General features: G+C 41.5%; 1 long non-coding RNA gene across 1 annotated transcript; it reads left to right on the forward strand.

Annotated features, from left to right (window-relative positions):
• Positions 1 to 35,900: 35,900 nt before the first annotated feature.
• LOC308475933 lies at positions 35,901 to 43,922 on the forward strand. The gene is made up of 3 exons (XR_013985555.1): positions 35,901 to 36,040; positions 39,290 to 39,330; positions 43,322 to 43,922. It is a non-coding gene; the product is annotated as an uncharacterized lncRNA (long non-coding RNA).
• The last annotated feature ends 28,167 nt before the right edge of the window (positions 43,923 to 72,089 follow it).

The raw sequence follows: 72,089 nt of genomic DNA on the forward strand, positions 1-72,089 counted from the left end.
GGGGATCAGTTCTATTTCTCAGTAGTCTGTATGTGAGAGAGTGGGAGAGCAAAGGAGGACATAGGGTAATGGGCAGAAAATTGTTGAAAATAGCCTCCTTTGACATTCTACTGGTGGAAGCCGTTTCTGGATTGGAGAGATACAACCTATTGACTGATGTGCTCTCTTCTCCATGCTCTCTTCCCACATCTACATACATACCTTCCCATTAATGACATCTGTAAATACAGGAATCCCAGCTTCCATACACTGCCTGTCTTTGCAAATATCATTGAGTCATTTTGCACAAGCTATAAAGGCAGTCCTGTAATCAGAGCGATGGAGAGAAGGGGAAGGATTAGCAGAACTTATCTTTCCTCTGCTAGAGGGATGAGAATTTTCTGCTGAAACCAGGAGGAATGAGGGATGCTGCAAAAATGAATGCAGGGTTTCTGAAAGGATTTTTAAAAATATTCCTCCATTCAGGTCTCACCATGTTGTATTCTGAAGAATGATTTTTTTTTGCATTTTGAAGAATACTTTTGAAGGATGCCTATTATAGCCCAGGAATGGAGAACCTCAGGCATGGAGGATAAATGGACTTTTCTAGCATCCCTTTGTATCTGGACCTTGGTAGAAGGTGGGACATTTTAGACTAAAATATAATTTTGTAATGTTTCTTGTGTTGCTAATCTCTTGATGATTCACTGTTGTTTGTTAGCTGGATAAAAACTGCTGCTTGAACATATTTTAAGGAGTGTGAGTGTTGAATGAAAACTGCTACTCCAAGCTTTCCAGGGTGGGGGACTGAGGCAGAACTCAGTAGGAGAAAATTCGTAGACACTGAACCCAACCCTGGTTGCTGACCCAAGGGTTACACATTAAAGTGTACAGTTTCAATGAGCCAAACATTTGTTTTGAATTGGATGTATCATAGAGTTGCATTGACTGAGGGTTGTGGTTCTCTCATAAGCACATCCACCCACCCATGTATAAAAAAGTTTGAAGGACACATTATTAGATCACCCAAAGCAAAAAGCAGACCAGAGGTTCCCTCCATCCTAATATGCATGGTCCTATCAACATGTACCGTACCACACTTTAATTTATGGCACATATTGGATTCCTCAATAATTTATTTCAGCGGGCGTAGTTCTTTGAGTAGGAAATGGATTTTATCCAAATTGTTAAATGGACTATTTTGTTTGAAACAAAAACAAAACAAACCCACTTGTCAGTTAAAGGGTGCCTGAGACTAAGCGTTTTGTTTCCCACCTTGAGTCATAGCAACAGCTTTTTCCATTGTTCTGTTTTAATCTGTTTATTTATGGGATTAAGCATATAATAGTTACCTTAATCTTGTTTCAACAGGGTGCAGTGAGTGGCGGGGTCTATTCTTAATAAAGAGGCTGCTAGGTGGGCTGGAAGAGGTTTATAAAGGCCAGGCAAGGAACTGCGCTTGTGTAATAGCTCACAACACAAAGGAATCATATCAACAAAATTGTTTCGCTGAGGTCAAAAGAGTCAAACCACAGTTCATGAAAACGGCAGAAGGTGGAGAATTATTCTACTGTATGTCAAAACAGACTTTGGTCCAAAGAATCTCCCCATACAGAATTTCACTTTGCAGCATATTTGACCTATTATAAATGATCTAAGGTGGATTGCTGGTCTATTGTGGACACACAAAAGGTTGATATCATACCTACTAAAACTTCTAATGCTCCTTCCGTACCTACAACATTTGTCATGCTTGTCTTTGCTAAAAACCCATATTCTCCTGATCTTCCTGATCCTTCCACTCTTCCTGATCTCTACCACCAGTGCTGGATTTATGTATAGGCTAAGTAGGCTGAAGCCTAGGGCCTCTAAATCTAGTGGGCCTCGCCAGCCCTCCAGCTCCCCATTGCAAACCCAATACTTAATGCAAGGGCAGGGCAACTCAGGCCCAGCAACTATTAGACTCAGGGCTAGCCAGTGGGGCCCAATTCGAAGCAGTGGGGCGCAACTTGATATATATATATATTTTTGGTAGGGCCCCAGTTCACAGCCAAAATCTGCAATTTTTTTACATATAAATAAAATCCATCTAGATTGCCCTGGTGCAGCCCCCCCCCCCATGAGCGGCCCATGGGGCCCAATTTGGCCCAATTGCTCCAATTGCCTTAAGGTCAGCCCTGATGAGACTGTGCAGGGGTTGGACTGACAAGCCCTGCACCTTCTAGGTCCCTGGTACAGAGTACAGACTCATGGACTTGTTATGGAAATAAAGGGGGGCACTTATAGGAAATCAGTTTTGTCACCTCTTCTCCCTCCCGCAAACCCCGAAACAATGAGCCCAGTCACCTTTTATTCACAGTTGCATAAGCACTGCACTACAGCATGGCCATAAACTTGTACGTTCAACTGCTGAAATATACACCCAATATGTAGCAATGGAGATTTATGTTCCTGCTTTATGAATGAACACTGTGTTTTATGACTGGAGACTGTATTTTGTGAATTACCTAAGAGCCACCAATAGGGAGCTCTAGAATCAGACAGCTAACCAATTGGGTACTACCAAACAGCGACCCCTATTGCTGAAAGCAGGTAACCAGCAGGGAATGCTTCAGCTCAGCCTTTGCACTGTTGACGAAACACCCCCTGCTCTGCAGATAATGGAGAAAGATCGTAAATTGTATCCCTTCTGGCATCCTGGCCAACTCTATTACGCTGGTGTAAACCCTGGTGCACCAGAAGCACAGAATAGCAGCAAATAAAATCCGCTCATACGTCAGCAACTGATAAGACTTATCAACCAGTTCTTCCAAAGTCTTCCTAGATTATAAAGCTCCAAAATACAGGCTAAAAGAGAGTAGGTCTGGAAAGAGTGAGCCATACAATGGGTACCACCAGTGAAAAGGCCCTGCTCCGTGTAGCTCCTGCCTTGTCATTTGAGAGGTGCCCACTTGCCCTCCTTCTTGACATGAAATGTTCTCTATTGGAGTCTCCAGGTCCAATATAAAGACCATAAGAAGGGAGAGCAGGGAGCATGAAGTTCCCAACAGCTGTTAAGCAAGCAAGCAAGCAAACAGGTCACCTTTGTCACAGTCAGGACGCCTATGTTCCTTCATTTTCAAGGAATCGTGGCACTAATAAAGAAAAGTTCCAGGGTGGCAAGAGAAAGCAAACTAAAAATGCTTTTGCAGTTCATCAAAACTATCCAGCAATATCAAGTTATAGGAAAACTGGTGCTATTAACAGTAATCCTTCCAGCTGGTTAATTGGTTCGGCAACTTCCATGCACTTGACATGTGGTGCTAATTATTTTCCCCAAGAGTTAAATGATAACCAATCAGAGGCAGCTACAGGAGAGCTATGAGATCCAGGTGAGGGTCAGATGCCTTGTCAATCCCAGCAAGTATATAAGAGCATGACCCGGCCTGCCCAGGATATTTAACAATAATATCTTATGTTGTTTGGAATCAAACACAAGGCTCAGGATCCAAAGTTCAGGCGAACACAGACCACTGCATACATTACAGACGGATTTCTTTTTAATTTCTATCCTCTGCTCTGGTTGATTGTGATGTCATAGATTTTTTTAATGCCCGAGGATTTTTAAAATTATGTTATGGATTACAACACCCATCATCTCTGATCATGGCCTGCGCTAGATGGGTCTGAAAGGAGTTGTAGTCCAAAACATGTTGAGGGCACCAGGTTGGTGAAGGCTGCATTAAGGTTTTAAAGCTCCTCTATTTGGATCTTAGATTGCTTGACCTATTCATTTCCATTCTGGGTCATTGATTTTTACAAAGCATGTGTGTCTTTTATCTCAGTTGGATGAGTTATCGCCAGGCAGCAGTGGCAGGAGACTGATGAAGCCAGAAAAGCTGGGCACAGGGGCAGAGGAGGGGGGTTAGTGTGGGCAGTCTGCCCAGGGTGTCACCACTGAGCGGCGTGACAAAATGGTTGGCAGCAGGGCCTGCAGCGTGCCTGAGCCATATGTCTCTCCTGGGAGTGACACGGTGGCTTGGGCATCTGTAGGCTCCTCACTGCCCCAAACGGTCCACCCGCAGCCTCCCCCTCAGCTGTAGGGCGGCTGAGTGTGAGGAGGCAGGCAGACTCCTCGGAGGCCCCACAGAGCATCCTGCCCTGGTTCGTCCCGTTCCATGGGCAGCTGGCCTCACCTCTGGGCTCAAGGTGTGTGCGCCACCCCAGGCACCCAATCGGCTTGCTCCGCTGCTGACTGGGCATAGGGACACCTCCACACAATCCACACACATACACACACTCTGACATGCAAAGATTCTCTATCAAATTCACCACCCAGGATTTCTCAACCTGATGTTAGGAAAGAGTGATCAGGGGCTTAGTGTGGGCGACAGGGGGGCCAGAGCTCTGGGTGCACGATTTTTAGGGGTGTGAGCCAGACTCCTACACACAGGGATCCCTGCCCTGCCCTGACTATTGTTGGGGGTCTCTAAGCTCTGGAGCCCAGCCTGGTCTCGCTGCAGCATCCCAAGCCCCCTCACTAAATGGCTGCCTAGCCAATGTTGCGGGGGTGGGGGGATTTGCCTGCCAACGGCCGCATCAGCTAGCCTCCCTGCATGGGTGGGCAGGAGCACAGTATAGCCTTGCTTGGCTCCAGTGGGCAGAGCTGACTGGCATGCAGCCTTCGTGAATCGTCTGTGCCCATGTCCAGCGGCATTGGTGGTGAAGGGTGGCCTGGCACTGTGGGTTCCATTGGCCCTGCATGACCTGCCCCCACCCAGTGCTTGTTCAGAACGACACCGAGAGTGACATACTATATATGTGGTACCATTTCAGAAATATCTATATGCACACACCAACCTCTCGCCGGCAAAATAGCTGAGCAACCCTTATGACTGACATAAGCTTTTCCAAGGAGCATTTCTGAGGGCCAAGGGAAGAAATTGTGTTATTAATTGGGCCGTGCCTGGATGCAGTGGGTGATGGATGGTTTCAAAATATATTGATGGATTTTCAGGTGGAGTGCTATGAGAAGTACTTCAACTTTAATTTGAAAAAAAAAAAGAACCCACTAATTTTTTATTTTTTTTTGCCATCTAGCCTTAACTATCTCTCCAATTTTGATACTCCATTTAACCTAACTTTGTGTCAAGAACACTTGGAATCTCTTATCTTCACTGAAGTAATTAAAGTAGAGTAGAAAATTGGCAAAAACTTGGTGGAATCATTGCAAACATTCTTGCAGGAACAGAATAGGTAAAGGCAATTAATAAACTGTCATGTGTCATTCACACACTTTTGTTCTTTTGGGTTGATTTTCCAGCTCTGAAGCCCAAGCAAAACACAGCACATATTTGCAAAGAATTTTCAAAAGTGATTGCCTTTTGGCAGAAGTGTTCCCCAAACTGATTATGTGTCAATAAGGCCTGGATTTACCTTATCCTGATTTAAAATGTTACAGCCTTTTTCAAAATCAATTGGAGGTGAGTGGACAAGCATGCGGAAGGAAGCATGAAGTGCTCCAAAATCTCCTGGTAGATGGGTGCATTGACCCTGGACTTAATGAAGCACAGTGGACCAACACCAGCTGATGACATGGCTCCCCAAATCAACACAGACTGTGGAAACTTCACATTGGACTTCAAGCATCTGGCACTGTGTGCCTCCCCATTCTTCCTCCAGACTCTGGGTCCTTGGTTTCCAAATGAGATGCAAAAGCTGCTCTCATCAGAAAAGAGATTTGGGGAGCCATGTCATCAGCTGGTGTTGGTCCACTGTGCTTCATTAATTCCAGGTTCAAAGTAGCTGTCTACCAGGAGATTTTGGAGCACTTCATGCTTCCTTCCACAGACGAGCTTTATGGGGATGCTGATTTCATTTTCCAGCAGGTCTTTGGCACCTGCCCACACTGCCAAAAGTACCAAAACCTGGTTCAATGGACATGGGATTACTGTGCTTGATTGGCCAGCAAACCTGCCTGACCTGAACCCCATAGAGAATGTATGGGGCATTGCCAAGAGAAAGATGAGAGACATGAGACCAAGCAATGCAGAAGAGCTGAAGGCTGCTATTGAAGCTTCCTGGTCTTCCATAACACCTCAGCAGTGCCACAGGCTGATAGCATCCATGCCACGCCACATTGAGGCAGTAATTGATGCAAAAGGGGCCCAAACCAAGTACTGAGTACATGTGCATGCTTCTGCTTCTCAGAGGTCCAATATTGCTCTATTTGCAGTCCTCGTTTTGCTTATTTCATTTAATATTCCAATTTTCTGAGATTGTTAATTTGGGGTTTTCATCAGATGTACGCCATAAACATCACAATTATAACAAATAAAGGCTTGACATATCTCGCTTTGCATGTCATGAGTCTATCTCATATATTAGTTTCACCTTTTAAGTTGAATTACTGAAATAAATGAACTTTTCCACAATATTCTAATTTTTTGAGTTTCACCTCTATGTGTGAGTGTGTGTGTGTGTGTGTGTGTGTGTGTGTTTGGCAGGTGGCAAATACCAGATTATTAATGTAAATACTCAACTATAGCTTTTTCATGTGCGTGTTTTTTAAGCCCAATAATGCTAGCAACACATTCCTTTCTAATTTTCAATGTATACAGCTTTTGCTTAATTTGTGGGTGCCATTGTAACAGTTAATATAATGCCACAGTTGGCTAAATTACTGGCAAATTAACTTTAGATTCAATGATAAATGCTTAATTAGGTACCAATTCAAGGGTTTGACAACGTAAGCATTTCACAAATATTGCTCACATGCAGAAAATGATCAGTTTGCCCAACATTAACGTAGGGTCTTACCTAAGTAATCAGCATCTGGAGAAACAGACTCCATACAGCGCATGTTTATTTAGTTACGTTTATTGAAAAATTGCAAACTTAGCCATTGGCCAATGCATACTGTGCACTACAGGGGGGGAAACATATTAATGTTTATGGATACGCAAGGGGTGTTTACTGAAGGAGATATGGATAATGGGGTTTGAAGTGGATCAGATTTGTCTAGAGAATACGGAGAGTGTAAATATAATATTAATGCATGCAGCACAGAATAAAACCGAGTTTTGCCGTAAGTGAAATTTCAGGCATCCTCTATAGGTGAACCTCTATGGAATTTCAAGAAAAGGAAAAAAAAGTCGGCGGGGGGGGGGGGGTTAGTAAGGCTAGCCCAATTTTGGGAGGAGGGAGAGCATAAGACATACCATACAAATGCTGCACAGGTTCTTAATCTGAGAGGTTCTTTTAAATACATTGGTATCTCAGTTTAAGAACAGTCTGGTTTAAGAACGATTTGGTTTACAAACTCCGCAAAACCGGAAATAGTGTCTTGGTTTGAGAAGTTTACCTTGGTCTAAGAACGGAATCTGAATGGTGGAAGGGCACCGGCGGAGGGAGGCCTCATTAGGGAAAGCTCGCCTTGGTTTAAGAACGGTTTCAGTTTAAAAACAGACTTCCGGAACGGATTAAGTTTGTAAATCGAGGTACATACATATTTCTGAACTTAGTGCAGAACACACTGTCTTGGAACATTCATCTGGCTACATTACAACTGCACAAGAGATATATTTGTATACTGCAGATGCACATTCACAGTGGTCCCTGATTCCTGACCTTCTCCTATTAGCACAGATATCAGCAGGGTTGTATTTGAATGGGGCTCATGAGCAAGCAGGGCTTTGTGATGTGTTCGCTTCTTGTTTGATCATAGGGTCTCTTACTGTTCCCTCTGGTATTTTCATTCAAATGGCAATATCTCACTGTTTAAATGTATCACATTAAGAATCGAAAGGTGTGCTATACAATATGCATGACTCAGTATGCATTCCTGAAGGCGATAGCTCTGATTCATTTGTGTGTGGCCTCTGTGCACATGGTAATGTAAAACAATTGGCAGTTGAACTGATCAGCTGCTTCTTAAAGTGAAGGGGAATGGGGGGCGTCACTGGTTTGTTTTTGCTTTATTATGCATTTTGAATTCTCATTCTGTATTTTTCTGTTGTGAACCAACCTGGGATCTTCAGATACAAATGTATTATTATTATTATTATTATTATTATTATTATTATTATTACTCAAGGCCTATTCTTTTTCCAACAACTTGCTGGGGGCTACAGACAAAAGTGGGTGGAGCAAGGAAAGGAAATTTCACCTTTCTATAACAATAACAATTTCATTAACAAATTAATCTCACTGGGTTGCCCTAGTCACCCTGGGCAGCTAGTTTCTGCACATACTCAAAATCAGAGTTGACTCCAGGGGACATATTCTTCTTCTTTGGTGATCACTTGTAGCCGAGTAAGATTGTCTTCCATAAACACAATTTTATGGGGTTTTGGAAGATGTGTGTGTGTGAATTTGTTTTATGTGTTTATATCAGTGCACACTGATCAACGCACAGTCTTCACAGTAAGGCTCTGTTCTGATGGCATGAGTAGACACAACGACCGGTAGATTCTTATCTGCTGCAGCCTTCATCCGCCTTCACAGTCATTGTAACATACCGCTTGTTATCACCTGCCTGTTCTGCCGTTGAGGACTTCTTGGATCATTCTTTGTCTAGCTCCTTCCCTTTGACCTTACCGCCTTGGGTGACCCTGCTGGAAGTATGAGAGACCCGACAGCTTTGCTCACAAGGGTCATAGGAACATGCAAGCCCACTCACCATGACAAGGTGATGATCCAGCGAGTGAACCAGGGGACATATAGAGAAACCTGAATGGTCCATAGCTGGCCCCTGGGCCTGAAGTTCCCCATCCCTACAGATTTTTCAACATTTTTCTCTGCACTACCACTTCCCATGGCTCAATGCATTTTCAGTTCACGCTGAGGTGCAAATGTTGTTCCCTCTAACCTCACCCCAGCAACCCTCAATTTTCTTTTAAATGCACAATATTCACGTAATGGTAAATCTAGATGGAAACTTGTTGCCTTTTGTGGTTTTCTATGCTTGTTTCAATTAAATTTGCTGTCTGTGCTGAATATCAGCTGCTCTCAGGAATTTCAGGCAGAGGTCTTTCCTAGCCCTACCTGAGATGCTGACGATTGAACGTGTGCATACAAAGCAAATACTCTACCACTGAGAACACACCACTGCCTGAACATCAGATCTGGTCAATTTCTTCCCCCAAATGCATTGTTCTCCCTGAGCACATTTCAGTCAATCCTGGATGGGAAGGCAGGGGGAGTTTGCCCAACATGGTATCAAGTTAAAAGTAAAGAGTTATTCACAGCAGTTCCCTTTCACATTCCTGTGCTTTGAACTGTGTTTATAGCAAATACGTGATCTGCATTATATATGTCTATTTGAAGACTTTTTCTAAACAGGAGACTCTAAACAATACACCTTTATATGCCAAGAAGTGCTTTTCAAGAGAGGAAAACAGTGCACCCCACCTACCCACTGGAGACTTTGATGTTAAATCTCTCTGATTCTCTTCTGAGGAGCTGAACATCTCCTTAAACCTTCTAATGAACATAACACAAGAGAATATCAAAGTGTGAAAATGACAAAGATACAAATGTCTGGAAAGTATGTTAAAATACATCATTTCTGCTAGCTTGACAGAGCTTGACACGAATATGCCAGATAATAAGATCAGCATGGTAGCTATTAATATTTACACAGAGAGTTGGATGGTGCACTCCAAAAACCTGATGTCCTTCAAACCAATTAACCTGTTTTCTTCATTTTTTCTCTTCTACCGCTCTCAGTCTTCATCGTCACTTTTCCTTATTACATCTTCATTTGCCATTGTGTTAGCTATCTGGACCCTCATTATATTTAAGAGAGTGAAGTAACAATAGCAAATTCCATTTAAGAGGCTTGGATAGAGCAACTCTTGACTGTTTTGGGGAAAACAACAATATCTTAGCAATAAAGTCTCATTCTGCATGAATAAACTTCCCCACACTTGAATAGCACAGTACTAACAAGGACTGATGGAAAGATGTGGAGGACCCCAGGTTGAAGAAGGCTGATTTTGAACCATACTTGTTAAACTTTTGATGAAGTCATAATCACATCTGAGAAAGTGATTCCCTTGCAGGCAGGCAGCACACGGGGAGAGATGGGAACTCCTAGTTATGACATCTCCTTGCTTACAGGTTCTGCTCTGCTTTGGTGAGATAGGTTGATTTTTCAGCAGTTCAGCTTATGGTAAGTTAGCACCTAAACCCCTCAAAAGCAAGGCTTTTTTTAAAGCCAGAACTCAGTTCTGGCACCTCTCAGGTGGGCGCCATTGCCGTTATTAAGAGAACAAGGGAGTTTGGGCACCTCTTTTTTCAAGAAAAATAGCACTGCCCAAAAGCATTCCCCCACAAAAAAATAAGTGAGTATGGAGTAGCCCTATCTCACAGAGCTGAATGGATAGTAGAAATGTCATCAATAGCTTATGTGTATCTGTTCCCAAGGAAAGCAAAACCAACAAATCCAATCCTTTTTTTAAAAAAAGTTTTGAATATTATGCTGTGGACAAAACATTCATGAATCTTTTTGGCTTTGGATCACTTTACCTTGTTTGGGGAAGATCACAATGTGGATAGCTATTGCCAAAAATGTCATCAGAAATGAGTAAATGTAGCTTTCCGCATCCTATCTAGGATGTACCAGAGTGTAGCCTGACTTAGGAACATAGGAAATCGCCTTTTGACCATTGGCCCATCCAGCCCAGTGCTATCTTCAATGATGGCAGCAGCTCTCCCAGGTTTCGGACATGAGACTTTAGCAGCCCTAACTGGATGCACCATGGATTAGATTTGGTACCCTTTGCATGCAAAACAGGTGCCACTCAGCTATGGCCTCCCCTCCATTCCTTTTAAAGCAGAATGTGTTCCATTTACTTGTATCAGAAACAATTCTTCACATCTGCACAGGGACAGTGATGATTGCCTCTTGGATATATGTGCAAACACACACACAAACACAAACAAAACACACATCTCTACTGCATATATTTGTATCACATAAACATACACAAAGCTTTTTTTTTAACAATACCCACAACCACCAGCACCTCTTTTTTTTGCTGCCCATAGCAGCCATTTTGTGCTGGTGCCCACAGCGCTTTTATCAATATATGACTACCAGCACATGATTTTATTCATTTATTTTACCAAAAATCTCTCTCTATGCATATTTGTATCATCCTCCTGAAAGGGAAATATATAATTGATGGTAAAGAGATAGGCTTTGCATATCCCTATTGGATGATAGTTAGTACATGGTAAGGTAAAGGGACCCCTGACCATTAGGTCCAGTCGTGACCGACTCTTGGGTTGCGGCGCTCATCTCGCTTTATCGGCCGAGGGAGCCAGCGTACAGCTTCCGGGTCATGTGGCCAGCATGACTAAGCCGCTTCTGGAGAACTAGAGCAGCGCATGGAAACACCGTTTACCTTCCCACCGGAGTGGTACCTATTTATCTACTTGCACTTTGACATGCTTTCGAACTGTTAGGTGGGCAGGAGCAGGGACCGAGCAATGGGAGCTCACCCCGTCGTGGAGATTCGAACCGCCGACCTTCTGATCGGCAAGTCCTAGGCTCTATGGTTTAACCCACAGCACCACCTACATCCCTTAGTACATGGTACACAAGACTTTTTCTTTCCTTTAAGGCTTTTGTTTCTTTGGTTTCTTCAGAAACCATTTTTATTATAATCCCCACCAACACCATTTCTCATTTTTCTTTTGGTTCCCTCCTTGATCTTCCCAGACACCAAAATGAAAAAGATATTTACTTAGAAAGTCGGGGGCGGGGGGAACAATACTGAACTACTTTTGTCCCTTAATCTATGATGCCTGCTGATTTGTTTTATACCATTGAGAGCCTTTCTTTGGAATAAATGTAATGAAAACCACCCAAAACAGTGTAAGAAATCATTATTATATATCATCAGGGTACGAGCATGCAAGCATACTTCCTGAAATGGCAGCCTTGGAATAAAACACACCTACGAAAGTGTCGTCCCCCCCTCCCCCCGGTAGTTGATAAAGCCCTGGAGCCATGTAGCAAATGATCAGCAATACACATGATGACTAACCTGTCTTGCATAACAGTCCTACCCGGCTCCTTTTGAAGATGCTCTGTGCAAGCAAAAGAGCCCCTTTGGGATAACAGGTGAACTATGCATTCTGAAGCAATCATGTTCTTGGAGTATATTGAACCCTCTTGGTGGGTCAAAGAGGCTCCGGCTGACAGCCTTGAGTCAATGTCACAATGGCTGGTTTATGACACTTGCTTAGTGCTTACCATTCCCCGAGCCTACATGTGCAGCAGAGATATGCAGGCAGTAAAAAGCCTTTGCAGCTAATGAGACAGCGGCTGCTTTGTGTAGAACACCTCATTCAGGATGTGCCAGGATGTGTTTGCCTTTCAGTGCAGACTGATGTTACTTACTTTGTAACAGGAACACAAACGCAGCACAAGTAGTACAATTGCCCCCCAAATCCCTATTCTCTCTCTAGCACCCCAGCAGTCTTTTCTTGTCATTCAGTTCCACGGAGGGGAGACCGATATTGTCACAGCAACATTGTACTGGCATGATATTGAAGAACTCCAGTCAAGGCCCCCCCCCCCGCTCCCACCCCCCCGCTCTGCAAATGCCTTTGCTTGCTGGTGGGCACGAGGAAATAAATTGAAGTTGGCATGCTGTATTTTTTATCCTGGGCAAGTTATTTGTATGGTGGAAATTAGATGAAAGCAAATTAGCATGTCTGGGGAAAGTGCAGGTAAATTGATGCGATCTGATGTAGAGCATGGAGTCAGGCAATTTGACAAGGTTTTTCGAGAACCTAGATGGTAAAATGATGATTTCATGTTGTCACTTTTCTCCGCTGCCCCCATTGGGGCTAAATACATTTTAAACCTCTGCTTCAGCTTCTTACATTTCTCTGCAATCCTTCCTAATAGACACAAACTGGGTTGGGGTTACTCAATAGCACCCGGATCTCCAAGTTAGGTGCTCAATGGCTAGATATGTGGAACTTATATGGAATTTACTGTTTGTGCCTTCTTTGCATGCAGTGGTTGATATTCAACTAAATAATTGTTATTATTTATGGATCTTACCTTTTCTGCTCCTGCATATGTCCCACAGTGTCCCCAAATCTGCTCAATGGTGTTAGGGCAGGCATGTCCAACAGGTAGATCACCGGACGTCTGCGGTAGATCACTGGTAGATCATTGGCTCCCCCCAAAGAAGCTCAACCACTTTGGCACCCTAAAGAAACACCCTCCACTCCACCCTAAAAAAAGCTCAACTTTGACCTGAACCCCACAAAAGGGGGTAGATCACTGCCAGTTTTCAACTCTGTGAGTAGTTTGCAGTCTCTAGGGAGTTGGCCACCCCTGTGATAGGGGAATCCCTAAAACACATTTAGGGTATGTGTTCAGGGAGGGGGGGGTGAGAATGTTCCATTGCACAAAGAGAAATCCTTGTGCTGACAGAATAGTAACCTTAGCACTATGTTGTTGTTTTTTTTAAATGATATTTATTAAAGTTTCAAAGAATACAAAAAAATACAAGAAAATACAAAATACAGAAAAAAGAATAAAGTTTTTAAGATATAACAAAAAAAAGAAAAATAGAGAAAAACATACAAGATAAAAACAGTTAAAAACACGTTAACTTTCCATAGCATATCTTCCTTACACTTATTTCCCCGGACCTCCTCATTCCTCCCTTTTTTGTATTCCAGTTCAGTTTGTTAGTTCAGCAAATCCTTACCATTAAGCTTTTACCCATTTGTAAACCTTTTTTCGTATCTCTTAAAGCATTACAGTTGGAAACCACTTAGTTTCTATCCAACATCCTTCTAAGATTCATTAATTTTACAATATTTCTGTAAATAGTCTTTAAATTTCTTCCAGTCTTCTTTCACCGACTCTTCTCCCTGGTCTCGGATTCTGCCAGTCATTTCTGCCAATTCCATGTAGTCAATCACCTTCATCTGCCATTCTTCCAGAGTGGGTAGATCTTGTGTCGTAACCTTAGCACTATGTTCAGTTCCACCCTCTGTTTCCATATCCCTTTCTGAAAGTTTGTCTGCATGTCACAACATTAAGACCCTAGCACAGGAATAGCCAGTGTCCTCCTGATAACCATTACAGCACAATCCAAACCTTGTCCTATTGAGTTCAATGGGGTTTACTCCTAGGTGAGTAGGGTTAAAACTGTAGTTGTAGTCTGCCTTTTCCTCAGTATCTGCTTAAGTGTAGGACCAATGTACATGCAAGCAGCTATCCCCACCCCACCACAAGTAATCTTGCATTGACTTTGAGAACAGCAGGGAAAACTAGGTTGGTTGGTTTTTCTTTTCTATTTCTTGCTTTTTTTATATAGGTGAAGTGTTGAAGCAGGAAAATAAATTCAATTATATTTTTGACAGGCAGAGGAGCCATCATTATTTCCTCATTGCATTGTTCATATTACTACTGAATATCCTGGCTTGTGGCAAGCAGAATGAATCCTTGACCGGGAGATTATCAAATTAGATTCTATACTTTGTTTTTACCGGAAACTTAAATGCCATGTTTGACTTTATAACTGGCAAAGCAAGACCCATGAGAGCATGTTTGCTTGAAGAAAGGGAAATGTTTACCCACCTGCGTTCCCTACTTGCATCAAGTTTTCAACTGAAATGATCTAAATCAATGATATAGTACACCTTTTCTGGATTAGGTTAGGTTTATATGGCAGTACTGGAGAGCATTAGCTACATCTGTATTATCAGAAGTAGCAATGCTGCTCTAATGCCTAGGGGCTAGAAGCACGGGTGAGGAATCCATTGTAATATTATGCTGTGAGACTGTAAAATAACTCAGACATTCTAAGGAAGCCAGCAATCATAATACTGGAGGCCTAAGAGAAATGCAACTGGAAAAGTATTGTTTTGAATTTGGGGGCTTAGGAAGTAGGCTGTATGTAAGACCCTTTTAACCGTTGATCCAACAAGTGTCAAAATATAAGCCAAACTAGTTTCCTGTGTTGAGGTGATAGCTTGGGTGATGGGCCATTAAGAGATACAAAGGAAAGTGTCTAACAGTTAAATTCGCAGTTAATTAGAAGGACAAAAGCTAGAGTTGAGAGCTGAGAGTTTTGGGGGCAGTGATATGACCTAGATATAAAGCAGCAATCTGGAGAGAGAGTCAGAGCATAGAATCATAGAATCATAGAATCATAGAGTTGGAAGAGACCACAAGGGCCATCGAGTCCAACCCCCTGCCAAGCAGGAAACACCATCAGAGCACTCCTGACATATGGTTGTCAAGCCTCTGCTTAAAGACCTCCAAAGAAGGAGACTCCACCACACTCCTGTGCAGCAAATTCCACTGTCGAACAGCTCTTACTGTCAGGAATGTTTGATGTCTGCTTGAATCCAAGGTGGCAGCTTGTGGCATGTAATCCATTGGTACAGTCAAATGCAACATTCCTTATTTCCCTAGAGTGGGCACAGGCAGGGGGACATCCAGTCAGTATAACTTCCTGTTTCACTGGTCTGGAGCTTCCTCCCCCCTGCATGTGACCTGGGAGATGGGCATGGCTTTGTCTGACTCCATAAAAGAGCCGAGTCATGCAGCCATTTTCTCAGTCTCTTTGTTATCTTGAGTCTTGCTTTACTTGTTCTCTCTCTTGTTCTATCTTTTGCTGCCATGCTGCTCTCCTGCAGCCATTTTGTTCTATTGTTGTAATTTTGCTGTCTGCTGGCTCTTAGCCAGCAGCACATGAGTTCCGTCTCCATATGAGAAAAGCCTGCCTTTCAGGGATCATATCGTAAACTGAAATGTGAGTAAACTTTTTGTTACTTTACTCAGAAAGACTCTTGTGTCCCTTTTAAGAGGGATTAAAGGGGACACCAGGAAATAAACTTAACTAAGAGATTTAAACGAATCTGCAAACTAGCTTTCAGCTATATTAAGGGGAATCTGCTCTTCGTGAGTGATGGGTAATACTTATTCAATATATCCTTTCCTACTATCCTTAACATTCCCACACAGCTATGGGAGAAACAAGACCCTTTTGGGGAATTAATGTTGTGAACCCCTCAATTGCAGGCTCAGGTAGTATCATGAAGACACCACTATCTCTGCTGTGCCTCATTCCCAAAGGAAACACAAACCCTGGGTAAACACAAGCCTGGAACCCCTGGAATCTTTCACCACTTGGAGATGGAAGTGCCATGCAACAGTATTGGTCTAGTAAGTAGAAATTGTTGTTGTTGTTTAGTCGTTTAGTTGTGTCCGACTCCTCATGACCCCATGGACCAGAGCACACCAGGCACTCCTGTCTTCCACTGCCTCCTGCAGTTTGTCAAACTCATGCTGGTAGCTTTGAGAACACTATCCAACCATCTCGTCCTCTGTCGTCCCCTTCTCCTTGTGCCCTCCATCTTTCCCAACATCAGGGTCTTTTCCAAGGAGTCTTCTCAGGAAGTAGAAATTAGGTAGGTGTAAATCAACAAATTGTCCGTCCCTACTGTGTGCCTGACAAACCCCTCCTGTGGCATTAGACCTTATCCAATCATCATTGCTGTTCTCAGGAAGAACTTTATTCCAGGTCACAGAAATCAGGTGAGCACAGCTTGGCATAAACACCTTAATAATCTGAAGCTTTACATGGCAAACCTCTGGTATGTGTAACACATTGTGATAATCAGGAATCTGTCTTAGGGTGCCTCTCCACTTTTTCCCTCTCTGAGGTAGACATACTAGGTTGCATTGTAGTAGGCTCTGTAATATATTACAATGAGGTGCATCTTACTTGATTCCTGGCTCTTGAGAATGGACTTTCTGAGGCCCAAACCTCATGAATGCTTATGCCCCCTGAATTGACAATAAACACTGTAATATTGACATAGGATATTAGCACAATGCATTCTTTCAAGACTTGAATATCCAGTAGTCTGGTGTTTGAACCGCATCAGAGAATTCAGTCCTAGGTACTCAAAATCAAGTTGCTGGTTTTGTCACCTACTGAGTCAGCTTTAGATGTAGAAGTTATCTGGAAGCTACTTCAAGGACTGGTATGAGAGAGCCCTGATTTGCATTATTTCTTGCTCAGCATTTTAAGTCATTGCTTATTCCATAGATGTTAATAAGACTGCTCAGAGCCTCCGTCTGCATGAGTAAGAGTGACAGATGCAAGCTCTTAGTTCAATCACTTCCCTTGGTTGTTAAATGGAAGTTTTTAAAATATTAATACTTAAAAGATGGGGGAGAAAGTCTTTGAAAAGGAAACTTGAGAAGCACTTCAATGAAGGCAAAACAAGAACGGAGAGGGGGAAATGGTGACATGTAAAGACTCCTTAATTGAATTTTTATCTGAAAATCCATTCAGCCATTTTTGGCAGCATGTATATTCTTGATAATATACCACTTTTACTCTTGGCTGGACTCGTAATATCACACCTGGAGAAAGACAAAGGAAGTGCCCTTGGTTTTTTTAGTTTCTTATTAACAGAAGCAGCCCTCCCATCAGGCAAAGTGAAGTTGGTGCTTCTTCCTCAGCCGTTCCCCTACTTCCCATAAACTAGCCTGCTGCTTCAGCTGCATAGGAAGATGTTATACCATACCAGGCTTCTATGTATGGAATGAGGAAAGAGCACCTATTGCCCTTCAGTTTGGTTGGGCAAATATCTTTGACTGGTCCTGTTTCTTAAGGTTGGCAAACTTGTGTGTGTAGACTTGCAAACTCATCCATGAGCCAAAACATTTGAAAACAATGTTGCTCCTTTCAACACTCAACTTACATTTGAGGAGGGTAGGGTCACAGGGAGGAAGGCTGATATTGGCCTGTTTTCATTTGGCGAGCCCTTGTTTGCAATGTCCACATGCTTTTAAATTTTCATCTGGGTGCAAATATATGTGACTTTCCATTTCCAGTCCCCAAACCAACAGGTCGTATGTTCAGGGATGACAGGAAGAGGACCTCTCTTTTCACAAACAGAGTCCCACCCAGAGGTCATGGGTGGACACAGAGTTGGCTGTTGTGTTGCTGGCATTCTGAAATATGATAACTGAATTTTGGTGCTCTGAGTCACTTGTCTCACATTCTCAGTGCTGACTGCTATGCCTTGCTTAAGGACTTGGTAATAACTGGGATCACAAGCTCTTGCATAATTCAGCCGGTTGTGGACATTAATATGGATGTGATTCAGATATACATTAGATGGTTTAGAGAGTTTTGGTTTTTTAATGTATAACATGATGCACAATTAAGCAAATTGTGGATAATAATATGGATGCAGTGTGGAACTCTTATTTCAATCTGCATGCCAAATATTTCAGTTCTTCTTATGTGATGAGTCATGAGCATGCAATGCCAATGTAATATCTGGAAGGGGGGTTAAAGGAAAAAAATATTATCCATCCTGAGATATATAACTGGATTTTATGCTCTGCTACAAAATAAAATATTGGAGAGGTTTAAGTGCTAAGGGCCTTCTCTTCAATGTCAACTTCGTTGGACTGGTCATATTGTTCGGATGCCTGATTATCATCTTCCAAAGCAACTACTCTATTCCCAACTTTAGAATAGAAAGCATAATGCCGGTGGAAAACAAAAGAGGTTTAAAGATGCCCTCAAGGCAAATCTTATAAATGTAGTACAACCAACAACTGGGAAACACTGGTCTGCGAGCACTCCAATTGGAAAATAGCCTCTACCAAAGGTATCATAGACTTTGAAGAAGCATGAACTCAGGACAAAAGGGAGAAATGAGCTAAGAGAAGGGCATGTTTGATAATCCTCACCCTGACCAAATTCCCTGATTTGGCATTGTCAGTGGTGGAATCCAGATTGCCCACGTTCTCAAACAGATAAAATCAGAGATTTATACTTTTTGTCATTTAATTATGTTAATGGAGTTGTGGCTCAGTATTAAAGTATGTGCTTCCTAATGAATTTATAGCTTAGATCAAAGAATCTCAGGACTGAGAAAGACTTCTGTTCAAGACTTTGGAGAGCTTCTGCAGATCAGGGGATACCATATTTGGTTAGATGGACCAATGCTTTGACTGTGACGCTGTGGTCTAAACCACTGAGCCTCTTGGGCTTGCTGGGGACGCGGGTGGTGCTGTGGGTAAAAGCCTCAGAGCCTAGGACTTGCCGATCGAAAGTTCGGCGGTTCGAATCCCCACGGCGGGGTGCGCTCCTGTCGCTCGGTCCCAGCACCTGCCAACCTAGCAGTTCGAAAGCACCCCCGGGTGCAAGTAGATAAATAGGGACCGCTTACTAGTGGGAAGGTAAACGGCGTTCCGTGTGCTGCGCTGGCTCGGCAGATGCAGCTTGTCACGCTGGCCACGTGACCCGGAAGTGTCTGCGGACAGCGCTGGCTCCCGGCCTCTAGACTGAGATGAGCGCACAACCCTAGAGTCTGTCAAGACTGGCCTGTACGGGCAGGGGTACCTTTACCTTTACTGCTGTGACAGGAAGGTAAATGACATTTCCTTGTGCTCTGGCACCCATCATGGTCACCAGAAGCAGTTTAGTCATGCCAGAAAACTGTCTGTGGATAAATGCTGGCTCCCTCGGCCTGAGAAGTGAGATGAGTGCAACACTCCATAGTCGCCTTTGACTGGACTTAACCAACCAACTAGTTTCTTTTATGTTTAGTACCTGCTTTTGTTTTCGGCTGGGTAACCACACACGTAGCATCTGTTATTCCCCGTTCAGAGATGCATATGTATTCAAGAAGTCTGTCTCGAAACACAATAGGCCTCATGGCTAGTTTGAGGAGCTTATACATTTTAGCTGATAGCAGAAAAGAAATCAAATCAGCTTGCTTAGTTATAATTAATTATTTAACTAGGCTCATCAATGTTCTTGGTGCTCTGTAGATTAAATAAAACAAACACTTGGTAAGAGCTATTGAAGAAGAAAAAAATCAATTCCATTAAAAATGCATGCAATGCAGAAATGCTGTGTGTCTTAGCTTTTCCTCAATGATCGTCAGGTATGGTCTGAAAAAAAGTAGATTTCTCCCTCCCCTCTTATATGTCTTTTTAAAAAGAAACCAAGAAACCTGCTGTTCTGTTTTCAGGATTCTACCTCTCTGTAATGCAATCATCCTCTTTTAAGTAGTTTTGCATCAATTTTATGTAATTGTCTACTGTTTATCCCTCTAATGTTTTTAGGGTTATGTTTTAAGGAGACTTAAATAACAATAAAAAAGAAAAAATCAAATCTCATGAATGAAACTGATGAATTCAAAGACCTGAACAAAGATGCACCATTGTGGGATGGTAGCGAGCAAAATAAGTCTGGATTTGAGAACATCAGTATCTGTTCATAAAATATGTCCACAAAAATTGAAATCATGATGTCTTACTTTTATGTTGCAGCTAAACTAAAAAAAAATAATAAATTGAAAAAATATTATTATTATTTGCATTTGTTATTTCCAATTTGCTTTGCTAAATTTGATTTCAGCAATTTCAAATGAAGCAAATAATTTACATCGCTATTACTTCCAAAAATGAATAGAACATGATGGAGTCCTAGGTAAAATGGTTAAATTCAGCCTGCTTCCTGAAGCTCTGCACATTATTATATATTATTTTATCTTTATATACTATATAATAATAACTGAGATTGTTTCAGGATACTTAGTGGAGATTTTTAAAGTGAAATTTAAAACTTAATGACAACAACTGAGTCTTTTATATATCTCATGTTTTTCTTTTATATATATATTTGCTTGTTTGGATGCCCATCCTTCACCAGTAGTCCTATAGTGGATTACACATACAGTGGTACCTCAAGTTACAAACGCCTCAGGTTACAAACGCTTCAGGTTACAAACTCCGCTAACCTGGAAGAGGTACCTTGAGTTGAGAACTTTGCCCCAGGATGAGAACAGAAATCATGTGCTGGCAGTGCAGCGGCAGCAAGAGGCCCCGTTAGCGAAAGCACGCCTCTGGTTAAGAACAGTTTCAGGTTAAGAACGGACCTCCGGAACAAATTAAGTTTGTAACTAGAGGTACCACTGTATATTATAAATAAAAATGAAATATTACACAATATTGGCATTGCATAAAACCATTTACAATCCTCCATTCATATTTGTCTATCTAGCTCAGTCATGACAACAGTAACTGACAGTGGTTCTTGTTAATCTGTGGGTGAACATATCAGACGACGCAGCGATTCTTCAAACAGCTCTTGTTTATTCACAGGCCAGGACAGAACTGAACTGAAGGGTTCAGTCAGCCTGCTTATATAGAGCTCCAGTACAATATAACTGTAACAATTTTCTAAAACTATCCAATCACTGAACGTCACTTTTGATCCCTTATTTGCATAACTATCTACAGTATCCCCCTGCTGGCTCAGGGTGAGAACTTCAGTATATAACAGTTCTCTACTGAAGATTTTTTCCAGCCTTACCTTAAGGGGCCAGGGATTGAACCCAGGATCTTTTGCTTCAAAAGCAAATCCTCAACCAACGAGCTACAGCCCTTCCCCATCAAATAAGGCCCAGTTAAGAGCATATCAGAATTGTGGCACATTTGGATCTGGGCATGTGTGGGAAGGAAGCTGAGAATAGAAAACAGGAATTGAAATTCACCACACTCATTCTGTCAATGAAAAACAGAAGCATAAGGGCAGGAATCTGTTCACTTTGTTCTCTAATGTTTACAGCAATTTTCTAATTGTCACATCCTGCTGGATGTATGACTTGGCATTACTAGGAACCCAGAACTGAGATCCATAGCCAGGATTTTGCTCCAAGCTTAGAGGAAACATAAATGTGGGTCCTTTATTTGAAGGTCCTTCTCAGCCATTGTGAAACGAGCAAGCATTCAAACAGGATCTCCACTACACTGTATAAATTTGGCTCAGTAATATTGTACTCAGTAGCTACAATCCACTTTTCCCCCTTCCTCGTTAAATCAAAGAGAGTATTAAATTAATCCCTTTGATCTGAGAACTGCCTTTTCACTCGCTGCTAACATGTTAATTCTGGGAAAGGCTTATTTTTCAGTCCATGGAGCTTGAGATGACCTTTTCCAACACTAACTGGAATTAAGCATATTAACACCAACAGAAATGTTGCAGTCCCAAGACTCTTGATGGAGTAATTTTCCCAGTGCACTGACAGTTGATCATCATCAAGCATATTCCTAAGAGTACTCCAAAAGTTCTATCCCACTGAACAGGGGATTTTTAAATAATGTTTGAGATGTTTATACAGGGCCACAACTGCTAATAAAGCCTGTGCATTTTCAGCTCATGAAAAATAAGGGCAAGGTAAACAGAAAGCACAGCTTTTATTGATACACCTTTCTGCATCTAAGCCACTAGCCAGGAAGTAGTAGAACCACTTTGAGGAGAGATGTATTAACCCAAGCCCCATCTACTATACTTGTCATGAGACAAAGGTCTTTGAGAGCAGAAGCAGTAAAGTGTAGAAAGTGTTGAAAAGTGCTGAAAAGTGCAGACTCATTCAGCTAGCTGACTCACTCTGACTCATCCTCTAGATCAGGCATAGGCAAACTGGGCCCTCCAGATGTTTTGGGACTACAAATCCCATCATCCCTAGCTAACAGGACCAGAGGTCAGGGATGATGGGAATTGTAGTCCCAAAACATCTAGAGGGCCGAGTTTGCCTTTTCCCTCTCTAGATGACTCATTCCTTGTGCAAATATTGTATCTTTTACAGGAAGACACACAGAGCCAGAAAGAGTAAATACAAATGGGCTCAGTGTGTGCTCTTTTTTTACCTTGATCTCCTACATTATGTGTTTGTAAATGTTTTGCCTCAGTGAAGTTTTATTCATTTACTGTGAAGACGCTGCATTTTGACTTCGCTGCACAAAATACTTCAGAGATGACTGCTGGCAAATTCCACGCAGAGAGCCACCTCTCCTTTCCCACACTTCTATTTCCAACTTTGCTGTTGATCAGTTTTCTATTCCTCATAGAATCAAATTTAGCAATGTGGACATCAGCTCCAAGTCTTCACACTAAGCAATTTTGAGCCAGAAAATGATGAGGGTTTGAATAAATTAACATGCATATTTTCTCTCTCACACACATCTATCTATCTATCTATCTATCTATCTATCTATCATCTATCTATCTATCTATCTATCTATCTATCATCTATCTATCTATCTGGTAGGTAAGGTAAGATAAAGGACCCCTGGAGGGTTAAGTTCAGTGAAGGGGGACTATAGGTTTTGGCTCTCATCTCGCTTCAGGCCAAAGGAGCCCGTGTTTGTCCACAGACAGCTTTATACCTGTACTGAGTATATAAATAAGCTCTCTGAGAAGCAATCTAGCAATCACACAGAGATATGGGAGAGTGGTGCACAATCCTACCCCATGTCAATTTTCTGCTCAAAATACACATCCCAATCCATCAAATCTGGTATGCACAGCCCTAATATAGCCATGTTTTGACTGCTGTTCTGAAACCATCTTTCTTCCCATCAGATGCAGTGCACTGAGCAACTGCCATGCAATCACTAATATCTATTTTGTCATTGCCCTTCTCTCCGTGAACACTTTTAGTTGTCCCTGTACTGGAAATATTTCATTAGACACATTAAGTTCAAGCAAAAAGTTCACCGAAATGCTTTTGCCAGGATCACTCACATTCTGGACACTTGTCAGGATTTGCCCTGATGCAGAGCTAACATTTCAAAATGTATGCCAGTGTATCATGATCCTGATCCCTCACTTATCTTAGTTAAGCTTAGCTGTGCACTGAGCTGTGTGGGTTTTGGGGTGGTAGCAAGAAAAGAGATAAAGGTAAAACTAGTACAAATATATGTACAAAACTAGTTCAAATATATGTTGGAAGTGTAAGGAAAAGGAGGGGACATTTTATCATATGTGGTGGGATTTTAAGGTAATTTTTAAAAAATTGGGAAATGATATACAACGAATTGAAGAAAATGTTCCATTTAACATTTGTTAAAAAACCCGAGGCATTTTTGCTGGGGATTGTAGGGAAAGACCTGCCAAAAAAGTTGAAAAACATCTTCATGTATGTGACAATGGCCGCGAGAGTTCTGGTAGCACAAGGATGGAAGACTGAAGAAACCCCAACTAAAGAATCATGGCAAGAAAAATTGATGGACTATGCAGAACTGGCAAAACTGACATACAAGCTACGGGACAAGGATTACTGTGACTTTAAGGATGAATGGGAACCCTTTACAAATTATCTGAAGACACAACAAAGTGAACTGGACTCCTTGGCAGGTTTTGAATAAACATTCACAAACTTTTTATTGATAATAATCAGCTAAATAGTTTGAGGATCTATACAACTTTGTAACATGCAGAAAACAGCATTCTTAGAGAAACCAAAGACTGGAACTGAGGGAAGTCGGGGGGTGGGGTGGGGGTGGGTGGTTTTTTTTGGTGGGGGGGGAGGGAGGAAAATGGGGGGGAAACAAGGATGATATGTTTTTGGATAATATGTCTTGTTATAATTTTGAATAAAAGGGGAAAAAGAAAAAAAGGAAAGAGATAAAGGTAAAACGCCATATACAGGTCCCAATGCTTATTTATTTCTGGTTTAACCTTCATCTTGCAATCGTCTCTGTTTGCAAAAACCTTGTGTCACCCACTTAATTCTGATTATGTAATATTACTCTTCTGAAATTTCAACTGCACTTCTTGGCTTATATTTAGAAATATGATTAACCTGCACATTCTACTTCTATTTCAAAACAAAAACTATAGAAACAATAAGATCCTCATGCACAATCCCCCCCTTCCCCCCCAAAAAAAGGCTTGATTTATTTCTGCAGTTCTTTTATATGAGAAATCAATACAAAACATTCTGTTTTGTAGTTGCTTTGCAAGCTAAAATTGCATTATATAGGTTTATACATCAGGGAAACAGGAAAGAGCAATAAAGAGAAAGTTAGGACACAAGTTATATCATTTTGTGTTGTGATATTACTGGAATGGAGAGACATGCGTTGATTTAATAAATGAGATGTATGTGCCTTAATAAATCTATTTCAGTTTTCAGAAAGATGCTACAGTAGGTTCATATGCTATTATTAGAAGTGGAGGCGGGGACAGCTTTCTATATTATTGTTTTTTGAAAACATCTGTACATAATGTAGCTCTAATAAATATACAGGAATTTCCAACCCCCTTCCCATTTTGTTTGCCAGGAACAGCAATTAATCTGCTCTATACTTATTGAAGTCAGTACATTCTGCTTCTCTTGCATAATAGGTTCACTTTTTACAGCACATGCAGGAGATAGCAGTATGTATGGAACTGAAGCAATAAGGGAGTGATTTTGGTCTCTGTTGTGCTTTATTCCCAAAAGGAAGCACAATCACTCAGTGAACGTTTGGAATCCCTGGAATCTCGCGCTGCTCATGTGAAGACATCTGAAGGCAGCCCTCTATAGGGAAGCTTTTAATGTTTGACAAACTGTTGTATTTTAATACTTTGTTGGAAACCACCCAGAGCGGCTGGGGAAACCCAGCCAGATGGACGGGGTATAAATAAATTATTATTATTATTATTATTATTATTATTATTATTGAAATTGGGGTGGTGTGTAGCACTGTCGTCATTTTATTTCCTACATCAGATCATTAGATGCTGCATGCAATTAAAATTAAGACAAATATTCCATGCAGATTTAGGGTCCAATCCTAACCCAGGCGACTGCCCAGAGGGATTTAAGGCACTGGTTTGGTCACCACTGCACCTGTAGCCCTGCCAAGCATGCTATCCAGAGCAGAAGGTAGGGGGGCAGACAGATCATCATTACGGAGTGATTGAATGTAGATCATGCCTGATGTCATCACATGATGGCATTGGGATGGCTCAGGATCCAATCCCCCTTTCTGCCCTCCATTTTGGGACTTTCCACTGCCCCATATTGAGGCTTTCCGCTGGTTCATTAGTGCAGAACCTGCTGGATCAATTCTGCCTACCTGCAGGCCGACAGAAGGAAAAGATCCACACCTCTGCAGGTGCTAACATCACTGCACAGGCAGAGACCAGCAGAAATGGGTGGAGGGGCATCACTTCCCAATAATAATAGCCAGGTGCAAAAGAGGTTCAGGTTGCTCTGCCACTATCTGCCACTGTCATAAGAAAGAAATATCAGCTACTGCATGGTCGGGTGGGAAACAATGCTGTCCAGGGTAAAGACTGTGGAGAGAATAACTGGGTGCACTCTTCCCACCTTGGATCAAATCTATGCTTCCAGATGCTATAAGAAAGCTGCAGAGATAGCGCAGGATTGTGCACACCCCAGAAATGATCTCTTTCAGCTTCTGCCTTCTAGGAGAAGGTACAGGGTTATAAAGACTAGGACTAGCCGCCTGAGAAACAGTTTCTATCCAAATGCAATTTTGGTTTTAAACGCAGTGTAAGGAATCTCTATGGGAGTGTATTGTATTTTAAAAATGGGGTATCAGAGTTTTTAGGGGGATAACCAGGTTGGGATAGCTGGGATAGCAGGCTTGTTGGTTTTGAATGTCTTATGTAGACCCCTCCCCCCCATTTTGTTGTTCTGTATGGGACAATGACAATAAAGATTATTGTATTGTATTGTGTATCACATCATATATCGTATCGTATTCCCTAGAAGGATTAGTAAGTGTGGGCAATTTTTATAGCATGCTGCTGTTAGTCAGTACCACACAGAGCACCAGAGCTTCTACAATGTAAATCTCCATAAACGTCCTCCATATTCTTGATGGTCATGGTTAGAGTAGATGAAGATTTCCATATGATGGCAGTAAGCAGTCGATTCTAGATATTACTATGATATAGGCATATTTTGTTTGAGGACTCTTCTGTCAGATTTGACTCCAAGTCCTAAAGTTCATGACAACATAAAAGTGATGAAATGTGATGAAACTTTAATGGAAGTGGCACACTTCTAAAAAATTAATTTTCAACTGAATGTTGCAGAGGAATGTATACTCTTCTTTTTGTGTTGGTTATAAAATGAGCCCAGAAAGATAGACAAAAATAGAAATAAAAAAATTCCAGGGTGACCTTTATGACCCTGGCATATTTTAGGCCACGTGTCTCATATTCACACAACAATGTGTTTCATCATAAGGAGAGCTAAAAAAAGTGTTCAAAACCTATTCCAGCATGCCACTGTATTCAACTCGGGGACATTTACTACAATGACACTAATTTTTAACTTTGTGGTTTCCCTGCAAATGTCACAGAAAAAAAGAATACAAAAACAACAATAATAGGCAGAGTTTTTAATCATCTTAACATGCTAATAAAGCCACAAGAATTGTGGAAAGATCATTTGTGGCAACATTTGTTGTTCTGCTGAAATCCTTTGGAAAGAGATTTAATGTCTTTCTATATATCATTAAATTGATCCAGGACACAAAATGCCATACACATCTCATTTCAAAGCAAACATTCCCTTCAGCACTTACTGGACCAGTGGTTTATATGGTGTTCTTGTTTTTAATCCCATGAGAAAAGCCCAATACATTGTGGGATAATGATTTTGACCGTCAATACACAGATGCTCCTGCCCAATAAATCCAAATTCAGAAACAATTACCTAAATTACATTGAGACCATTTCACAAGCATATTCTTTTGTTTCCTATTAGCAGGTTCATCAAAATCCTTAATCCAGTACTTTATTTGTTTATTGGACGTTGTATGCAAAGGAAGGCAGATCATTATGTTCCTACCTGCTGTTAAATGAGAAGCTCAAAACTATGTTTTCATAATTATGTACTTTTAAACTATCTTTAAGAACAGTGTTAAAATTATCTAAAATCCTTAAACATGTCATTTATGTCTTTTTAAATTTTCCCATAACATATTACCAATTTGCCCTGAAGCTACAGTGGCATAAAAAACAACAACAACCTGGGTTAAGATTCTTCCCTCACATGCACACACACACACACACACACTTTTTTCGAGAGTTGTTTTTCTGATTGTCATGGTGACACTGAACTCTTGAATAAAATTATTATTTCCTTCTGGAGGCATGCGCACATAGTTCACTTGATAAGCTTGATGAGTTAAGGGAAGTAATAAAGGTAGGTCATTTTTCAAAACAATTGGATTGAACTTCAGGAAATTTCACTGAGATGCAAACATACTCCTTCAGTCCTCAAAATAGGATTAAGAAGACAACTAGCTAGTTCTGCCTGCTTTCCTAAATGTTGGTACTTCCACAGCTGGAAGACTAAAGTTGTCATGCAGGGTGATGATGAACTAAGATAAAAGTCTGTTTCATATTTTACATTTTGCCCAGGAAATTGCAGGTTTAGTATTTATACAGTGTTGCATCCATTGGTTCCACAGATGGAAGATTACTTCACCTTCCTTTTGTCTGGAGTAGATGTTGAGGGAGCACAGTGATCAGCAGGTGAGAGTAGTGCAGTGAGGAGTTCGATTACACAAGCAAAAATTTGTTACACAAGTGGAATGATGGTGCGTGGGGGGGCGAACCCTAGTTAATTCTTTAATTTGCTTGGAGGTGATGATGGGCTGGATGTAAATTGAAGATAAATTGTGAAAATATAGAGGTGTTATGTGAGCCCAACTCTGAAGTCCAGAAGGTGAGGAGATTCCTATATTGTATTGAGTTCCACTCCCCTAGAAGAAACAGGTCCATTGCTTGAGGTGCTCCTGGAATCAACACTGTCACCAAAAGCTCAGGTGGCCTCAGTGAATAAAAGTGCCTTTCATTAGCTATGGCTGGTTTACCAGTAGGGATAGGAAATATGTGGTTTTCAACATTGTGATATATTGCCAGCTAAACATCACAAGATACCGATATATCGCAATGTATGAAATAAGGATGGAACTAGGTAGAGGCAAACAGGGTAATGCTGGCAACTGCGAATACTTAGGGGTCTAAAACTGATTAATCATCATCATCATCATCATCATCATCTATACCCCGCCCGTCTGGCTGGGTTTCCCCAGTCACTCTGGGCGGCTCCCAACAGAATATGAATAAGAATAAGAATAAGCAATAAAAACATCAAACATTAAAAACTTCCCTAAACAGGGCTTCCTTCAGATGTCTTATAAAAGTCAGATAGTTGTTTATTTCCTTGACATCTGGTGGGAGGGCGTTCCTCAGGGCGGGTGCCCCTACTGAGAGGGCCCTCCACCTGGTTCCCTGTAGCTTTACTTAGCTTTAACATACTGTTACAACTGCTTTTTTGGTACAGATTTTTAAATTAGCACATTTTCTCTCAAAGTAAAGCTGCAGAAGTAATTAGTAGCCTAGATATCAAATACAAGGTGAGAAAATGTTCCCTAAAAATTGAATTACATTGAATTGAATTACATTGAAAACTGAATTACGTTACATTAGACACACATACAAACACAAACACTTTGCCATCATTTTAATGTCAAAAGCCTCCTCAACAAGTGGCCTGTTTCACAATTCCATCTAAGTACCGGGTTCCCCCCCCCCGGCCCCAGGCCCTGCATTGATTCAAACCAGAGGGCCGATAAGATAGTAATTTATACTTTTAACCCAGCTCAAATGATAAACTCCACAACCTGAGGCTACTTGAATTTCTGTGTGATATCTGTGTCAACCATAATAACCATCTAACTGGATCAAAATGAAAGGCCCATCTCTTAGAATGTTTAAAACAGAAATCTAGCACAATTGATAAGAGCTTTGATCACAACTAGACGTTTGGGAATAATAATGGCCAAGATAAGGGTGGTTAGGATTGTCTCTCTTTGAAATCGTGTTATCATTATGTCAAATGTGTGAAACCAAAAGCAGAAGTATCATATCTGAACGAGAGATAAATGTGTTTGAAACTATGAGTTTTCATAGCATGAGTTTTCGTAAGGGAAAACAAAGGACTGTGCTCAGTGATGGAATCATGTGAAATCCAATGTGTGAAAGTTTATGGGAATTACGTATCATATGCAGATAATAATGGTAGAGAAAAACCAGATGTTGGAATGTTTGTGGAAATTAACCATTGCATATTGACCATAGTTGTTGGAAATGCTAATATTGCTACAGGCCATTCTTATCAATAACATATTCTAGGCACCCCTGATTTCCTTTTCTTCTGCATTGCTTAGGGCTGCCATACTTCTGGAATTTTCCAGACATAGCTGGGATTCAACTCTCATAAAGAGCATCTAGGACAGTGGTGGCAAACCTATGGCACGCATGCCAGAGGGGCACTCAGAGCCCTCTCTGTGGGCACACGTGCCATCACCCCAACACAGAGCTGGCAGAAGGAGAGGGCAATGTGTTGAGTCCTCAGCTCAACTTGTGTCTGAGTAGAAGCACCTCGGATGGGGTGTTGGGGTGTGTGTGTGCAAAACAGAGCCACAACCTCCAGGGCAGGCTGGGGGTATGTGTGTGGCAGCAACATCCCTTGCCTGCTCGCTTGCCAGCCCAGCCCAGCCTTCCCTCACTCAGTGCCTCTGGAGCTGGAGGAGGGGGTGGTTGCTGTTGTTGCGGCAGAGGGACCCAGTGATGGAGGGCAGCAGGTGCCTGTTTGCTTGCTGCCAAGCCCGCCTTCCCTCACTCTGGAAACGGAAGTGTGGCAATCAAAATGGAAGCTATACTCAGAACAGAGCACGTTCTGCTTCCGAAAAATGTTCAAAAACCAGAACACTCATTTCCGGGTTTGAAGTGTTCGGGTTCCAAGTAGTTCGAGAACTAAGCTGTTTGAAAACTGAGGTACCACTGCATTGCTCCACTCTCTCTCCACATGGATGCGCCAACCTCCCCTTCTAAACTAAAACCTCAGTATTCAGGTTAAATTTCTGTGTTGGCACTTTGCGATAAATAAGTGGGTTTTATTTTAGTTCTTTTTTACTTTCTCCTCCTGTGATGAGGCTGCATTTTAAAGTTTTAATGTTGTATTTTAATCTTATTTTTAAGTTGTATTCATTCAACTTGTTTTTATTATTGATTGTTAGCCACCCTGAGCCCAGCCTTGGCTGGGGAGGGCGGGGTATAAATAAAATTTATTATTATTATTATATTTTGGGTTGCGGTTTAGGCACTTGGACTTTAAAAGGTTTGTCATCACTGATCTAGGAGGAAATTGCTGAAATGCCTGCTAAAATCCAGACATGTGGCAACCCATGTTGGAAGTGTAGATTTTGGTGAATTTGCCCCCCCCCCCAGCTCAAAACTTCATTTTTTATCTGAGATTTTGCAAGAAAGGCTCAACAACTCCGGGTTTTCACGTTTTGAAATATGGTAACCGTAGAATTCCTATTTACTTCACTTTACATACCATCAATGTTTCTCTTAATGTATATGTGTTTTATAGTATCGTTTTTGCCAAATATGCACATTATTGCTAAGCAATTTTCTTTACTGATGCATTTTTAATGTTATTTTTGCATATGTATACATTTTTATGCATGTTTTTACCTTAGTGTGTACATTTTTCTACACATTACTAGACTGGAGAACTCTATGGCAATATTTGGAAAAAGTGTGTTCTCCAATAAATGAGAGCACGTGTTGCGGTGTGGGCCGCCAAGCCAGCCCTCTTGTTGCCAGGCAGGTTAATAGTTGTTGCCTGGCATTGTGATTGGGTAACCGGGTTGCTGGGGCAAACTGTATGTTGCAAATTGGGTGGGTGGGACCATAGTCTTTAAATATTGGTGCACTCTGGTTTCTCTTTGCAGAGTGCATTGGATCACCCGCCTGCCCGCCCTCTTTTCCGGTTGACCTTGCTTTGCCTGTCATGGGGTCGTCTGCCTTGGCGCAGGGGCCTAGTAGGAATTTTGCCATTTGGTGATTGGCTGGGCCATTTGGTTTTTGCCTACTACTCAGCAATTCGTCACAACTTGTAAGGTTGCAGTTAGGCATTGGTTATAATATGCTGGTGGTGGAGGGGTCAGGATAGGCTGTGCCTGCCCCTCCTATTGAGCTGAAGGGAATTCCGTTAAAGGAATCCTGGGGCTTACCACGATTTCGTCCTATCCCTGTCATGGGATCAGGGCCGTCCAATCCCTGTCATGGGACCAGGGCCGGCAAGCCTTCGGGGAGCTGCTTAGTGGGTCCGACGCTTAGCTCAAATGACCCCCAAGTTTGACTTTCCCTTCTACTGGCTACCGATCGGACCTCGGGATGTCATTTCTGTCCCAGGCGGGGGGACAGATAGTCATAACCAATGTCTAAACAACCACTCACTGATTTTTGTATTTTAATAAAGTTGTGGCCAAAATAGTGTCCAAAAACCAAAACTAAAATTACGTGTTATGTGTGAAGTTATTTGAGGGGTGGTCTGGGGACCTACACATGCAAATGTAAATTTTGAAGGAGGGCTGTGTTTCAGTTCTTGTATTGTTTTGGATAGTAAGAATTAGGTAAGCTGACCTTTAACTAAATCAATTTTCTCCCCCATCACTATTCCGATGCCAGAGAATTTCACGTTTCCATGTCACCTGTCCCCATAATTTGCCCCTCCCATTATGTCAGCCAGAGTATTGGCAGTTTCTGCTTCTCCACCTGCTGCTTGGGATTTTAAAAGATTCACATATCTACAGATCGTGCATTTTGCATTTAATGTCACATATAGCTTAACCCTGAATCAAGCCTCAGCTGCTTAGAATAAATAAAACTGAATAGTTTTATACTGTATATAATTCTACACACACACACACTTTACTTCTGTGGTCCCGTTCGAATGGGTTTTTGTGAAAAGAAAAGTAGCATAAAAATATTGACCATAAATAAATAAAATTCAAGAGGAAGTGATGCTTCCTTAACTACTCACTTCCTTCATCTTTCTATTTCTGACAGACAAGTTGCATGGTTAGAGGTGAATAGCATAGGACAGGCTTCTACTATGGATACTTTTCTTTTCAAATAGGAACATTTCGCCCAATACTACTTTAATTACTTTTTGTTACGAAGCAAGTGGCTAAGAAGAAAGGAGCAAACCACCACATTATGCAGCAGATTTTCCTGCTCTTTGTCTATTTGCTTATCACACTTATATTTGAAAGACATCCATGAAATTCTACCTTTGCCTGAAGTGTGTAGCAAATATAGAACCCTCTTACGCTGTCAAGTAAACTCAGCTAAGGCATTGTATTGGAGCCGACACATGCTTGTACTGTGAAATCCCAATTTCCTGGTATTCATCCGTGTCTGCACAATATAGCATATGACAATTTCCTCATTTAGTATAATAAAACTATTTTATTCCTCATAGCCTTTTATTTTTTAGGATACAACAATGTTAGCATGGCATATTTTATTGAATAGCGCAGGCTAGAAAGTCTGCACCCCCAAACAGTTCTTTTGGGTGAGCTATTGGAATACAGCATTCAATTTGTTAATGCTAGATACCTCCAGGGTTGCCCTATGGCCTCAAAATCTACCAATTACCTGGATTCAAGAAGCAAGATCAGGTTTCTGGATGGCCTGGCACAGCTGCTGGTCTAGATTAGACGCAATAATATGTCATATCAATATATTTCTTTATACAAGGACTTATTACTGCTAATCCAGAACAGCAACTGTGCTGCCCAGAACCCTAATATTGTGTGCATAACCTTTTAAAGATGTTTTGTCAAGCATTTGCACATATTGCATAATTTAACATAATTTGAACCCTGGGAGGGGGAACATTTGGAAAGGGTTAAAATAGGGATTAGGAACCTTTCAAAGGGAAGTTTGGGATAGAAAATACAAGAGTGTTCTGCAATGTGAAAAAAGAAAACAAAACTCTAAACAAAACTTTGTTCAAACAAGTGGTACCTCGGTTCTCAAACGTAATCCATTCCAGAAGATCGTTCGAGTTCAGAAATGCTCAAAAACCGAGGCACAAAGGGCTGTCTGAAAATTCCATTGAGAAAACTGAAAAACACACAGTGCAAGCCGTTTGACTTTGAAATGGAACGTTTGAAAATGGAAGCATTTACTTCTCCGTTTTCAGCATTCTGGTTCCAAAATATTCGTCAATGGAGATGTTTGAGAACCGAGGTGCCACTGTATTTGAGGGAGAGAGTCGGTTTAATAGATTTCTATGTAAATAATATGTGACCAAAGAAACAGGTTTTAAGTGTTCCATTAAACAGGTGAAAAGTTCTTTCATAAGAATCGATACATGAAGTATTAGAGCATTCAGCCTCTACATTCAGATATTTTCTCTTCTTTTTCAGTTTCTCTCTGAAGTATTTTCATGTCTGAAAGTTTGTGATTGCCTAAACTGAAAAGTATGGTAAAAGTTGTTTAGGCTTTTTATTTGTATTTTTTCTGATTGCTGGTATATGATTTCTGGAAGGGATAAAAAGATGTGTTGCCAAGCTACCGCACAGAGGATGCAGAGCATTTTGTGTTATGGAGAGCTTTTGTAAAACACTCTCTCGATTTTTGCCACTGATTCACAGGTGGCGTTAATGGGGGCAGAAGATTTTGGTGATTCTTAGGTGGATGAATTGGTGCAAAAGTATTAGGAACAGGACTTTAGTGATGGTGGAAATGGCAGTGATTCCACAGGGGCTGACATTTCCTTTCCTTGAGGCTCCTGGTGCATGAAGCTATGTCATGATATGACATTTATGGAAAGGAGCCTTCTGGGACCAAAACAACAACACAGGGACTACCCTGAAAGAAAACTGCTGTTGTTGCCCTTTAGGCAAACACAGTTGTTGGTGGATAATGAAAGTGAAGGAGGTGAACTTTGCTTGGATAACTTTCAGCCCAGCACTGGTTTGATGCAGTAAGCTTTCTTATTGTTCTGTTTTTGAAGGTGACCCTACGATAAGTACACATGATAAAATTATTGTATTCAGGCTGATATAATCCAGGGCTCATGATAGATGGTTTTAGCTCACTTCTCTCAAAGTTTAGCAAAAAGCCATGAAAGGTAGGTTGCAGCTCTCTTTGTAAAGAATTGATTACCGAGGAATTTGTTTAGTTGTGTCTGACTCTTCGTGACCCCATGGACCAGAGCACACCAGGCACTCCTGTCTTCCACTGCCTCCCGCAGTTTGGTCAAACTCATGCTAGTAGCTTTGAGAACAATGTCCAACCATCTCATCCTCTGTCGTCCCCTTCTCCTTGTGCCCTCCATCTTTCCCAACATCAGGGTCTTTTCCAGGGAGTCTTCTCTTCTCATGAGGTGGCCAAAGTATTGGAGCCTCAGCTTCACCATCTGTTCTTCCAGTGAGCACTCAGGGCTGATTTCCTTAAGAATGGGTAGGTTTGATCTTCTTGCAGTCCATGGGACTCTCAAGAGTCTCCTCCAGCACCATAATTCAAAAGCATCAATTCTTCGGCAACCAGTTCTCACTTGCATACATCACTACTGGGAAAATCATAGCTTTTACTATACGGACCTTTGTTGGCAAGGTGATGTCTCTGCTTTTTAAGATGCTGTCTAGGTTTGTCATTGCTTTTCTCCCAAGAAGCAGGCGTCTTTTAATTTTGTGGCTGCTGTCACCATCTGCAGTGATCGTGGAGCCCAAGAAAGTAAAATCTCTCACTGTCTCCATTTCTTCCTCTTCTATTTGCCAGGAGGTGATGGGACCAGTGGCCATGATCTTTGTTTTTTTGATGTTGAGCTTCAGACCATATTTTGCGCTCTCCTCTTTCACCCTCATTAAAAGGTCCTTTAAAAAGGTTCATTAAAAGTTTCATTAAAAAGTTTTTTTCTATTACTGAGGAATAGTCCTCCTTAATTACAAGAAGTTCCTTCATAGTTTACAGTGTTGAGATATGATGTGTCCAAGCCAATGGCATAGCATGGGGGCACAGGGATGGTTGCTCTGGGTCCAAAATTATCAGAGATGCAAAATTCCAGCACCCAGTGCTGCCTCAATACAGCTAAGTGCTTCTGTCGCTGGGCTCTATTGAAAAAGGCTTCTCCGTGTGAACCAGGAAGTGACCTCTCCAGACAATGGAATGACTCTTCTTTGCTTATCTCTATGGCTGCGATCTCCTGGGTGATGCAGACACCGTCAGGCAGTTGAATGTACATGCTTACACCTTCCATTTCCCTCCCTTGCCCTGGGTGCTGGCAACCCACGCAACACCACTGATCCAAGCCCTGAAACAAATCTATGTATAAGTTGTGCCCTTCAGGGTGGAGGAGGGGTAATGACAAGGTGGGTTTGTAATACTTATCCTTTGTAAAAAGACAATACAGAGTGTAGGGATCGATGAATCAGTTGGCCCTCTTCTCAAGCTTAAGTTCAATTATCCACATTTCTACATCAGTTTGTGATTTTTTTTAAAAAATAAAAACACTTCTCATGAAAATTCATCACTGAATTTCTCCTAATATACACATCTGTATGGACACTGTCCCCTAAAACAATGCATTTTTTATATTATTTTCATCTAATAAACAGTATTTGCATTGCATGACTGACAAACTATATTGCAAAATTCAGAGAACTGAGAATCTTGAAGGATGGGTTTGTTTTGGTTCACGTATTGTTTCAGAAACTGTCTTTAAATGGTAACTGAAACAATTTTCTACCCATCTAGTCACCTCATACTAGCCACCTCAATATTTGGATCCATATGAATCTAGGTTCCTGTAGGGTTAAAGTAACAAAGCTCAAAGACCAGTGTTCCCAGAGATCTTTTGATGGTAGCAGTTGTGGGGAACCAGCTCTTTGGCTGGTTTTGTGAGCTAAATTGTGTAACTGGAAGAGTAGAAGGATCATGCTTCCTACTCTGCCTGTAGGGGAGGCTAGATAGATTACATCTCAGTCACTTCAAAGTCTACAGTCATAGGAGTTCAGACACAAAAATAAAAAGTCATTTCACAGAGCTCCGTCCTTGTTTTTCCCTTGCTTCCTGATAGGAGCACCTGGTGGGATTTATGCACATCAATCATAGAATGATAAAATGATTGGCACATACATTTTTTTTATATTATTCAAATGCTATTCCCTGAATAAGTGGCAGGCACATCTGCCTAGGACCCATCTGTCCAATGAATTTAAAAATGAGAAAATATTGATCAATTCTATAACCTGAGTGATAGCTCAATCAGTAGAGCAAGAAACTCTTAAGATTTCTGCATCACAGGGAGTTGTATTAGATGACCACCATGGTCTCTTCCAGCTCTCCAAGTCTGTGATTTTGTGAACCTAGACATTATCAGCAGCCCTTATTGTGTGTCACTGTTTGTGCAGGGGCAACAGGGATGAATACTTTACCTCCAACCCCATTATCATAATGGTCATCCTCCCACTTGTGAAGGTTGCCTACATGCAGTTGGAACCCCCTCTGTACTCATGGAGGAAACCCGCATTTCCTGGAGTTCTAAAATACATGAAGAAGTACAAGAAGTTCCCCAAGGCAGATAATTGCTATCTGTCAGGCTTGAGGACTCCTCTCCCTCCCCCCAATGGCACCAAGAAGCAGGGAGGAAACAAGAAAGCTCCTACATATGATTAAGTGTTGGTGTTGACCTTTAAAGCCCTAAATGGCCTCAGCCCAGTATACCTGAAGGAGCATCTCCACCCCCATCATTCTGCCCGGATGCTGAGGTCCAGCGCCGAGGGCCTTCTGGCGGTTCCCTCACTGCGAGAAGCAAAGCTACAGGGAACCAAGCAGAGAGCCTTCTCAGTAGTGGCGCCCGCCCTGTGGAACATCCTCCCATCAGATGTCAAAAAGATAAACAACTGCCTGACATTTAGAAGACATCTGAAGGCAGCCCTGTTCAGGGAAGTTTTTAAAGTTTGACATTTTAATGTATTTTTAATCTTTGATGGAAGCCGCCCAGAGTGGCTGGGGAAACCCAGCTAGATGGGTGGGGTACAAATAATAAATCATCATTATCATTATCATCATCATCATCATCATCATGGTGAGAAGCAAAGAATTCAAGTCATTCCTCAGTGATGGAGTTGCTTGCACTGAGCTCCTCCCCCTTCCCCTCTAGCAACAACACATGCTTCTATAGCATCCGTCTGTGGACAACTTTCTCTGTGCTCTTTGTTCTTGCACCCTTAACGAATGCTGCATTTTGGGAGAAGTGGGGTCGGTTATGCTGTCCAGCGATGTGTCAGCTAGTGGCTTTGCCTCCCCTCCTCCTTCTCCTAACACCGCATAACTCTGCTGTTTGCCTGTCTCTGAGCAGTTATTTTCCTCAAATCCCTGCTGTAATTCGAGACTGCCATCCTCCTCTCTGGAAGCTATGGGAGAAGGGGGAGGAGGCCTCCACCATTCCTCCTCCTCTTTATTTCAGTCCCTGACACTAGCTAAAATTTGGAAGGCAACCAAAATGTCTACATTTTGAGATAGAACTTGCACACTCATCCCCATTGTTCACTCCTTTTGCTTAAGTGTTGAATTCACTACTAAGGGGCAAGATTCACTTTGGCAAGATTGACCAGCATGAGCAATGTAGGATGCAGTGGATCTCTGCCGCAATTGGGCTTGGCTGACGTTAAGTCCCCAGCTGTGGCTCAGCCTGAGATATGCTGGCAGAACTTGCTTACTACCCAGCCCAGTTGGGGCTCAACCAAGTGAGCCAAAGCTGGCTGAACTGAGGCAATCATAGCTCCTTTAAATGGGGCATTTCAGAAGCATGGTAAAGACTGGACCAGGCAGGCAGAATTGGGTCACGTCCTAAAGCCCATTCAGATCAATCACATGACCTGGCAACCACACAGAGAACACTATCTTAGTTCCGTTTTCCCTCTACCAGCACACTTCCCCTGCCCTGTACAGTGGTACCTCGGGTTACATACGCTTCAGGTTACATACGCTTCAGGTTACAGACTCTGCTAACCCAGAAATAGTGCTTCAGGTTAAGAACTTTGCTTCAGGATGAGAACAGAAATCGTGCTCCGGTGGCGCGGCGGCTTCAGGAGGCCCCATTAGCTAAAGTGGTGCTTCAGGTTAAGAACAGTTTCAGGTTAAAAACAGACCTCCGGAATGAATTAAGTACTTAACCCGAGGTACCACCGTATAAGGTTTGGATCTTTGATACCTTAATGCTGGCTTAATGTATACTGGCTTGCTTTATGCCAATTTCTTGCGATAATATTGTGCTCCCTAATGGTGACACCTGAAGAGGGCAATAGAAATGTTTCTTTCTCCCTATGAAGCTGACAAACTCTTAAATAGTTGCATGAATATTTCAGCAAGTATAAAAATAGTCACCTCTTGCAGACTGTCATCCAGAAATGTAGATAATGATAGGATATATCATTCTGACAAAAAAAAGGATCCCACATATGATTGTTCCTAAAGGTTCTATACAAAGAGCTTATCAATACTCCTTTGTATTACAGTCTTTCATAACTTATGGCCCACAAGCCAAACATAGGGATTATCTTGGCTTGGCAGATGCTTGACAATGTCCCTGTGGCTTTTCTTTTTCTTTTTTGCAGTCTCAAGCAGGCAGCAAAACCAGGAGTTACGGAATTACAGGGTAGGTTATCTCTTTCTATAGAGCACGCTATATTTTCATTGAAAATTTACTCATATTTTACAAATAGCAGCAACAAAAGAATCACATCATCATAGTGATGCAGAGTAAATGTGTGCATAAAACTCAGCAGGGACAATTCAAATTACACATCAGGACCCCAGAAGGGTAAAAAAGCTTTACAAGGAAAGCGTGTGTCCAGAACAATTTAAGGATTTAAGTTAAAGGAACGGGTACCACCCTCCTATGAAGGTATTTGACATTCTGTCTGCATGAAACTATTGTTCACATATGCTTCTTCTGTTACCTTGCCCAACAACTCAATTTTCTATTATTGTTGATACCTCTGGTTAACAGTGCAATCCAAACTCCAGCTGGGCTTAATGGAGCACCTAAATCTCTGGAGACTGTTATTCAAATGATCCTGGGGAGAAGGTATAGGGAGGCAAGTCTCTGTACCAATCCGGAGCTAGCACAACTTTCAGGTTTGATACAGTCAAGCGATCACATTGGGGCCGACTTGGGATCCAGGCTAGTTTAGTCCTTTCTCACTACACCCCAGAACATCCAGTTTCAGAGTGTTCAATGAACTGCCACCACCAGGATTCCACCAGAAACACTTCTGCCTAGTGGGTGGAAAAGAGCCCATACTGAAGAAACCCAGCCAGATGGGCGGGGTATAAATAATAATAAATTACTGGTGGAGTGACACTGGCATTACTCTGTGGTTGGAGAGACACTTCTGACCAAACAAAATGCCCCCCCCCCAAGCTGGGCACAAAAGGGGTTTAGATTGCAGCCTCAGTGTAGACAGCCAGTCTTTATATATTATTTTCTTTGCATCATTTCCAGGAATGTTCACTAAGGCTAATTTTGGAATCAGTTGCCACAAAAGCTCTACAAAATCTTACTGATATCTCCATGTAGTGGAAAGTGGCTACCCTCTTAACATTAGGAGAAACATCTTTATATACAATGGTATCTCAGTTCACGAACGTAATCTGTCCCTGAAGTCTGTTCTTAAACTGAATCCGTTCTTAAACCGAAATGCGCTTTCCCTAATGAGGCCTCCTGCCTCCAGTGCCCTTCCACAGTTCGGTTTCTGTTTGTAGACCGAGGTAAAGTTTGCAAACTTTACTACTTCCGGTTTTGTGGAGTTCGTAAACCAAATCATTCGTAAACAGGACTGTTCGTAAAACAAGGTACCACTATACTTGTTGTAGCTTTAGAGGATAGTGTAGACATGGACTTTGAGAATGTACCAATCCAGACTGCAAGCAGAATGCATATAATGCATTTCTTGAAAGACAAAAACTAGAATAACTGGTTGAAGACTAACCTAACCCCTTTCCCCTATCAGTTTAATATAATGTGCAGTCATGAATTTGTTTTAGGGAACACTTCAGAATTGCACATATATCCAATTCTAATTCATTTGGAATCTTGTGTGGAGTATCAATTGCATGAACAAGGACTTCCACAGAAAGGATAGACAAATGACTGCTCAGATGTGTGCAGTTGAAGTATCTTGAAAAAGAACAGTTGTTGTTGTAGGAATCATGGTGGCAACATGACCTCCTCCTCAGATAATTCACTCAATGTCTACATGGAATCTCAGGTGAGTTGTGAGTTTGCTGGCAGCAACACATGTTCCTGTGACTGATTATGCAAGACCCAATATGCACCTAAACCAAAGTATACAGCTTCATGATGACAGAAAGAAATCATACTGAATGCATGTACAAGAACTTGGGGCTAGTTTTGTACCTAAAGGAATAAATGAGCAGAACATACGGAGAACATACAAAGTCATAATGCTTGGGGATGTAAGACTATAGTGAAACATCAACAGTATTAAAGATGGAAGGATGGTAAATTTTGGTTCTCCCGTTTTCTTATTTTTCTAATCCTAAATTCAGTTCTCCACATTTTGCAGCAATCTGCTTAAAAAAAAAATCCCTCACTAAAATTCCCCAGCGTTTTAGTGTAAATTTCTCATAATAAGCATGCTTATATTGACTAAGGAACACATTTTTGCAAGCAATTTCCCCATATGTAATGCATTTTTGCATGTTATTTTCAGGAATATCTTCAGTTTTATGCACACTTTCCCCTAATATATGCTTTTTTGTGAACATATACTGAATCACAAAAATTGGATAAATGCAAATTTTGAAGGATAGCTGTGTTTTGGAAAGTGCAGATTTGATAGATTTTACTTTAAGGGCTGAATCAAATTTCTCCTCCACCCCTAAGAGGTATGAAAGAAAAAGACACAATTAAATAATTATCTTCATTATCATGCCACTCTTAATCTTGCATAGCAAAAGAGCTCAAGAAGACTCTTGATATTATAATTATTTGCTGAAAAATGAGTCCCTCATTCATTTATTTTTCCACTTTCTATGCTAGAGTGTAATTCAGGGTATAATTCCACTATGAGGCAAAAGCACATATCACACTATACAGGGCAAAAAGTGCAAGGGAAAGTAGTTTGTTTAAATGCTCTGCATTTCAAAAGAAAAATCAATTTCTTTATTAAATTTATTTTTATGTCATCAGCATTTTCCTCCAAGTATAAAGTTTCACACAAGCTATCATTTTGTGGGGAGGAATGTGGTTCCACCTTTGGCAACGATAGCTTTATCCCCATGATGTCTTTCTATATTCTTTGTTCTGAAAATGACTGAACAGTATATTTCATATTGGTATTCTCTTTTTTGGAAATGCAAGGCCCAGTGCTTTTGACCCAGTATGAGTCAAAATTACAAATTGCGCATGCAACGTTAAAAATTGTTAGGGCTGCAACCTTTGAACATTTCATTTATATAATGCTTGGAATTCAGTGTTACAGAATTCAGCTTTAAATCTTGCCAGACACAACAATGTATCTCACCCCAAATTCTGTTCTAGGGATTCTCCTGACTCCTCCCAGCTAAATTATCTTTTCTTGCTGGACAGCAACCAGAATAGAACTCAAGGTATAAGAAATCTGCCGAGAAAATAACACAAGAAAACTAGGGAAACCTATAAGCAATATTTCCCAACCCTTACAGAAGTTCTGGGTAAGAATCATTTATTGCTCTGCATAACTAGAAGAGCTGCTTTTGTCGGCCACAAACTACTGCAGCAAATTTTTGTAGTTGAAGAAAAATAGACAAAGGCTATTAGACAGGACAGCAATGTCCAAGATTCAACAATTCCCAGTCTTCAAACACAAACACAACCTGAAAGAATACTCAACATAGCATATTGGAAAAAATCAAGGTTATATTTATTTAAATATAACAAATTAGAGTATCGGCAAAATAAGCCAAATCATTAAGTGTGGGCAGGTGTATGAGGGAAACATTTCTCCCCACCATGGACATGTAAGCCACCACATAGTTTGTCCTCGAGCCAAGAATTGAGAGAGGATTCCCTTTCTTTGCTACCTGAGCCTTGGGTTGTGAACCCAACATGAGTCCATCTTTCACCAAGGTATGAACATCAGGCCTTAAGTTGTGCCCAAGTACACAACCCCATGGGACTCGGGTAGCACTGTGGTCTAAACCACAGAGCCTAGGGCTTGCTGATCAGAAGGTCGGTGGTTTGAATCCCCGCGACGGGATGAGCTCCTGTTGTTCGGTCCCTGCTCCTGCCAACCTAGCAGTTCGAAAGCACGTCAAAGTGCAAGTAGATAAATAGGTACCGCTCCGGCAGGAAGGTTAACAGCATTTCTGTGTGCTGCACTGATTCGCCAGAAGCAGCTTAGTCATGCTGGCCACATGACCCGGAAGCTGTATGCCGGCTCCCTCAGCCAATAAAGTGAGATGAGTGCCGCAACCCCAGAGTCGTCCATGACTGGACTTAATGGCCAGGGGTCCCTTTACTTTTACCTTTACACAACCCCAAGCCCCCAGTCTGTAGTTGATAAGTCAAGAATACCTCATAATACAATAGTACAAAAGGAGGGCAATGACATGAGATCTTCCCTTCCCTGCTTTCCAAACAGATCAATTGAACCAAATCAATAGAACAGAGCCCTACAGTGTGCAGCGGGTCAAAGAAGGAAATTCCAAGTGTCTATCGGGACTCTCCAAAAGTTCCTACTCAGCACCAAGGCCACATTGCAGATGGATAGAAGAAGGACAGTGCAACTTTAGAAGGAAGAGGAGGCAGAAGAAACATAAATATTGCCTAGATTGCCCCTTCCCACTGGGCATTGGACCCATATGCTGACCCTCTCCTCCTGGAGAGACCAACTCAAGTCTCTTCCAAGGCCAATGGGGCTGAGGCAAACCACTCCTGATAAAAGTAGGAGCATCAATATTATTATCATAAAGATACACTCTATCCTGTACTGTACAGTTTCTGAATTTTAGTATTGTAGAAGCCATATGAGATGGTTTGCTAATTATTGTGCAGTCTATTGGTCAAACACTACTGTAAAGTTCTGAAGTCATTTCATATCTATGTAATAGATGGCAATTTTAGTGCCTTGCCTTGATTTACTTCTTAAAATCCCAACTTCACAGAGCCACGTCTGACGGAAACACTGTAGCCAGCAATATCTGCTCTAGCCATGCCTAATCATTATTTCAATTAAACGGCATGATTTTTAACTCTGTAAAATGGTATCCTTTGAATGGGCTGCTTAAAATAATTCATAAACAGGAAAACTGGAATGTTGTTTGGTAAATTACATAAAATAACATAAGGGCTTCCAACTGCATTGCTTTTAAGATAAAAGAGCAGCATTATTTGATATGCTTTCAAAGGAGGAAAAAACTGCATCTGAACAATTTTTCGTCTCCTTATGACTGTGTTGAGTATGCACCTGTGGTTTTCAAATCTGCTAAGGCATTCATCAGATCATCAACAGTCCTCAGCTCCAACAGAGATGTCAGCAGGAGATATGTAAGAACAATTTATGACTTTGGCAAATGGAGAAGTAATATATTAGGATTCATGGGTGGGTGATATAAATAGCCCTGATGATGATTCATGAATGAATGAATTAACTGAATGAATACAGTATACAATATGTATCTAAATGTAACTGCAAACTCCCTAGTGGCTATTAGGATGAAGCATTCCTCCCCCCAAAAAAACAATAAAACTCATCCCTTCTCATCTTTTTCTTTTCAAAATCTCACTGCTCAGCTCTTTCATTCATGATTTTCTATACACCCACATGATGACCCACCTTTGGACTGACTTGTATTAAGAATCACTTACAGTAAAAAACTGATGCTGTGTTTCAGAATTCCTTGACACAGACTAGGAACCCTGGTGATCAGTGAAGCTCACACTAAAAAACACAATGAACATTACAAGCTCCCACATTCTTTTCTGGTTCATAGTTTAGCCAAAGCTAGAAGAAAGTCCTTATTCTCTCCCAGGCTTCCACCCGTTCACAAGACTGCTGCAAATATATTGAGGATGTATTTGTTTATTCCTTGCTCCTTGGTGCCTAGAATGCTTGCAGCAATGACCCAGCCAGCAAGATATGCCATTTTCCCAGGGCACCTGATGAATGCCTGATATCCAAATTGGAGATGCCTAAAATTGTTTAAATAACAAGTTTATATACAGTGGTACCTCAGGTTAAGTACTTAATTCGTTCTGGAGGTCCGTTCTTAACCTGAAACTGTTCTTAACCTGAGGTACCACTTTAGCTAATGGGGCCTCCTGCTGCCGCCGTGCCGCTGCTGCACGATTTCTGTTCTCATCTCTTCTCAGCAAAGTTCTTAACCTGAGGTACTATTTCTGGGTTAGCGGAGTCTGTAACCTGAAGCATCTGTAACCTGAAGCGTCTGTAACCCGAGGTACCACTGTATTAGGGTGTCCTGGTTTTTGAGATGCTCTTTGTATGCTGCAATTCTGGCATAGCTACATAGTTGGGGTTACTTTGCAGTAGTAGTTTGATTTAAAGAAATAAAATGAAGCATACATTGTCTTGGCTGTACTGCTTTGAGAATTACAGATGTTCAGCACTCAACGACTCTAAGGTATATCAAAGTGAGGCATTCATTACATAGGACAAGCATGAAAAAACTTCAGGAAGAACTGAAGGAAGAAAGTATGTCTCAAGACACACAACGGAAGAGAATTTTTCAAGAGTACTTTGGCTTTGACAGTGTTAACTTCTGGGATGCCCAGAGACACTTCATTCCCAGGAACATTTACAATGTACAATTTACATGCTGCATGATAGCTGCTTTTGCATAGCTGTTTTCAGCAATAAAAGCTTTCATTTTGCTTTTACTTACAGAAAAAAAGACTTGATTCTCTTTTATTTAGTCCCAATTGTCAACTGGAACATTCTGACAAACCCCTTGAGATTATGCAGCCTAGAGTTACCTATTTTAGCAAAGCAAGGTTACACTACTATTACGGATGATATAGTAATTGTAGTTTCCAGAGATAATTGAGCAATAGCAATGAAAATATTTTTCAGCTCAGTAAAGCAAATGTGCAGATAATGGAGCCTTTTGAAGGAGGTACAATTTTTTTATTCAGTGGGCCTTAAATGGTAAAAGAAGCAAACAGGGCCAACTCCTAGTTGTATAGCAGGGACACATCGCTGCAATCCCTAGTGAAATATTTATTCATTTATTTAAACAATTTACACACCATTTAACTATGATAGTCTCTAAATGGTTTGCAAAGGTACAACACAAAAATAAAAATCAGTTACAACTGTACAATCAAACTACAAGTGAAAAATGCCTGCTAGAATAAAATAAGTATTCAGTAGACGCTGAAAGTTCAGTTTGGTTTGTCTGACGTTAACTGGAAGGGAATGCCATAAATGTGGACCAAAACAATCTAAACATGACATCTAAACCACCACTATGATACACCTGTATCTTTACGTATGTCTAATCACTGCCAGGCATCAGAAGCTCTTACCAATGTATTTTATTCAACATTCATAGAGAGAGGCTTAGAAATGCAGCCTCTTGGAGTTATAGCATTGCTCTGAGTAATCTCCAACCCCCTTCTCTCCTCAATCGTCAACAGCACCACCCTGCTTACGATGGCTGCTTAGGGCCATTTGCCTCCGAGCCTTTTGCTCTCCTACTTTCAATGCTCACCGGGTTCTGGGAGAAGGGGGGACTGGAACTCTTTCTTTCTAGTGATAACGTGTCAGCCAGCTGCTCAGGCTCTGCTTACCCCTCCTGCCATTATTTCCCAACTTTGCCCCTCATCTACCTCTGAGCCACCAGCTTCCTCATACCACTGTTGTAAAGCTATACTGTCTTCCTCTTCTCTGGAAGGTTGAGGAGGGGGACGCAGTCTCCACCATTCCCCCTCTGTTCAGTCCCTGACACTCACAAGCATTAAAATGTTGAACCACCATCCCTTGAGCATTGGCCATGATGACTGGGGCGACGGGAATTTTAGGCACCAGGTAAGGGAAAGACTGGCTTATGAAAACACATCTTCTTGACCCATCAGTTCTACATTTGATGATTCTTACCTTTCTTTTTTATCCTATATCTGCACATTGCACTGTCCACAGCTACGCCTTCAAGAGAAAGTAGTGTTGCTCCAACCTGGAGCAGGAGTGAAAACATTTCATGAATAATTCCCTACATACCATTTAATATGGCCCCTGTTTTTGATGAATTTTCATATCCATTTGGCAAAAGCATGAAATACCGTTCACGGTGTTAAAGTGCCAGAGGGAACTGGGCCAATGCTCCCTCACTCCTATCCATTTATTTATCTCCACAAATGAATACACTACTTAACACTGGTGTTTCTAAGTGGTATAGAATCAGATTACCACCCCCCCAAATAAAAAAATTGCAGTGGATATAATGAAATTAATCAATTTAATTTAAAATTCATTTCCTTCTTTCTCCAACCCAATGATTTCTCAACTTTTAACTAAACTGTCCCTCCCTGATATCACCCCATCTTGTTTCCCTCACTCATACAAGTTTATACCAAAGTGAGAAATCAAGGTAGCAAAAAAGGCTGCAGTCCTAACTCCACTTAAGTGGTGTAACCCCACTGAATTCAGTGGACTTATAAGAATGTGTGAAAAGCCTGCTGGATCAGCCCAATAGCCAATCTAGGGCAACATCCTGTTCTTACAGTGGCCAACTAGATGCCTAAAAGAAGCCCAAGACCAGGACCCGAGTACAACAGCATTCTACCCATCTGTGATGCCCAGCAAGTAACATTCAGGGACGTACCATCTCCAACAGTGGAGATAGAACATTGGCATTGTGGTTTGGTATCTGTTCATAGCCTTATTGTCCATGAATTTGTCCACTATTTGTTTTAAAGCTGTTCAGGCTGGTGGCCATCAATACATGGTGCCTTCTTCCCCTCCAACCGAATTCAGACCAAATGAGCATCCTGTTCACACAGTGGCCAAGCTGATGCCCATGGCAGGCCACGAGCATAGTAGCATTCTCCTCACTTGTGATTCCAAGAAGCAGGGCTGGATTTAGGTTTGATGAGGCCCTAAGCTACTGAAGGTAATGGGGCCCTTTATATGTCCAGCTGTCCTTTGTCAACAACAAATTGTCGCTGTTTTTTGTGTTGAATATATGCTACATGAGAATTGATGCTTTTGAATTATGGTGCTGGAGGAGACTCTTGAGAGTCCCATGGACTGCAAGAAGATCAAACCTCTCCATTCTTAAGGAAATCAGCCCTGAGTGCTCATTGGAAGGACAGATCCTGAAGCTGAGGCTCCAATACTTTGGCCACCTCATGAGAAGAGAAGACTCCCTGGAAGAGACCCTGATGTTGGGAAAGATGGAGGGCACAAGGAGAAGGGGACAACAGAGGACAAGATGGTTTGATAGTGTTCTCGAAGCTACCAGCATGAATTTGACCAAACTGCAGGAGGCAGTGGAAGACAGAAGTGCCTGGCGTGCTCTGGTCCATGGGGTCACGAAGAGTCAGACATGACTAAATGACTAAACAACAACATATGCTACATGGTGATTTATGGACCTAATAGGTATCTAAAGTCATTTGCACATAACAAAACATGTATTTTATCAAAGTAATTGTTGAACTTCTCTTATATTTTGGAAATGTACATCCAGGTTTTCTTTCTTTTAATTTTTTTTGGGGCCCCCAAGAGAGTGGGGCCCTAAGCTATAGCTTGTTTAGCTTATACATAAATTTGGCACTGCCAAGAAGCCAATAATCAGAGGCATTCTGGTAGCCAGTCATACTGCCTTTGACAGTGGAGAATAAAGATGAAAAAGCTAACTCCAAAGATGACCCCAGAGAAAATATAAATTACGGTGGGGAAACCAAGCGGTATCTACTTATCTGGTAGTTTCTCTTCAAAAGTCTTGATGGATGAGAGAGGGGATTCCTTTCTCTACTCAATTAGGTCAGAGGCTTCCATAGCAATGAAGGATTAAAAAAAAGTCCACTTCAATCCTCCCCCTCCCCACTTTCTCTCTAGTACTGAATTTATTTGCTCTGCCTTTCACATTTATTTATTTATTATTATTATTATTATTATTATTATTATTATTATTAGGCTGTCCTATACCTGCAGGTCACAGGATAAAATCAGAATATGAAACCACAAATTAAAACAACAACTCAATAACCACTCCCCCAACACATTTTAAAAGGGCATATGATTTTAAAAGCTGTCATTTCAGCATAGATAAAACTTGCTGCTGCTTGACGAGGCAGAAAATTCCCTCAAGAGGAAGGCCCAAGGTCATAATGGTTATCTGCAAGAAAATGGTTTGGGAATGTCTGCCTCTGACTGGTCAAAGTGAAGTATCACCTTATTTGGAGCAGCACCTGAGACCACCTTCAGAACATTCCTACCAGAAGACATATGCTTATTATGGATTCTGCATCTCTGCTTTTTCTTAAAAAAAATATCTCTCAATCTTTCTTGTCGTTACCAGCTAATTTTGCAAATCAATTAAAATGTATGAGGAAAACTACAAAGAGGTCAAAGAGTACTTTGTAAAGGGTTTTTTAAAAACAAAAAACCAAAAACACACACACTAAAATTATAATTAATAATGGAAGCATCATAAGGATAAAGAATTATTATTTCAATGTTACATTTAGTTTGCTTCCAATAAAGCTGAACACCTTATTTTTAGCTCAAATCCTTCAGAGTGATTTATTGTTTTGTTTTATGTGGTATATCATTTACTACACTCGAATGCTTGCAAAAGGCTTTTTCTTATTTAATCACCAGTAACGTGAATTATTTAGTGAAGCACAAGAGACATAACAAGGATTTAGAAGGTAAAATAAAAGTGAAGAAGTGTATTCCTAAATATATTCATTATTAGTGACTATGGGATCATCTAAAAATAGAGCAGTCAGTTAAAGCTGTAGGTAGAGATGCGCCCCTGTGGGGGGCGCGCTCGCGCTCACAGCTCTCTGCCCCTACCTGGCTCACTCACTCTCTCTCACTGCAGTGCTGGCTGTGCGAATCCGATCCGAGCCGCTGGGTTGCCGCCCACTGTGGAGGGGGTGGGTGCCAGGCGTGCGGTGCGGAGAGAGAGCGAGGGACTATCTGGGGGAGGGACAGTGCAGCGGCCGCCCAGCGCAGCGCTGAGCGCGGGAGAGAACCACACCAGACCAGCCCAGGCAGCAGCAAGAAGAAGCTTGCAGCGGCGGCAGGTTAGGGGTTAGGGGCGCAAGTTACTTGCCTTGCCCCGGGTGCTGACAACCCACGCTACGCCGCTGCTCAGATATAAATGTTCCCAGAAATGAGTTCATAGCACAATCCTAACCATGTCTACTCAGAAGAAAGTCCCCAATGATTCCAGTGGGTCTTGCTCCTAGGGAAGTAAATATGGGCTTGCAGTCCCAGGCCCCCAATACTGTCACAGCAATCCAAACTGTATGAAGCCAGTGTAATTTTGTTTTCTTACTATATAGCAGCCATTTCCCCTAATCTGTGCATTTATTCTAGCAATTTTCTTTAAGATAACACCTTTTTGTTTTCGCTGTAAATACCATTTTTGTGCGCTTCTCCCAAATTCATGTTTGTTTGTTTTATCCAAAACATTTTTGTTTGGAAGACTGTATTGCAATACCTGAACAATTATCATTTTTGAAAGATAACTGTGTTTTGCTGCAGATATTGGTTCGGAAAGTGCAAATTAGTAGGTTCACACCAAGATGCAAACCAAAAGGATTTTTCCTCCATTCCTTGCTGCTGCAGAAGTATTAGACATCCTGGGTCACCATTGTGAGAACACAATCTGTAACAAAGCGTGCTTTCTGCCATCTTAGAAAAAGGAGCATAGGAATCTGTCTTCTATCAGGTTAGACCATTTGCCCATCTTGGTCTCTACTGTCAATGCTGACTGCCATTGCCAGTGTTTCCCTGAACTAGGAATGTTTGGCTTGCAAAGCATGTTTGAGACCCCTGGACAATGTCCCCTTCTGCAGCTTCTTAGAAGGTAAACAACAGTAGGAAGTGCAGCTAGGTCAGGGAGTTTTTGACCAGTCATTTTATATTGCTTGGGTTCATCTTGTTACAAGGGTTCTATCCTAAGGTATCTACCTTAGGATAAGCTACCGTAGGATAAGAGAAGCCCCACAGTTCATCTCATGTCATTGTTGAGAAATAGCATTGCATCCCAGCTCTTTGAGGTGTTCATCTTAAATTCATGTGCTCATTCCATATGGTCAGGATTCAAATTGTTATTTTGTTTAGCACGTGATTTGGCATACACCCTGTGCATTTTTTCCTGATTTATACACCTGGCTAGGGATGGGCAAATATGTCAGTTTCAGTTTCTCCTTTTTACAAACTTGAGTTCAGTTCTTAATTTTATTTATTTATTTATTTTTTTAAAAAGAAGTCCTCACCGAAATTTATTGGTATTTTAGTGCACATTTATCCTAATATAAATATATTTGTGTGCAATTTTGCTTAATATACACTTTCTTGCATGTTATTTTCACCAATATATGCATGTATACACACACTTTAGTATGTGCATTTCCCTGCACATTACTTTGCTGAAAACCTGTATTGCAAAATTCAGAGAAACGTGATTTTCAAACGATGGCTCAGCTTTGGTTCATGTATTGTTTGCGAAAGTACAAAGTAGGTAGATTCCCCTTTAAATGTGAAGTGAACTGAATTTCTCCCCAATTCCATATAGTATTGCAAACACTATTTGTAAGCATCCCATTGTTTCAAAAGCATTTTTGTGTGTGTTTATGCAGTGTTTTTTTCTGGGGGGGACGATGATGCAGGGGTATGCATACCCCTCAACATTTTGTGAATCTAAGTTTGGTCTCACTGAGGGGCAGTATTTCAATAAGAACAGGAAAATAAGAGTACCCCTAAACATTTTTTAAGAAAAAAAGCACTGTGTTTATGACTTAGGTGCTGGTGTTCAAGAATTAGAACTCCAGCTTCCCTATGGAACAAGTTGCATAGTTCTTTGAATCTGTGGAAGCATATCCCTTTTTTATCTTCCTACTCAGAAAAAAATAGGGTTATTTCTGGAAATTAGAGGTGTAGCTTCTATTCCTTGTTATTTTGGCTTCATCTCAAATAGGAAACATGAATCATATCTTGAAAAGTGAAAATGCTTTTTTATTTTTTTTTGCCTAGGGAATTGCTCTGACAGAATTATAGAGGGGGTTTTTCCTGCCTGCTTGTGTAATTTTGAGCTGAAAAACAATACAGAAAAGAGGCAATATTACAGAAGAATGGAGTTCAGCTAGGCAGCCACTGGAGTGCCATTTTCAGAACACTATTTAAAGTAATCAAGTAATTTCACAGTGTTCTTGGGAAAAGTGGAAATGTCAGATGTTTTTTGATTTGCTATAGTCTTTCAGAAATAATCTATCTGTGGCAACCCAGTTCTATCCTAGGACATGCCTAATTCTGCGCTGGATCAATTGGATCATCTCCAGCTAACCTTGAGCCAAAGAGTCAAGGCACCATGTTTCAAAATGGCACATTCAAAGGATTAGTTATGGGAAAGAGCTGCAAATTCAAGTGATTTCCATATTGGGTCTTGGCAGGTTATTTTGAATGGTGTAACACTGTTCTTGGCTTAGTATTGCATTTGGTGGATTACTGGAAATCCGGCGTTGTGGGTGCCTTTCGATTTCCCTCTGCTGACCTCATATTTTACTGCAGACTTTATCTTGCAACATCTCTCAATTTCAGAAGCAGTTTTCTATATGGAGTGGGAGCTTCTTTCAAGAACTCAATGTCTAGCTATACAATAAGCATACAAATCAAAAGTGGGAAACCTCAGGACTGGGGGCCAAGGCTCTGTATCTGTCCCTCAGGGCTCTCTCCAGGCCCACTCTATGCTCAACTACTACTGTCCCCCCAGGGTACACCCCTCACTGGTCCTACTTCTCACTCTCCTTGGATGTTTTTTTCCATGGCAAAGACTCTCCTCCTGCAAGAGAGGGGAGTGGTTGCAGTCGGGATCCGGACTATGCCTCAAGCAGGGGGCGTTAGCCCCCTGCCTCCCACTCACCTGGCTGGCGCCCACGCCCACAGGCAGGCACCCAACTATGGTGCCTGCGAGGGGGCATGTTTAGCAGCCTAAATTGCTGCGGCGCCATCTTCCCGGCCTCACTCTTCGTCGTCCCGTTGTGGTGTGTCGAAGGGCTAGGTGAGGCCATCGACTACGCCTTCAATTTTTGGGTATTCCATTAAAGGAATCCGGCAGTCGTGTATTCTGTCCGATGCCTGCATGGCGGGAGGCCATGGCACGACCCTCGGTGACATCAGGGGAGAGCTTATAGTTGGATTAGCATCAACAGGCTCCACCTACTGGTGAATAAACCCCCCTGTTTTAGACTCACCCCTCTCTGAGGGGGTGGAGTCAGCTGATGTAATCCAATGCCTAAGCCAATACCTTTTCACTTGCTGTAATCAATAAAGCTGTGGCCTTTTCTTGCCCATTAACCTTATATCACGTGTCCTTGTGTTTTCATTCCACTATGCGGAGATCGGGTCCTCGAACCGCAAGAATGTGTCCTTGAATTCTAATAATGCCTCTTGCTTGCCTAGATAAAGTGGGGTGCATAAGTGTGTGAAGAAACTAGAAAAGTTTAAATTCACTGCTCTGTCCACTTTTGTCTCTGGTCCTGTCTACCACGGGCATGTGGCCTCTAATAGCTTTACCATAAGCAAATGTGGCCCCAGGATGGGGAACAAATCCCCAGCCCTAATTTAAACACACAGAGCTGCAAAGATCAACAAAGCTGTACACTCCTGTATTATAGCTGGTTGACTGACTGAACTCAAAGAGTACTCATTAATGGTTCTTTGTCATCCTGGAAAAATTGACAAGTGGGGTACAGGGAAAGCAAAATGCTTGTTTACAAAGCTATTGCACTACCAACTTTACTGTATGCTTGTGAAATATGGACCACTTATAAACGCCATCTCCAACTCCTCAAAAGATTTCATCAATGGTGTCTCCAAAAAAAATTACACATCACTTGGGAAGATGGACGAATTAATGCCAGTGTACTGGAAGAAGCAAAGATCACCAGTGTCGAAGCAATGATTCTTCAACATCAACTTTGTTGGACTGTTCATGTTGTGCAGATGCCTGATTATCATCTTCCAAAGCAACGAATTTATTCTAAAATTAAAAATGGAAAGCGTAATACTGGTGGTCAACAAAAGAGGTTTATTTTTTTTTATAAAATATTTATTGAAATTTTACGATAAACATAGATTTAAAGAATTAATAAAAAAAGTTAAACCAGAAATTACACATAGAGAGAAAAAAAACCAAAAGCTAACAAGAAAAATACCAAAAAAGAGACCTAAAAAGGAGAATAAAAAGAAAACAAAAGGATGATACAAAATACAAAAAACATATAGCTAAAAAATTAGAGAAAAAAAGAAAAAATATTTTAAAGAAGAAAAAGTCCATTTTTCAATGTCTTTAGGCTCATTTACTTATTTCCTTGACCTCCTCACACCTCCCCTTTTTGTATTCCCGTTTACAAAATCCTTTCAGCAAATCCTTACCCTCTTTCATTTATCTTTACTCTGTATCTTAACCTATTATAACTATATATTTTCATCCATATAACTATCAATATTTACATATTCTTATTAACCTTATTACCAAAACCACTTATTTTCAGTCCAACATCATTTTAACATTCATTAATTTTACAGTATTTCTGCAAATAGTCTTTAAACTTCTTCCAATCTTCTTCCACCGACTCTTCTCCCTGGTCTCGGATTCTGCCAGTCATTTCTGCCAATTCCATATAGTCCATCACCTTCATCTGCCATTCTTCCAGAGTGGGTAAATCTTGTCTCTTCCAATACTTAGCAATAAGTATTCTTGCTGCTGTTGTAGCATACATAAAAAAAGTTCTATCCTTCTTTGGCACCAATTGGCCGACTATACCCAAGAGGAAGGCCTCTGGTTTCTTCAGGAAGGTAAATTTAAATACCTTTTTCATTTCATTATAGATCATCTCCCAGAACGCCTTGATCTTTGGGCACGTCCACCAAAGGTGAAAGAATGTACCTTCAGTTTCATTACATTTCCAACATTTATTATTGGGCAAATGAAAGATTTTTGCAAGCTTGACTGGTGTCATGTACCACCTATAAATCATTTTCATAATATTCTCTTTTAGGGCATTACATGCCGTAAATTTTATACCTGTGGTCCACAACTGTTCCCAGTCAGCAAACATGATGTTATGTCCAACGTCCTGTGCCCATTTAATCATAGCAGATTTAACCGTCTCGTCCTGAGTGTTCCATTTTAACAGCAAGTTATACATTCTTGAAAGTATCTTTGTTTTAGGATCTAACAGTTCTGTTTCCAACTTTGATTTTTCCACCTGGAAGCCAATTTTTTTGTCTAAATTATAAGCCTCTCTTATTTGATAATAGTGAAGCCAGTCTCACACTTTATCTTTTAGTTTCTCAAAACTCTGCAGTTTCAATTTGTCTCCTTCCTGCTCCAAAATTTCCCAATATTTCGGCCACGGCCTCCATATTGAGCTTTTTCAGGGCTTTTGCCTCCATCGGTGACAACCACCTTGGGGTTTTGTTTTCAAGTAAGTCTTTATATCTTGTCCTAGACATTAAACAATGCTTTCCTGACAATATGGTTTTTAAATATTTTATGTGCTTTGACCTCGTCGTACCACAAGTATGCATGCCATCCAAAAACATTATTAAATCCTTCTAAATCCAAAATGTCTGTGTTCTCAAGAAGCAGCCAATCTTTCAACCAGCAGAAAGCTGCTGATTCATAATAAAGTTTGAAATCTGGCAGGGCAAATCCCCCTCTTTCTTTTGCATTAGTTAATATTTTAAATTTTATTCTGGGCTTCTTGCCCTGCCAGACAAATCTAGAAATGTCTCTCTGCCACTTCTTGAAACAATCCATTTTGTCTAGAATTTGTAGTGATTGAAACAAAAACAGCATTCTCGGCAATACATTCATCTTTATAGCAGCAATTCGACCCAACAAGGAAAGCTTCAGATTTGACCATATTTCTAAATCCCTTTTCACATCCGACCAACATTTTTCATAATTGTCTTTGAATAAGTTCCCATTTTTAGCTGTCATATTAATCCCCAAGTATTTCACCTTCTTAACCACTGTTAAACCTGTCTCATTCTGAAACCTCTCTTTCTCAATCATTGTTAAGTTTTTCTCAAGGACTTATTTTTTAACTTATTCAACTTAAATCCTGCCACGTGACCAAATTCTTGGATCAGTTCTAATACTCTTTTAGTACTAGATTCTGGCTCCTGTAAAGTCAATACTAAGTCATCTGCAAAGGCTTTCAATTTATATTGTTTAGCTCCGACCTTTATACCCTTAATCAGATGGTCCCTTCTAATCATATTTAACAGAACCTCCAGGACCGAAATAAAGAGTAATGGGGAAATTGGGCAGCCTTGTCGTGTCCCTTTCTCTATCTTGAATTTCTCTGTCACCACATTGTTAACTATTAGTTTAGCCTTTTGTTCTGAATAAATTGCACTTATACCATTTTCAAACCCTTGACCGACCCCCATCCCCTGAAGATTTTTCTTCATAAAACTCCAAGAAATATTATCAAAGGCTTTCTCGGCATCCACAAAGATTAAAACTGCTTTGGTGTTAATATCCTCTTGCAACTTCTCCAAAATATTAATTATATTCCTCATGTTGTCAGACAAGTGTCTGCCTGGGAGAAAGCCAGCTTGGTCCTTGTGTATCTCTTCCCCTAATACTTTTTTTAGCCTTTTAGCCAAAATGTCAGCAAATATTTTGTAATCCACATTTAACAGGGATATGGGTCGGTAGTTCTTAAGTTGTGTCTTTTCAGACTCAGTTTTCGGTATAAGTGTAATATATGCTTCTTTCCACGACTCTGGCGCTTTTCCCCCCTCCAAAATTTCATTGCAAACCTCCTTTAGTGGTTGAATTATCCAGTCCTTCAAAGTTCTATAGTATTTTGAGGTTAAGCCATCCGGCCCTGGAGATTTTCCCAACTGCATATTCTGAATGGCACCTTCTACCCCCTGTTCCGTAATTTTGTAATTCAACATTGTCTTATTTTCTTGAGAGATTTTTTGCAATCCATTTGTTTTCAAAAACTGGTCTATATCAGACTCTTTCTGAGGCCCTTGTGTATATGACTGTTTAAAGTACCTCTGGAAACATTTTCTAATTTCCACTGGATTCTGGATGTTCTTTCCATCCACCTCCAAATTAGCAATAGTGTTTAGCTTTTGTCTTTTTTTCATCTGCCAAGCTAACAGTTTCCCACATTTATTAGCCGATTCAAAAGTCCTTTGTCTAATTTGTTTAATTTTCCATTCAATTTCCTGATTCATCATCTTCATATATTGCACTTGATGTAACTTTATTTCTCTCAGAATCTCTTGTGAATTTGGTTTCACTCTCAGTTTCTTCTTGCCTTCTTTTATTTTTTCCAAATTTTTTTCTTTTTTCTCATTTTGAGCTCTCTTCTTTAATGAATTCTGTTGAATCAGGAACCCCCTCATAACTGCTTTGCTTGCGTCCCAGATTACTCTTTTATCCACGGTAGTGTTCAAATTTATCTCAAAATAGTCTCTCAGGGTTTTTTGGGCCTTCTTGGTAACCTCTTGATCTCTAAACAAGGTGTCATTCATCCTCCATCTGAAGGAACCGGTTGGTGTTAGTTTCATCTCCATTTTCACGGCATTATGGTCGGAGCACGTCTTAGGGCAGATCTCTACTTTTCGAGTCTTAGGTGCCAGTCCTCTAGTTATCCAGATTTGGTCAATTCTTGTCCACGTCTTTTGGGCTTCAGAAAAGAAGGTTCCCTCTCTACCCAAGGGATTCCTAATTCTCCAAATGTCAATCAAATCCATATTGTCAGTCAATTCAAAAAAAGTTTTTGGTAGTCTACCATCTTTAGTGACTACCTGTCTCTGCGACTTATCCATGTTTGTGGATACCACACCATTCATATCTCCCATCAAAATAATGTTGCAGTCAATATAGTCCAGCAAAGTCTCATGCAACTTCTTATAGAATTCAGATTTCCCCTCATTCGGTGCATATACTCCTACTATCAGAAATTTTTCTCCTTGTGTTTGAATTTCAATTGCTACAAATCTTCCTTGGTCATCTTTAAAAACAAATTTCGGTGATAGGCTCTCTTTTGCATAAATAACTACTCCACGCTTTTTAACCTTATCCAATGAAATAAATTCTTGGCCCAGTCTCTTATTAATCAATATTTTCCTGTGTAGCCTTATCACGTGTGTTTCCTGTAGGCAAATCAAGTCCAATAGTTCCTTTTTCAATAAATAAAAAACTTTCTTCCTTTTCTCCGGGGAATTAAGTCCGTAAATATTCCAGCTTAATAGTTGCAGAGACATGGTGTATTTAAATTATTTTTCCTCCAACTGCTCCCAATAAATCCTCTTGTTCTGACGGTGGTATCACTTTCTGTAACTTGTCCAATCCCGAAGGTGGTGGTACTTTGTCTAATGTTCCTGGTCTTAAGGCTCTTGGCTCTTCTTCCACTCCTTTTTGCAGGTCTTCTTCGTGATCTCTCAGAAATTTTTCTTTCTCCTCCACTGATCTTATTTTAAACTTTTTACCTTTAAAGGTAAAAGATAGGCCTTGGGGGAATTCCCACCTAAAGATGGTTCTATTACCTTTCAACAGGGCCACCAAATCTCCGTAGTTAGACCTAAGGTCCAAAAGATATTTCGGAATATCCTTAAATATCTCTACTCTTGAGTCATGTATTTTCAAAGTATTCTGGTAGTGCAGGCTCAATATTTTATCTCTCTCCTCTTTTGATCGAAGGGTGATCAAACAGTCTCTCACCCTGTTTTTTCTCCCTCCCCTTCCAAGTCTGAAAGCATTTACTATCTTAAAATCTTGCTTATCATCCAGTTTCCAAAAGTCTGCAAATTCCTGTGTTAGAAAATCACTTAAGTTGTCTTTCTCAAGTTCAGGTACCGCCCTAATCCTCAGATTGGTCTGTTTTTCCTTCAATTCAATCATAGACAAAAGTGACTGGTGGGCCCCAAGCTGTGACTGGTGGTCTCCAAGCTGTTTACATATCGGTGTTATCTTTTCCTCCGCAGCCACTGCTTTTTCTTTTGCTTCCTCAGCTGTCTTTTGATTTAATGCAGATTCTTGCAGCAATTTTTCAATAGATTCTGTATTTGAATTTACCTTCTGCCCCAAATTGTTAATGCTTATAGTGTTCTGATCAATTTTATTTGTTGCTTCAGTAACTTGTTTACTTAATTTATCTAAGGTTTCATAAATTTTACTTAAAACTGAAGTAAATCCTTCTTCCGATGTCATACCTTTTACCCCCGCTTGTGCCGGGTCTTCCCCTTGTGGTACAGGAGGGCCAGATGCAGATTCTCTGCGCTGTTGCAATGCTGCGCTGGCCTGTTGGAGTCTAACCTTGCCCGATCTTGTTGTCTTTTCCTCCATAACACCTTATCTATGAGTCAAGGTCACTCCCACGATCAAGCTTGTTTTGCAGTGGAAAATTCCCTAGCTAGTTAAAAGTGGAAAGTTCCCCACCCAATTGTAACAATTTCAGTGAGCCTCTAGGGGGACACAGTAACAGTCAGTAATAATGCAATAAATTATCTTCCCAGCTCTTCAAGAGCCCCCCTACAGCAAAGTTGATAACAGTTTCAAGTCCAGAGTATCTCACATGCAGAGTTAGCTGTCAAAGAATTACATTGTCCGTAAATAGGGCGACTCTCAAAATGACAGTTCTATTAGTCTTGGCAATCCGTTCCCAAGGATTGAGTGGTGGTTTTATATCCCCTTTTTGTCCTTCTTTTCCTTCCTCTTTTATTTTTTAACAGGCAGAAAATACTTTCCCTTCTTCCCTCCCCTCTCAATTCAGGGAGGGAGTTCTTTTTATTTGACGTTTGGGCTTGAATCTGTTAACACACCTCTCCCGGTCTTAGCTTAGTCAGTCATTGCTTTGATCTATAAACAAAACGGAAGGTGGACTTCCTGTTTACACCTTACCGCTTCGGTGCCAAATTAGACCTTCTTTTTCCTTTAACTTCCAATCTTAAAGCTTGACCTACTCACGGGTTGTTGTTTAATAGCCGAATTGTCACAGGAAAAAAGGTCAGCGCTCTCCAGCAACAGCTGCACGACTTCACTCCACGGAAGTAGCGATCGACTCTCAGCACCGTGTCAAACCCCCGTTTTGCTCCGGAGCCCCTCGCAGGGTTCCCTTGCAAATTGGGGGCACGCTGAAGGTGCCCGCCGAGTCCCACAGTCACAGGCTTCACCCGCCTGTGGTTTTCGATGGGGTCCCCGCTTCGCCGTAGCGGCAAGACCCGATTTCCGAGGAGCTATTCCCTCGAGACTAGAGGGAATCCGCCATTGCCAATGGCGCCGCCTCCGGCAGTCCCAACAAAAGAGGTTTAAAGGACTTCCGGGGTGGTGCAATCGGTAATGGCGGATCTGGAGGGATCAGCTCCACAGGAAACGGGTCTTTCCCACTACGGCGAAGCGGGGACCCTTTCAAAAATCACAGGCGGATGAAGCCTGTGACCATGGGACTCGGCGGGCACCTTTAGCGCCCCCCAACCCGCAAAGGAACCCACTAACGGGCTCTGGAGCGAAGAGGGGGCAGTGGCGCGGTGCTGAGAGTCAACTGCTTCTTCCTTGGAGCGAAGCCGCACAGCCGTTGCCAGAGAGCGCTGCCTTTTTCCTGGGACAATTTGGCTTTTAAAATAATCACCCGTGAGTACTTAAATCTCGGACAATTGGACTCTAAATAATGATTTGTGAGTAGAAAGGAAAATTGGACTTAAAAATTTACTTTAATTTGGCACTGAAACGGGAAGGTCTAAACAGGAAGTCAGCCTTCCGTTTCTTTGTAGATAGATCAAAGCAAAGACATGGCAAACTAGAGTTCAGAAAATCGCTTGTAAAGGATTAACTTCCATCATTTAAAATTGTTGAACCCCCTTCGGAAGCAGGAGAAGAGGGGGGATTTTTTCCGGACTGTTTAAACCTGCAGAAGAGAGTGTAAAGCAAAGTAACTTTCCACCGTCTTGATCCTGGAGCGGGGTGTCAGGACTGACGTTCTTTGGGAAGCTCATTGGCAAGAGACAAACGTTTTTGACAGATAGTTAAAAGAAGAGAAACATAGTGGTTCCACTGTTCCTTTTTTGAGAATATTGGATTTGTTTTTAAATGTTTGTGGCACATTTTTGTCTTTTGATCGTGATGTGTTATTTTTTGATTCTGATTTTTATTAATTTGTATTGCTTGATTGTGGCTTGTTTTTCCTTTGTTTTTTCTTTTTCTTTTTTGTTTCTTTTTTGTAACTCTAAAAATTCTTAATAAATATCATTTAAAAAAACAAAAAAACAAAACAAAAGAGGTTTAAAGACTCTGTCAAGTCAAATCTTTTTTTTTTTTAAAAGTAGTATAAACATCAAAGGTGTCATGGACTTTGAAGACACTCGGAATCAGGATGAAAGGGAGAAATGTGCTAAGAGGAAGTCATGTTTCCCCAGTGTGGAAGGATGTATGGATCCGGAAATGGCCTCCACAGTCACTTACAGACTCACTCTTAAGACTGTGTTCATGAAAAACAATCTTACTTGGCTGGGAGTGACCACCAAAGAAAGAAGCAGGGTTCTACCCTCGGCCCATTCTTGTTTAATGTCTTTATAAATGACTTGAATTGAGGGTGTGCAAATGTGACATGAAGGCTGAAACCTTCCCATGTGGAAATCCCTTGCAGATGACTACAGTGCCTGGTGATAGACACTGCTCATGTATCCATAGCAGTGACCAGAGGAGGAACGACCACTGGGAGGAACGCAAAGAGAAGAAACACCATGATGCATCTGCAACACCACAACTGGACACATATGCCCAAGGCACTGCAACCTTCCAACTGTTTGTCTTCATATCCAAAGGCGCACTCTTCTATTTTTTCCTGAGATGAATGGATGCCAACACACTAATGACCCCATTTTATGCTGGCCTCAAACCAATCAGGGAACTGTTGCTCTCTTTTGCCAAAGGAGGACATACCTGTGTTGTAGATTGTCTATTTGATGTGCTTTCATCTTGCTTCGACACTACAGTGGTACCTCAGGTTATGTACTTAATTCGTTCTGGAGGTCCGTTCTTAACCTAAAACTGTATTTAACCTGAAGCACCACTTTAGCTAATGGGGCCTCCTGCTGCTGCCGCGCCGCCGGAACACGATTTCTGTTCTCATCCTGAAGCAAAGTTCTTAACCTGAGGTACTATTTCTGGGTTAGCGCAGTCTGTAACCTGAAGCATATGTAACCTGAAGCGTATGTAACCTGAGGTATCACTGTATATCTGGGGCAGTTCAGTAGAGCTTGTTCAATGAACTCTCTCTCTCTCTATGTATGGGGAGTCATACACACACACAAAATAGAAGCTAGGGAAGTTAATGTAGATGTCAAAATAAACTAAATATATTTTAGTGCAAGTATAGGAAAGGAAATGTTAAAATACAGTGGTGCCTCGCAAGACGAAATTAATTCGTTCCGCGAGTTTTTTCGTCTAGCGAATTTTTCGTCTTGCGAAGCACGAAATCCCATAGGAATGCATTGAAATTCAATTAATGCGTTCCTATGGTCAAAAAAAGTCCAAACAAAGCCAAATTTGGTACAACAAGAGTTTATTAAGTGCTCTTTAAAGTCACACATACTGTAAAGAGCATTTCAAAAATTGAAGGAACAATAAATTAAGTTTCTAAACATGACAGAAAAACATTTAAAAATCAACAAAGTATACAGTACATTTTCTAAGACTCTGGGGGACAACTCAAAGAAGGTTCCTCTTCCACTCTTTGCTTCTTGCTGAAGAACCCCCTCCTCAACTGTTCCCCCAGCCACCCACCACATAGAAATTCAAATCCAGATTTTTTTAAAAAAAAACAGCAGAGTGGCCCAATGGTCACAGAAAATCATAAAAATGCAGAGAGAAAAAACACAAGCTTCCAGATTCTTGCAAACCCCTCCCCAACACCAAGTCCTTGAATTCCAAACACCCCAACCCAAAATCCAAAAACCCCCAAAAAAGTTTTAAAAGTTTAAAAGAAGTTTTGCAAAAGCTTCAAAAATCACCAAAGTCTTCAAAAACCTCAGAAAAGGCTACCACACCGCATTCTATGAGTTGCTCCTCGAAGTCAAGTCGCAACTGTATTAACGGTGTTAAGAAAAAGGAAACAAACTTGCAAGACGTTTTCGTTTTTCGTCTTGCGAAGCAAGCCCATAGGGAAATTCGTCTTGCGAAGCAGCTCAAAAAATGGAAAACCCTTTCGTCTAGCGAGTTTTTTGTCTTGCGAGGCATTCGTCTTGCGGGGCACCACTGTACCACAAGTGAATTGCAAATAAGCTGAGAGGTTAAATGGACAACCCTGTAACTTTCAGTATTAACAAATGAGTGTTTGTGATGGCTCACCACCACCACAACTACCAAGCTGTCTTGTGGCACAACAGTACAATTATTATTTATGAGGAAGGAAAGTCCCATACTCATCATCAGGACCCCACACTGGTTGTTTCATTCATCATTGTATATTCAGATAAGAAGATCTGTCTTTTCTGTAGAGTCCTGCCAATTATTTTCAAAAGAGCCATGGAGCAATTAGAGAACTGAAAGGATGCAAATATTCCCAATTCCCTAAGCAAGATTCATTTTCCTTGAAATTCTCATAACTCCTGTTAGAATTTTAACATGTAAGGTGCTGATGAGATTTTGAGCTGAGTTGTAGCTTCATCTACAGCTACAAATCCCAAGATGTAATTCCAAGATTTGTTGCATCAACAAATGACATCGGATGAGAAACACCACCATCATGCTCTCTTGTGACATCACACCACACTACCAGTGGTGGATGAAGCCAGAGGCAAATCACTACTCTTCTGGAAATAGCCACCATTTCCTAATGTCATCTTCATACCATTAATCAAATCTGTAATAGGACACAGAAGAGACATTAAGGAAATCCTTAATGTGGCAACAACACTGGTTTAATATATTAAAACAATATTTTACAGCACACTTCCTCCTAGTGTATATGTCTATCTACCTATTATGTGGCTGGAGAATTGCACTGCAAAGTGCATTTTTTTTGCATTTTTTTACTGAATTTTCAAAAGTTTTAGATATACAGTACACTTCAATACACAATAAATTTATATTTTCTCAGCTCCCCCCCCCCCCATTTTCCATGGTATTTTAATCCCCACCCCATGATACACAATACCTTCTATTTCTTATATCCACATATCTATATTATATTGTCTAGTTCCTTCTGTTGCTCAAAGGTCAAATCCTGCTTATGAGTTCGTCGAATTATAATAGTTCCCTAAATAGTCCCAAAATACAAATGCATATTTTGAAGGATGAGAGTATTTTGGTTTACATGTTGTCTTCGAAAATTTCTCCTCCATCCCTACCAAGAAGCCATCTATATTATCACAAGACCTACCTGAGAAGAGGTCAATTTATTCAAATTGAGTCCGCAAGTTCCCCTGCACAGCCACACAATGACCCTGTTAACTGAGGCATCTTTCACATTTTGCTCAGCCAAAAGCCAAACATTTCTATTATCTGATCCCATATGGTTCAGCTGCTCTGGGTGATTGGTCCAATCATGTGGGCAGGGACAAATTAACAGCAGTATGTTGGCTGTGGCATTGTATTCAGAGCAGATAAAGAAAATAAGAATAGAAAGACAGGGATAATTTCATTTAAGTGGGGAGTCATCCAGGAAAAGTGTCAGAGTTGGCTTTTTTACAGTCCTTATATTAAATTGGGAATGTTTTCAAAATCCAGTGCAAACAAAGAACCAACAAAATTGCCCAAGGTGAGAATTATTGGCAGAAGACAAAATTGGATTTTGTTTAAGGCGCCCACTACCAGCAGCTTCTCCTTGAAAATCTGCAGTGATTTGACACATGGGAAAGACTGATCATAGCCAAAACATTGTATTTACAGTCCCTGATCCCATATGTTTGGCAGGGAGAAGAACTAACTAAGAGGCAGAATTGCAACAACAGCTCTTCTGAGAACCCACCATGTGGCACAGGAACTGCAGAAGTGGCTCCTCATCCAGCTAGAATTATATACAAAGGGCTGGTGCACTAGTGGAACATATTACGGAATCAGTGCCCTTCCCTGAATTGTTGCGCAACAGCTTCCATGGTGCAACATTGTGAAATAAAAATTGTATAGTGCCTTGTATTAGCAGAAGTACATTTCTAGCTTTCGGTTCTTTTCTCCTGCACCAGACTTTTGTGTTGTATCAAGAAAATGCAGCGGCAGCTGGAACTGATGAGGCAGCAGGCAGGGTGGCTAATGAGAGCCGGGGGGGGTGTCACTGGAAGCAGTCAATGTATTCTGGTTTCCTTCCCATCCTCCTCTCTCGCAAAAAATACAGCGGGCATTTTAGCCATTCTTAGACAAAAGTGCCAGAGGAGAAAAACTGGAATCAGCATCAAATACCTAGATATACCTGTGATTTTCCGGTGTTGCTTAGACCAAGAGAGATGGACAAAAAAAGACTCCAGTGAGTCTCTGAATGATAATTAGTGTATGAATACAACTCTGGGTGGGCACAAGACTGCTGGGCTATGACTTCAGATCTGGAGGTGCAGAAGGGGGTGTATGGAGCTCTGTAGCACCTCCTCTGTCCATATAAACCAACCTGGGCTCTGTAATCATCATCTGAGCCCCTTCTTTGTATGCCTCCTCCACATGAAGTCTGGAGGATGGCAAAACAAGACCGGACATTTTCTGCAGTGGCTTCCCATTTGTGGAATGTTCTCCTCAGGGAGGTTTGTCTGGCACCTTCATTATATATATATTAGGTGCCAGACCAAAACATTCCTCTTCAACCAGGTCTTGGGCTGATTAATATTCTACATATAGCATTTTAAATGTGTTTGTGGAAAGGAGTTGCTTCTGTTGCTTCTGTTTTGTCTGTTTATTTCAGTTTTTTATCTTGTGCTTTTATCTCGTGAACTATCCTGAGATCTTTTTAGTGAAGATTGGTATATCTAATAAATGAATAAGCAAATTTATGCACATTCTCCATGAGGTCTGGTGTATGTGCACAATGACCGGTTGTCAGACACGTTAACCACTCAAAGTGCATGCTCCCTAACATATCACACACACTTCTTCTTTCTTCTTCTTTGGCGATCACTCGTAGCTGAGTAAGACTGTCTTCCATAAACACAGCTTTAACTATGAGTCCATAAATGACTGTGGAGAACAATTCTGGATCCACACGTCCTTCCACAGTGGGGACATTGGTTTCTGGCAGGGAGTTGATCACGGTGTGGATTTGCCAAGTGTGCCTTCCTCCTAGCACATTTGTTAGTATCTTCAGCTCACAGGCAGAGGTACCTGGCCTCCCCCGAGGCAATTGAGCGAGATACTGTGTTTACCGTCCGTCGCGACCTCCGGCAGGCTAGGTAAACAAACCCGGCGATTCTTCTCATTAGTCGTGAGATAGAACACACCCTCTGCTTCTCTGCTTCTCTCTCCCTCCCTGCATTCTCCCAGGGAGGAGAAATGAGACAGACAGGAGTCCTTTCTACATGTTTTATTCCTGTCACTCAACAGTACATAGAAATGTGACTGCACCCTTCAGTCTCCATTAGAAGAGTCACACTCCTCCCCTGTACTTCCAGCACAGGTCAGATGACACACTGAGCTAACATCCGGTGCTCAGTACAGAGAATAGGCTCCACCTTTTCTCCAACAGTACATCTGCAAAACATAACATCCTGTTTTGCATTCCAGCCATCTGGAGCTGGCTTTTGCCTTGGTGCTTTTTCCCAACATCCTCCCCCAAAAGCATCAATTGGCAAAACATGATCCAGAGAAGAGAACAAACAGTTGTTATACATATAACAGTCCCCTGTTGTTTCAGTTCCACCCTTGGAACTCCCCACCACTGGTTTCACCAGTGTACCTCTCTGGTTGTCTGGCTTCCAAGGAATGAGTGCTTCTGCATTACCTTGGCTAGCTACTCTCTGTTGTGTCTTTGTCTCTGACTTAGACACTGCTTCAACCTGCTTTGAGTTGTTAACAATAGCAACACATGCAACAGCTAAGTTAGCAAACTCTTTTGAGTACCTCTTTGGTGGTACACCCTTTGTAACTCTCTCAGACCTGCGTATGAGGTTCTGATCCTCTGTGCTCACTGGTTCAACCTCTGGACTTTGTTGAGAACCAGTAGCAATCAGTGGTTTTCTAAAGTTTCTTGCGGTTTCTCCATCATATAAACCCAAGAATAATTAGTGAAACAATCCACACACAAAAGGTAATACTTTGCACTGCCTCTAGATGGTTCTAGAGGACCAATCACATCAGCATACACCCGCTGAAATGCTCTGTCGACCTTCTTGGTCAGCTTCCTGGTGCTCACACTGGTCACACCTGCAAGAGAGATTTCGTTAAAAACAGAAGAATTACATTTCATGTAATCACTTTGATCAAAAGTCAACAAATACAGTCCATCTTTCTCTTTGGCAGTAAGAAACAGTTCTCCATCTTTGTAGATCTTGCAGCTTTTAGCATCATAGGTCAGTTTCAGTCCTTTCTTTGCAATCTGCGACACACTCAGCAGATTAAATTTCAGTTCTGGAACCAGGTAAACATCACTTATAGTCAAGTTCAGACTCTCAAGATACACAGTCCCAATTCCAGTCGCTTCCAACTCTTGACCGTTGGCCTGTTTCACAGCGAAGCTTTGCTTCTTCAACGTCATAAACAGTTGTCTGTGCGGGCATATATGAACCGTCGCGCCCGTGTCAATTATGAACGAGTTCCCAACATCTGGCGTGGTTCCTTTCGCCATCATAGCCTTTGCAGGTTTCACCTGGCACTTGGAACGGCTTTTGCCTGACGCCTCAGGCTTCGTAGAGCTGCTCTTTGCTCTTCTTGACTGGCGCGGCTTCTTACAGTTTCGCTGTAGATGCCCAGTCTGTCCACAATTGTAGCATCGGACAGCACTCAATGCTACTCCATGCTTCCCAGTAGCATCATCAGTGGGGAGATTTGAACTCTGTTCTTCCCTCCCCCTGTCAGCAACACCCATTGCACCTTGTTCAGGAACACCAACAGTTCCAACAACCACAGTTCCTGCACTCTCCCCTCTGGGGTCAAAGCTCTCCTCAGCTTTCGATGAGCTCTTAGGAACTTGGCCAGCATCATCTTGGCTCACCCCTTCTGGGGTAGTTATCCATCCAGACCCTGATGAATAACTGTCTCTGGTCAGGGGAGATGAGTTAGGCAAGTCTCCCCCCTTCTTGGCATCCATTTTGAATCCAAGCCTCTCTCACTTTCAAACAAGCTGTAAAATCCAACAGTTGTTTTTTTTCTTTCTCACGCAGGCAAACTGCAAGTTGTTTACGCTCTTTTGCACCTGGCAGCTAAACTCTGGCTGCTATGGAAAGTCCCTTCCAAGGGCACGTAAACTTGTAGCCAAAACATTCTCTGATTTTGTTTCGCTTTCCCAGGCTCACACTCACAGTCCAGCCCCTTTGCCAGTAACTTTCCAACTTTCCGTTACCTAGCAACAATGCATTTCAATAGGACAGTTTATCAACCACAAGAATTTGTGGAATGCAGGCTTCAGCCTTTAAGCTGCAGGCCTCTTCCTCCCGGAGCTCTTGTTTTCGTTGAAACGCAGCTCCGTGAACCAGTGAATTAATCAAACTGCGTTCACACTTTTAGCCCGAAATGCAGCATACCTTGAACTTTGTTGCTCTGGAAAACACCTCTTCTTTCCACCAGCTGTCTGTTGAGCCTCTGGCTTCTTTCAGACGCTTCTCTTCCTCCTTGGAGCAGAGGAGGACAATCCACCAGCCTCTCATGCAGATGTCCGATGAATCGCAACCATCCTCTGCTACCATATGTTAGTATCTTCAGCTCACAGGCAGAGGTACCTGGCCTCCCCCGAGGCAATTGAGCGAGATACTGTGTTTACCGTCCGTCGCGACCTCCGGCAGGCTAGGTAAACAAACCCGGCGATTTTTCTCATTAGTCGTGAGATAGAACACACCCTCTGCTTCTCTGCTTCTCTCTCCCTCCCTGCATTCTCCCAGGGAGGAGAAATGAGACAGACAGGAGTCCTTTCTACATGTTTTATTCCTGTCACTCAACAGTACATAGAAATGTGACTGCACCCTTCAGTCTCCATTAGAAGAGTCACACTCCTCCCCTGTACTTCCAGCACAGGTCAGATGACACACTGAGCTAACATCCGGTGCTCAGTACAGAGAATAGGCTCCACCTTTTCTCCAACAGTACATCTGCAAAACATAACATCCTGTTTTGCATTCCAGCCATCTGGAGCTGGCTTTTGCCTTGGTGCTTTTTCCCAACAATTTCTCCCTTTTGTCCTGAGTTAGAGCATCTTCAAAGTCCACAACACCTTTGGTAAAGGCTGTTCTCCAACGGAGCGCTCACAGGCCAGTGTTTCCCAATTGTCAGTGTTTATACTACATTTTTTTAAGATTTGCTTGAGACAGTCTTTAAACCTCTTTTGTTGACCACCAGCATTATGCTTTCCATTTTTAATTTCAGATCCCCACCTTCAAGGTGACGGCGCACATCAACAACCCCCTCTACAAGCTGGGGCCCAAGCTGGCGCACAGCATGAGCGAGCTGGCCGGCGCAGGATGGGCAGCACTGGCGGCTGCGGATGAGGAGGACGAGAAGGCTGTGGGCTCCTCTTCCTGCACCGTGGGGCTGCCACCCGACATGCGCATCCACACCCAGACTGAGTACATCCACTGCCTGGTTCCCGACTTGCTGCCCTGCTACTGGGGCGTGATTGACCCCTACAAAGTGGGGGCACTGCTAGACGGGAAGCCCGAGGGGACGTTCTTGCTGCACATTCCTTTCCGTCACACACACACACGATACAGATATAGATATAGATGATATAGATATAGATGATATAGATGGAGATGGAGATGGAGATGGAGATGGAGATGGAGATGGAGATAGAGATAGAGATAGAGATAGAGATAGAGATAGAGATAGAGATAGAGATAGAGATAGAGATAGAGATAGAGATACCTTGGGTTAAGAACTTAATTCGTTCTGGAGGTCCGTTCTTAACCTGAAACTGTTCTTAACCTGAGATACCACTTTAGCTAATGGGGCCTCCCACTGCCACTGCACCACCGCCATGAGATTTCTGTTCTCATCCTGAAGCAAAGATCTTAACCTGAGGTACTATTTCTGGGTTAGCGGAGTCTGTAACCTGAAGCGTATGTAACCCGAGGTACCACTGTATGTTTTTCTAACATATCATTTTCAACAATTACAAAACATACTTTTACATCTTATACATTTTTTTTACTTCCATCAATCTCACCTGAAAATTTTCCAATCTTTTCTACTAAATTTACATTTCTTACTTTCACTATTACATTTAAATATCATAACTATTGCCTTTCTTCTTTATCTTCTTTGCAATGTTTCATATATTCCTCCTTACAAAGCTTCTTGTAGTCCTACTAGCGTAATTTGTTGATTACAGTTGCTCTTCAAATAGTTCCTATATTTCTTCCAATCTTCTGCGAATCACTGGTCCCGCAGGTTTCGAATCCTTCCTGTCATCTTATCCAATTCTGCACACACACACACACACACACACGGCCACAGACAGATGCAGCTGTGAAATACAGAATGAAGAGAGGTAGCGGGCAGGCAACCTTGGTAAGCCTTGGAGAGAACATATTGTGAAAGCCCCCCCCCCCCCAGCAGCAGACCTCCTCTGCAAGCTCTTCAGCCTGCTAGCTCCAGGGCCTCGGCCCTCAGGATCCAGGTTCCTAGACTGGTCGGCACCAATACTACTCATTGCTGATAGGAGGCACCAGCAAAAGTGTGTGCGTAAAGTGATAAAGATGAAATAACTATAATCCCCAGATTGCACAACTGATACTTTAGTACAGTCTTCCTGAATATGGTGCCTTCCAGATTTTGGGGAATCTATCTTCCATCAGCCTCAACCAACATTGCCAATTGTCTGTTATAATGAAATTTGTAATCCCAAGAATCTGGGTTGGGGGGGCAGTTATGGGATTGCTACTTTTGAGAAAACTGCAATCCCCTCTCTGTGTACAGACATAATAATAATAATAATGATGATGATTGTGATTTTTTTTTATTTCTTACCCACCCACCCTTCACCATCAAGTTCCAATGGATTCATGAAATAATTTAATAGGCAATCGGGGAGGGGGGGTGTTGCTGAAGAAATGTTTGTGTTTGCAAAGGTTTTCTTCATGCTGGATCAGAAATGTCTATATTTTACCAAACACCAAATGAGTTATTAGTATGGCTATAAAATATATAGTTGCGTAAATAAACAGCTCACTACTGAAGTGTGAAGACAACTGCAAGGGGACAGTTAATTAGATCATTTATAACTCATTAAGTAGCAAAACTGTTCTTCGCCTGTTGGTTTCTGTTGGGGGGGGCAGGAGATAAAGAAGAAGAAACATTGATTCTGACATTAAGCTGAGTTTACATGTTCTAAGCAGAGAGTGGAAGAATGCCTGTTTGGTTTAGAAACATCTCTTTCTATTGAGTTTAATTCACAGGAAATTGGAATATCTGTAAAAGTCAGTCCAGGCAAGGCACAGCATTGCTTTGTCAGATATTACAATGTACTTCATAGGTAATTGCATGACGATCTGAGAATTCTTAAAGTTTTTAGCTATGAAAGTGTGTGTGCTATACCAACAATTCAATCCTATACATGTCTAGGATTGAGATCCATGGGTATTACTCCCAGGTCAGGACTGATGAATCTGTCCATTCTGGTTTTTCTTAGTTTCTCATTTTCCCTCCTCATGGTTTCTTATGGTGTTGTTGATGATGATTATGTCTTTAGTTTTCAGGAAAATTCGCCAGAATTTTAGTGTGAATTTCCCCTTATTTACATTTTCCTCCTAATATAAATTTTTGCAAAGCAGTTTCCCAGCCTGCTGGTCAGTGAGCCTGAAACCACAAAAGCCGTGTGATCCAAACTACAGGTATATTTGACCAACTCTGATTTCTTTGGTCATTTTTTCAGCATGGAAGCACTCTGCACTCTTCTGAGGAGCATAAAGATGTGAGCCTAGTTCTCACTATGATGGTAACCCCTAGACTAACACTTATGAATGCGGTGAAAGCACACACAGCAGTAAGTAGCTCAGGAGGGTGGGGATTGGTGCCTTACAGGCAGTGGTTCTTGTTGGGATGGAGATGGGTTGG

Source organism: Podarcis pityusensis (genome assembly GCF_964106645.2).
Source record: "Podarcis pityusensis genome assembly, chromosome: 4".
Classification (NCBI taxonomy): domain Eukaryota; kingdom Metazoa; phylum Chordata; class Lepidosauria; order Squamata; family Lacertidae; genus Podarcis; species Podarcis pityusensis.